This window comes from Ranitomeya imitator, chromosome 4 (genome assembly GCF_032444005.1).
Source record: "Ranitomeya imitator isolate aRanImi1 chromosome 4, aRanImi1.pri, whole genome shotgun sequence".
Classification (NCBI taxonomy): domain Eukaryota; kingdom Metazoa; phylum Chordata; class Amphibia; order Anura; family Dendrobatidae; genus Ranitomeya; species Ranitomeya imitator.
Genome location: NC_091285.1, coordinates 702,837,021 through 702,909,109, shown reverse-complemented (window position 1 = coordinate 702,909,109; position 72,089 = coordinate 702,837,021). Strand labels below are relative to the sequence as shown.

The following is a 72,089-nucleotide window of genomic DNA, read 5'->3' as shown; positions in this document are numbered from 1 at the left end:
ATCTCATCTCCAAGCTGAGTATATATCCATATGCTGCATCTCCTGTAAGTTCTGTGTGTAATAATTGTGTCTATGTCTGCTGCATATTTGATAAAGCTCATCAGCCTGCACTTGTCATCTTGAAAACAGAACTGAATTAAAATTAAAAATTATACTGTATATTTTTACAACTTGGACATGACTGACGTAAGTACCGTACTCAAGAAGAACCACTATTTTGGCGCTTAACTTCTCAATAAATTTGGAACATGTTTTCCTACGTTGTTTAATGTTTTTGTGGAATAAATCATTAATCCTTATCGTTTAAAAATGTAACTGATTTTTTATTGCAAATTTTCCTATGTTATCTTTGTAATGTCATTGTGTAGCGAACATTGTTCCCAAAAGTATTCTTCCAATTCCTTGTACAGCCATGTGTTTTTGTGTGTAATGTAAGACTTCATGATTTCACGGAGAACCTGCCTTCTCGTATATGATGACAGTGATAATCATCCAGGTACAGACATTTTTCCTTGAAAGGGAAAGTGCAGATTAGAGCAGGGTGCAAACGGTAATATAAGGTCGGGCAATTTTTGTATTTTCGGTTAACAAAAAGGGGAATACGCAAATCTGAGTTTCTTTGGATAATTTTTTTTGCTGTGGGTAATGTATGTTCTTGTTCCTTGTCACAATAAACATACAATAAATGTGAGATAATCATGAAGTTTGTAAATAAGGGGAAAATTTCATCTGAAATAATTGTAAAATATACAGAATAAATATTCTGGACGTTTTTCATGTTAATTTATTCTCCAAAGGAAAATAAATGTCTCTCTTCATGTCTAATAGGATATTTTTCCAAATCCAGCATTCTAAATTAGAAAAAAATGCTTCTGCTTGCAGTTTTTTTTTTTATTTCATTTTGCCCAGCAATTAGGAAAGGGTTGAGAAAACAGGAAAATAAAAAATAAATGTAATTATACCTTCTCCATTAAAAAAAAAGATAAATCAGACATAATTAATGTTTACTTGTCAGGACACCACATATCATTTTTTTAAACATAAAATATTATATATCCACATATTGCATCTTCTTTTAAACAGCAAGCAAAAAAATCACTATATAACTGAACAAAACAGTAATACTAATAATAAAAATAATAATAAGAGTAAAAATAATAATGGTAACCTGCAGTGGCATTTTTTGGGGCTAATGGAAGACCATGAACAAGCACAGCAACCTTCACTCCATTGCTTGGAAAACCTGCAGTGATCAGAGTAAGCTCTAGTCACTGCTGTCACAGGCAGATGCCGGCTGTGTAACACAGTCCTGGGCCATCTTTATGTAGATATACAATTATGTCACGGTGCATGAATCAACATTTAGGAAAATTCTTATAATATCTAAGCAATCTATGAATGCAGGAAATCCCTCAAACTACAAGGAGTTCATAAAAAGTATTAACGTCACTTCTGATTATCATTAAAATTTTGCCATGTCAGACGCTATTCACACTAGAGCGTCCGAGAGACAGCTGTAATTCTTCGTTCGTCCACTATGCGCTCAGTGGCGCCGGCTAGATTTTATCTAGGTTGTCCGGGGTTAATCTAGCTGGTATTCGGATTGGAGGCTGGGTCATGCCCACGGCCTTTAAATAGTTCTTCTGAACTTTGGGTGTCGCCGATTATAGCTTGTGTCTTGTACCTGGTGATCTCGGTTCGGAGTGGTGGTCTTGGAGAGGAAATATCGTATCTGGTGGTGTATTATCCTTTGTCATTTTGCTCCTTCCTATTTGTGTTTTCTTTTGCCCTGTGCACATTATAGTGTTTTCCTGAGTGTGTTTGCGGTGTGGTGCGTTTTTAGTTTTACCTGTCTGTGCTTTCTGTATGGGTTGGTGTGTGGAATTATCACTGGGTGGTGGGTGGAGGTTTCAGATTAGTTCTGAAACAGGAGTTGGGGTCAGGCCTGGCAGCCCAGACAAGCACACCATCAGTGTCAGAGGCGTATCTAGGGTTTCTGGCACCCGGGGCAAGAATTCATTTTGGCGCCCCCCCCCCCCTCCCCTTCCCCCCCCAGCACATATGCGATTTGCACACTTAGTCATGTACCCACAAGCTCCTCTCCCTAATGCTCTCAATGTTCAGTGAAAAACTGAGAAGCAGAAGAAAAGCTCGTTGTCACCAGACCATAAGTGTGAAAGTCACATATGAGTGACGTGTCCATGTGACGACTACTGGAACCTGCTGACCTGAATCCTGACATCGCAGACTTCTGAATTCTCACAACGAATGCACTGGACACTTTTAGGATTCTCCCTTGCCGGTGGACAGTCATGTCAGTACAAGCATGTGATTTGTATAATTCTGAACACATTCCGACTAGACGTGCCCGGCCTCGCTCAGTTCATTTTCATTGACGGAGGCCACACATGTCTAGTCAGCACGTGACCACATGTATGTAAATTGCCAGCACGAGAGAATCCTGACAGCGTGCAATGAGCACTGTGAGAACTCAGAAGTTTGCAGTCACGAAGAATGACTGCAGACTCATTACAAACCTGGACATCCCCTTTAATGCTCCTAACATAAATAAAACATGAGAGTTAGTCAGTATCACAATTAACATTTACATCCAGGTACCTTATAGATGATGTCGTCTCTGGAGTCGTTCTTCTTTTCTTCATCTTCACGATGCCCTTAAAGATACACGTGTCATTATAATGCTCCTGAATGAAAAATTGCCCCTCACTATATTGTCTTCACAAAATATGACCCCCACACTGTCCCTCTTATGGTACATACTCTTCACACTGACCTCTCCTTTCCATACCGGTCCCCTCTTCACACTGTCCTCTCACACTGTGTCCCCCATATAGGGCCCAGTATTTATACTGTACTCTCTCATCACACTCCCCCTCCTTGGTATACTGTCCCCTCCTGGCTGTGCCCTTACACTGCCCCCATGCTACGAACCCACTACTCAGTTTCTATTCTGTGCCCCATCACCCCCTTTGCTGTTCATTTTGTGTCCTCAAATTTCCCATCTCCACTCCAATTCAACCCCACACAATAAATCCCCCCATTACCCACACAGCCCCTCATCACCCCCATCTCCTGATCCCCCACACAGCCCCTCATCAACCCCATCTCCCCCTCATCACCCCTACACAGTCCCTCATCATCCTCCCATTCCCCACAGGCCCTCATCATTCCCCAAAAAGGCCCTCATCACCCCGCTTCTCCACAGAGCCCCTCATCATCCCCCCATTCCCCACAGGCCCTCATTATCACCCACACAGCCTCTCATCCCCCATTCCCCACACAGCCCATCACCCCCATACAGCCCCTCATCACCCCCCTTCTCCCCCAAAGCCCCTCATCACCCCCCTTCTCCCACACAGCCCCTCATCATTCCTTCTTTTTCCACACTGCCCCTCATCATGCTCCATTCCCCACACAGCCCCTCATCATCCACTTCACAGCCCATCATCATTCCCCACACAGCTTCTCATCATCCACTACACAGCCCCTCATCATTATCCCTCCATTCCCCACAGCCTCTCATCATCCACTACACAGCCCCTCATCATTATCCCTCCATTCCCCACAGCGTCTCATCATCCACTACACAGCCCCTCATCATTATCCCTCCATTCCCCAGACAGCTTCTCATCATCCACTACACAGCCCCTCATCATTATCCCTCCAATCCCCACACACCTCGGTAATCTCCTCACATGGCTGCATGCTGCAGACCCTCAGTCCTCCTCACACGACTCCAGCAGCTTCCTGGTTCCTGCTATCTGTCTTCACTGGACTGAAGGAGGCCCCGCCCCTTCCGGTGACATCTTACCTCCCAAAATCAGCTCCATTCTAGACAGGCACTGCAGTCAGATGTTCAATTGTACTCATGTCCGTAAGATACGAGTACAATTGAACACTGGGAGCTGGCGTGCTGCAGCTTCTCTGTGCCGGATGTCAGCTTGACAGTCCGACACAGAGAACAGCTGACTCCGAGTGCAGGGGCGGCAGAATGCAGCTGCCAGGGGAGACATTTGGCGGCCCAACTGCGCCCCCCTGCCAGCTGCGCCCGGGGCACATTCCCCGGCTGCCCCCCCCTAGATACGCCACTGATCAGTGTAATCTCTGGGAGAGGGACAAACAGGGTTTCCCTAGTCTGAGAGATATCGCAGGGCCCGGGTTATTAGCTTTGCCTACCTAGGCTCCCCATGACAAATTTAAGCAATAATAATTATATCATACAGTAGGAGAAATGTTGCACTAATATTTAATGTTTAATTGTAGCAGCACTGTAGAACTATGGGGATAAATAAGAAGACAGGTTAAACATAAAAAATTAGTTGCAGTAATGGCATTGGCTTACTCCCGCTACTCTGGACTCTTTCCATACAATAAAAACAAAGTAATAGGGAATCTAGTGAGTAGGGATGAGCGATACCGTCCGATACTTGAAAGTATCGGTATCGGATAGTATCGGCCGATACCCGAAAAATATCGGATATCGCCGATACCGATATCCGATACCAATACAAGTCAATGGGACATCAAGTATCGGAATGTATCCTGATGGTTCCCAGGGTCTGAAGGAGAGGAAACTCTCCTTCAGGCCCTGGGATCCATAGGGAGGTGTAAAATAAAGAATTAAAATAAAAAATATTGATATGCTCACCTCTCCGGCGGCCCCTGGACATCACGCGGCTAACCGGCCGGCTTCAGGACCTGCGAATGACGTTGCGGCTTCTGATTGGTCGCGTGCCGCTCATGTGACCGCCACGCGACCAATCACAAGCCGCGACGTCATCGCAAGCTATTACCGCGCTCATTTTTAAAAATGAGCGCGGTAATAGCTTGCGATGACGTCGCGGCTTGTGATTGGTCGCGTGCCGCTCATGTGACCGCCACGCGACCAATCACAAGCCGCGACGTCATTGCAAGCTATTACCGTGCTCATTTTTAAAAATGAGCGCCTTTAGGACCTGCGGAATGACGTCGCGGCTTCTGATTGGTCGCGTGCCGCCCATGTGACCGCCACGCGACCAATCAGAAGCCGCGACGTCATTGCTCAGGTCCTAAAGGCGCTCATTTTAAACAAAGAAGCCTGCCGGACGCCGGTGACTCGCGGTGATGTTCCAGGGGCCGCCGGAGAGGTGAATATAACAATATTTTTTATTTTAATTCTTTATTTTACACCTCCGATACCGATACCACAAAAATATCGGATCTCGGTATCGGAATTCCGATACCGCAAGTATCGGCCGATACCCGATACTTGCGGTATCGGAATGCTCAACACTACTAGTGAGTAAATAAATATGAGAAAAGAAGGGAAAAGCACACACTGGTGCTCACTGGTACGGAGAAGCTGCTGGTAGTAAGATGGGCTCTGTGTGCTAGCCTGTCAGCAAAAATGGGTAACGTTCACTTGATCAGTATTTGGTCAGTATTTTACATCAGTGTTTGTAGCCAAAACCAGGAGTGGGTGATAAATGCAGAAGTGGTGCATATATTTCTATTATACTTTTCCTCTAATTGTTCCACTCCTGGTTTTGGCTTACAAATACTGATGAAAAATCCTGATCAAATGCTGATAGAGTGAAAATGGCATAATGAGTGGTATCAGTATATACTTCTGCACTACTCCATATAATATCAAAGCAAAGTTGTTGGATACTGGGTCACGTGTGTATATAAAACACATACGAACAGGCTCAGACTGGCCCACTGGAGAACAGGAGGATTCTCTGGTGGGCCCAGGCACTGATACTGCTGGCATACTGGCCAGCAGCTGCCTAGGGTCCCCACTGCCTCAAGGGCCCTCACTGCTCCAGGGGCCCACAGCCAGTGGCTATGGGGCCCCTGAGTCATGGGGGCCCACCCTGTGCCAGGGTAGCAGCAACTGGAGACAAGATCCTGTCCATGAATATTCATGCTTCCCCATACCCCTATGGGCATGGAGAGGCATGAATATCATTTCTCTTTAATAGTGGGCAGCGTTAGCAGCAGGCTGCAGCTAACACTGCCCACATGTAAAGCCGCACCACCACACCCCACACACACACACACACACACACACACACACACACACACACACACACACACACACACACACACACACAACACCGCACCACATACACACAGGCACACAGACACAGCGTAGCACATCCTGGCATCCTGCTTCCTGTCTGAGAAAGCCTAGCTGGATGACATCATCATCCAGCTCACTGTCTCAGACAGAAAGCTGACAGCGAGGAAGAGGCTGCTGAGATGTGCTGCTGTGTGTCCGTCTGACTGCATGTGTGTGTGCTGTGGTGCTTTGTGTGTGTATGTGTGTGAGAGGGGTGGTGGGGAAGGACAATGATGTTGGTGGGGGAGGCAATGATGGAGGTGATGGGCAATGATGGCGGTGGGAAGTCAATGATGGAGGTGATGAGCAATGATGGTGGTGGGCAGAGGCAATGATTGAGGTGATGGGTAATGATGATGGGGAGGCAATGATGGAGGTGATGGGCAATGATGGTGGGGGAGGCAATGATAGAGGTGATTAGGCAATGATGGTGGGGAGGCAATGATGGTGGGGATGGACAATGAGCACTGATGGAGGTGATGATGGAGGTGATGGGCAATGATGGAGGTGATGAAATGGGCAATGATGGAGGTGGGGGAGGCAATGCTGGAGGTCATGATATGGACAATGATGGTGGTGGGGGAGAATGATAGTGGTGGGGGAGAAGGCAATGATGGAGGTGGTGATGAGGACAATGATGGAGTGGAGAGGGGCTGCATTATACTTTATGAGGGGGCTGCATTATATTCTGTGGGGGGACGGCATTATTCTCAGGGGACTACATTATATTCTGGGGGCTACATCATACTATATGAGGGGGGCAGCATTATTCTCTATGGGGGCTTCATTATTTTCTGTGGTGGGCTTCATTATTCTCTCAGAGGACTACATTATATTCTGGGGCTACATATTACTATATGAGGGGGCTACATTATACTCTTTGGGGGGCTAATTAATTAAACAGTATAATATAAAGCACTATATAAAATCATATAAAATCCAGATTATATTAAAAATACCTGGAGATCACCATATGTGAAAGTACTGTAGTTAAAATACTACAAAGAGCTAAAAGATCGTGCTCACAACATAGCCAGACCAAAAACCATCATAACAGAGAGTATTTACAAATATATAGAAATTTATTAGTGGCGATTAACAACCATAAGAATACAAAATGTATAAAATCCAAACAATTTAATATGTATGTACTTAAAATATTTTGTGCTCATATCAAATATATCATATGACATGCATCATATATTGTATATTATACCCGTAAGGACTCTATAGATGTTCTAGAAAACACCCTATATTGTATATAAACAAAAAGTGGTATAAACTCAAGACAAAAAAAAAACACTTTTTTATATAAAAAGTGCATACTGACGAAGGTACAGTGCATCCGAAACGCGCGTCGGGGTGCACTATATCAAATTTGGCGATCCTTACAACAATTCCCGTACATTGAGAAGTAAGTAACTCTCGATACTATCCACTCATAGCACCTTATAGTTGCACCTTTTTGCACTTTCAATTGTTTTCGCTTACACTTTATTGAATATAGCTGTATGCACATTTTTATCTACACTGTAAAAAAGCTTTTTTTTTTTGTCTTGAGTTCATAGCACTTTTTGTTTATATACAATATAGGGTGTTTTCTTGAACATACAGTGGGGCAACAAAGTATTTAGTCAGTCAGCAATAGTGCAAGTTCCACCACTTAAAAAGATGAGAGGCGTCTGTAATTTACATCATAGGTAGACCTCAACTATGGGAGACAAACTGAGAAAAAAAATCCAGAAAATCACATTGTCTGTTTTTTTAACATTTTATTTGCATATTATGGTGGAAAATAAGTATTTGGTCAGAAACAAAATTTCATCTCAATACTTTGTAATATATCCTTTGTTGGCAATGACAGAGGTCAAACGTTTTCTGTAAGTCTTCACAAGGTTGCCACACACTGTTGTTGGTATGTTGGCCCATTCCTCCATGCAGATATCCTCTAGAGCAGTGATGGTTTTGGCTTTTCGCTTGGCAACACGGACATTCAACTCCCTCCAAAGGTTTCCTATAGGGTTGAGATCTGGAGACTGGCTAGGCCACTCCAGGACCTTGAAATGCTTCTTACGAAGCCACTCCTTCGTTGCCCTGGCGGTGTGCTTTGGATCATTGTCATGTTGAAAGACCAAGCCACGTTTCATCTTCAATGCCCTTGCTGATGGAAGGAGGTTTGCACTCAAAATCTCACGATACATGGCCCATTCATTCTTTCATGTACCCGGATCAGTCGTCCTGGCCTCTTTGCAGAGAAACAGCCCCAAAGCATGATGTTTCCACTACCATGCTTTACAGTAGGTATGGTGTTTGATGGATGCAACTCAGTTTTCTTTTTCCTCCAAACACGACAAGTTGTGTTTCTACCAAACAGTTCCAGTTTGGTTTCATCAGACCATAGGACATTCTCCCAAAACTCCTCTGGATCATCCAAATGCTCTCTAGCAAACTTCAGACGGGCCCGAAAATGTACTGGCTTAAGCAGTGGGACACGTCTGGCACTGCAGGATCTGAGTCCATGGTGGCGTAGTGTGTTACTTATGGTAGGCCTTGTTACATTGGTCCCAGCTCTCTGCAGTTCATTCACTAGGTCCCCCCGCGTGGTTCTGGGATTTTTGCTCACCATTCCTGTGATCATTCTGACCCCACGGGGTGGGATTTTGTGTGGAGCCCCAGATCGAGGGAGATTATCAGTGGTCTTGTATGTCTTCCATTTTCTAATTATTGCTCCCACTGTTGATTTCTTCACTCCAAGCTGGTTGGCTATTGCAGATTCAGTCTTCCCAGCCTGGTGCAGGGCTACAATTTTGTTTCTGGTGTCCTTTGACAGCTCTTTGGTCTTCACCATAGTGGAGTTTGGAGTCAGACTGTTTGAGGGTATGCACAGGTGTCTTTTTATACTGATAACAAGTTTAAACAGGTGCCATTACTACAGGTAATGAGTGGAGGAAAGAGGAGACTCTTAAAGAAGAAGTTACAGGTCTGTGAGAGCCAGAAATCTTGATTTTGTTTCTGACCAAATACTTATTTTCCCCCATAATATGCAAAAAAATGATAAAAAAACAGACAATGTGATTTTCTGGATTTTTTTTTCTCAGTTTGTCTCCCATAGTTGAGGTCTACCTATGATGTAAATTACAGACGCCTCTCATCTTTTTAAGTGGTGGAACTTGCACTATTGCTGACTGACTAAATACTTTTTTGCCCCACTGTATATAGAGTCCTTACGGGTATAATATACAATATATGATGTCTGCCATATGATATATTTGATATGTGCACAAAATATTTTAAGTACATACATATTAAATTCTTTTGAATTTATAAATTTTGTATTTTTTTGGTTGTTAATCGCCACTAATAAATATCTATATATTTGTAAATACTCTCTGTTATGATGGTTTTTGGTATAGCTATGTTGTGAGCACGATCTTTTAGCTCTTTGGGGGGCTGCATTATATTCTGTGGTGGGGCTGCATAATTCTCTCACAGGACTACATTATATTCTGGGGGCTACATCATTCTATATGAGGGGGCAGCATTATGCCTTATGAGGGGGCTGTAGTAAACTCTATGGGGGGCTGCATTGCATTCTGTGGTGGGCTGCATTATACTATATGAGGGGCTGCATTATATTCCATGGTGGGGACTGCATTATACCTGAGGGGGTTGCATTATATTTTGTGGGGTGCTGCAGTATATTCTATGAGAGGGGGCTGTATTATATTTTATGAGGGAGCGACATTATATTCTATGAGGGGGTGTTAGGAGTCGAGTTTCCTCTGCTGCACAGGGGGAATCTCGATCCGTGTCTGCTGCGGTCTCCCATTCTGCTTCGGCCGCAGTGGGCTCTGCTCAGCGGAGGCGTCGCTCCCAGCGTCTTGCTGGGACTGATTCTGTGCAGGAGGTTACTGCTGCCTTTTCTGGCTCTCCTGTTGTACCCTGCACTGATCTGCGGCGAGCGAGCTTCTCTGGGACTAAGTCCTTATTTGCACACACTGAGCATGCCCAGGGCAAGATCTCCCGTTGGAGATCGAGGGTCACATGCTCAGGTACTGCAGCACATCCCATTGGTCCTCTTGGCAGGTCCTGAAAGGGCAAAACTTCTGTAGCTGCTTCCTGTGCTGCAACTATATAAACTGCGCATGACCGCACGGCCATGCGCCAGTATTGTCTTGATATATTGTGTGTGTGTAGATGGATGTATGTCGATGGATGAAAGCTCCTAAGTATTCCTCCCTAGTGTTGTTGACTGCTCGCGGATGATGGTAGCTATCTAGCGCCCGACTAGCCATCTGCACGTAACACACATCACAGCGTCCAGTTGCTGTGTCCGCCAGTATGGCGCCGTGCGCTTCCTCTGCGCTTTCCTTACCCAAGCCTGGGTGGTTAGTGGCGTCCGTCAGTGCGGCACCGCATGCACTCTCGTGCCTTTATACTCTATTTTAATAGTTTCCTTACACACCCAGTTGCGGTGTTGTGCCAGCAAGTGTCTAATCGGACTTCAATCCTGAGTTGTGGTTGTGTTCGCTGACTTCTTGCTCGCGCTCTATGTGCGGTACCGCGGTCCTGTGACGCAACAGGATCGCTTCCTTCACGCAGGGTGAAGTTAACCCGTGCGTGTATACTTATAGTACCGCCATATAGTCCGTCTTACTAGCAGCAGGGTTTTTACCTGCACGGTGGACCTCGGACTGCGAACGCACCTAGTTTCATATCATCTATACTTGGTGCGTTCCGCCAGTCCTTAACATAATACTAGCGCCAAGGTCTGGCTAGTAATGACGGACGATCAGCGTCTACAGCGGTACATCCAGCAGCTGGAGGGAAGGTTGGCGGCTCTAGAGCGTTCAACCTCAGCTGTGGACGTTACTGCTGTCGCTGTTCAGGCTGCAAGTGTGGCTGCAGCTACCTTGTCCACTGCCGCCCCTGTACCGACGCTATCTCGTCTCCCGCTACCAGAGAAATTTTCTGGTGACAGTAAGTCCTGTAGGGGTTTCGTGAGTCAGTGCTCAATACATCTCGAGCTTCTGGCCTCTCGTTTCCCTACAGAGAGGGCTAAGGTGGCTTTTATCATATCCTTATTGTCGGACAGGGCGTTGCAGTGGGCTACGCTGCTGTGGGAGCGTGGCGATCATGTGGTGCAGAGTGCTCCGTTATTCCTGAGCACTCTGAAACATGTTTTCTTAGGACCTCGTGTCACCCATGATATGGCGCTCCAACTGTTGGCATTGACTCAGGGCTCGTCCTTGGTCAGCCTTTTTGCCGTCCACTTCCGCACTCTAGCATCTGAGCTGGAGTGGTCGGATAAAGCCCTTATCCCTATATTTTGGAGGGGGCTGGCTGACCACGTTAAGGACGCCCTGGCCACTAGGGAGATTCCCGCCACACTGGAAGAATTAATAACAGTATCTACTCGTATTGACCTCCGTTTTCACGAGCGGAGGTTAGAGCGAGCCCAGTGTAGGCGGAGGTTTCGGCTGGCTCCCACCTTCGCCAAACCTCTGGAAACTCCAGTCCAGGCTCCTGAGTCCCATGAACCTAAGGTAGTGTCACGAGCGGGATCTAAGTTCCAGACCGCTCATGCACTCCAGGTTTGCCATGTATGCCAACAGTCAGGACATCTTGCCACCAGATGTCATCAGCGGTCGAGGAAACGTCAGCGTCTAGTGGTAGTAGGTGGAGGTGCACTAGACACTGCGACGTTTGCCTCCAAATTGTCCTTTAAGGGGACAATACTTTTGGCTCATCTTCCCACTCGGTAGAGCTCTGCGTAAATTCTGGGGCGGAGGGCAATTTTATGTCTTCTGCCTTCGCCCAACGTCACGCAATACCCCTGGTAATGCTACCTCAACCAGTAACGGTACGAGTGGTGAATGGGTCGACACTCCCCGCACAGATAACACATCAGACCATTCCTTTTACTCTGTCCATGTCCCCATCCCATCAGGAGATTATATCTCTGCTCATCATTCCTGAGGGGATTAATGAGGTCCTGTTGGGGATACCTTGGTTACGGTACCACACTCCTCACATCGAGTGGTCCTCAGGCAGAATTCTGGGATGGGGTGAATCATGTGGGGGTAGGTGTCCCCGAGAGTGCGTTCAGGTTGCTACTACTGAGGTACCCGCAGATCTATCCTCTCTCCCCAAGCAATATTGGTCTTACGCAGACGTGTTCTCCAAAAAGGCGGCGGAGACCCTTCCGCCCCATCGCCCCTATGACTGTCCTATCGATCTCTTGCCTGGTGCAGAGCCTCCCCGGGGTCGAGTTTATCCATTATCTCTCCCGGAGACGGAGGTCATGTCTCAGTACATTCAAGAGAATCTGGCAAGAGGGTTTATCAGGAAGTCAGTGTCACCTGCTGGGGCAGGGTTCTTCTTCATGCAGAAGAAGAATGGGGAACTACGTCCATGCATAGACTACAGGGGTCTTAACGCTATCACCGTTAAGAACAAGTATCCTTTGCCCCTGATATCCGAGCTCTTCGATAGGCTTCGGGGAGCTAGAGTGTTTACTAAATTAGATCTGCGGGGTGCTTATAACCTGATTCGCATCCGTGAGGGGGACGAATGGAAAACGGCGTTTAACACCAGAGATGGGCACTATGAGTATCTGGTGATGCCCTTCGGGCTCTGTAATGCCCCAGCCATTTTCCAAGACTTTGTCAACGACATCTTCCGGGATATGCTTTCCACCTCAGTTGTAGTCTATCTGGATGATATTCTCATCTTTTCTCCAGATATTGACTCCCACCGGAGAGATGTTGGCAGAGTCTTCGACCTCCTACGGGCAAACTCTCTTTATGCTAAGTTAGAGAAGTGTATGTTTGAGCAGGAGTCTTTGCCGTTCCTGGGCTATATCATCTCCGCCCAGGGATTGGCTATGGATCCTGCCAAACTACAGGCTGTGATGGACTGGCAAGAGCCCCATTCTCTTAAAGCGTTGCAGCGCTTTATGGGGTTCATTAACTATTACCCCCAGTTCATTCCCCACTTATCAACTCTGGTAGCTCCCTTGGTAGCCCTCACCAAGAAGGGAGCGAATCCTAAATTGTGGTCGGAAGAGGTCTCCAAGGCCTTCACTTCTATTAAGTCCCACTTTGCTAGCGCTCCCATCTTACATCGTCCCGATGTGGATAAGCCATTCCTAATGGAGGTGGATGCCTCATCCGTTGGTGCTGGAGCAGTCCTCTATCAAAAGGATGCTCAAGGTCGGAAGCATCCATGCTTCTTCTTCTCTAAGACCTTCTCGCCAGCGGAGAGAAACTACTCCATCGGGGATAGGGAGTTGCTAGCAATGAAGTTGGCCTTTTCAGAGTGGAGACACCTTCTGGAAGTTGCGCGGTTTCCCTTCCAAGTTTACACGGACCACAAAAATTTGGTCTACTTGCAAACTGCCCAACGGCTAAATTCTCGCCAAGCCAGATGGTCCTTGTTCTTTTCCCGGTTCCACTTTTCTCTTCATTTTCTCGCCGGGGAGAAGAATATTCGTGCTGACCCTCTCTCTCGCTCCCTTATGTCAACTGAAGAGGAGGAAGAGGAGCCTCGGCTTATTGTCCTTTCTGAGAGCCTGAGAACCGTAGCGCCGGTTTAGCTGGAGTCTGTGCCACCGGGCAAGACTTTTGTGCCCATTAATTTGCGACCGGAGGTTCTCTCTTGGGCTCATTCGTCCAGGGTGGGTGGACACTTTGGGACAAAGAGGACATCTGAGCTACTGGCGAGGACATACTGGTGGCCGCATATGGTCCGGGATGTCAGGGATTATATTCTGGCGTGTGTCTCCTGCGCCAAAAATAAATCTCCGCGTCAAAGGCCAGCTGGGTTGCTCTATCCCTTGCCGGTGGCAGATAGGCCTTGGGAGATGGTCGGGATGGACTTTGTCGTGGGTTTACCCAAATCTCGCGGCTGTACTATCATTTGGGTCATCACTGATCATTTCTCAAAAATGGTGCATTTGGTGCCGCTACCACGGTTACCTTCTGCACGGGCCTTGGCAGCGTTGTTCATTAAACACATCTTCCGCCTACATGGTATGCCTGACAAAATTGTCAGTGACCGGGGTCCCCAGTTTGCGTCTCGGTTCTGGAGAGAGCTTTGTCGTCTTCTCAGTATTGAGTTGAATCTCTCTTCCGCTTATCATCCCGAGACGAATGGGTTGGTAGAGAGGGCCAACCAGACCTTGGTCACATACCTGCGACATTTTGTTTCAGCCAGGCAGGATGACTGGGCATCCTTGCTATCATGGGCAGAGTTTGCGCTGAACAACGCCGTAGCCGACTCCACTGGACAAACCCCATTCCTCCTCAACTATGGTCAGCATCCACGGGTACCTGTGCCTATGCCCGTGTCTTCCGCAGACTCCAGGGTGGCAGACTGGGCTGTGGAGGCACGGGATATTTGGGACCGCACTCAGGATGCCATTCGGGCCTCTAAGGAGAGAATGAGGTCCTCCGCCGATGCTCATCGGCGCCCCGCTCCGACCTTTGCTCCTGGCGACTTAGTGTGGCTCTCCGCCCATAACATCAGGCTGCGGGTTGAGTCCACTAAGTTTGCTCCTCACTACTTGGGTCCCTTCAAGGTCCTCGAACAGGTTAATCCTGTGGTCTACCATCTGGCCCTTCCTCCACGCCTTGGTATCACTGACACCTTTCATGTGTCCCTTCTTAAGCCCGTATACATGTCCCAGTCATCTGCTGAGACATCGGGTTCGTCTACGGACGATTTCGAGGTGAACGCTATTTTGGGGTGCAAGGTGGTACGTGGCAAAAAATTTTTTTGGGTGGACTGGAAGGGTTACGGTCCTGAGGATAGGTCCTGGGAGCCTGCTGAGCACATTCGAGCTCTGCAGCTTATTGCTGCCTTCGAACGTAGTGAGGCCCAAGGAGGGGGGGGCCCTAGGAGGGGGGGTAATGTTAGTAGTCGAGTTTCCTTTGCTGCACAGGGGGAATCTCGATCCGTGTCTGCTGCGGTCTCCCATTCTGCTTCTGCCGCAGTGGGCTCTGCTCAGCGGAGGCGTCGCTCCCAGCGTCTTGCTGGGACTGATTCTGTGCAAAGGGTTACTGCTGCCTTTTCTGGCTCTCCTGTTGTACCCTGCACTGATCTGCGGCGAGCAGGCTTCTCTGGGACTAAGTCCTTATTTGCACACACTGAGCATGCCCAGGGCAAGATCTCCCGTTGGAGATCGAGGGTCACATGCTCAGGTACTGCAGCACATCCCATTGGTCCTCTTGGCAGGTCCTGAAAGGGCAAAACTTCTGTAGCTGCTTCCTGTGCTGCAACTATATAAACTGCGCATGACCGCACGGCCATGCGCTAGTATTGTCTTGATATATTGTGTGTGTATAGATGGATGTATGTCGATGGATGAAAGCTCCTAAGTATCCCTCCCTAGTGTTGTTGACTGCTCGCGGATGATGGTAGCTATCTAGCGCCCGACTAGCCATCTGCACGTAACACACATCACAGCGTCCAGTTGCTGTGTCCGCCAGTACGGCGCGGTGCGCTTCCTCTGCGCTTTCCTTACCCAAGCTTGGGTGGTTAGTGGCGTCCGTTAGTGCGGCACCGCATGCACTCTCGTGCCTTTATACTCTATTTTAATAGTTTCCTTACACACCCAGTTGCGGTGTTGTGCCAGCAAGTGTCTAATCGGACTTCAATCCTGAGTTGTGGTTGTGTTTGCTGACTTCTTGCTCGCGCTCTATGTGCGGTACCGCGGTCCTGTGACGCAACAGGATCGCTTCCTTCACGCAGGGTGAAGTTAACCCGTACATGTATACTTATAGTACCGCCATATAGTCCGTCTTACTAGCAGCAGGGTTTTTACCTGCACGGTGGACCTCGGACTGCGAACGCACCTAGTTTCATATCATCTATACTTGGTGCGTTCCGCCAGTCCTTAACAGGGGGCTACTCCTCTATGATTCTACCCCAAACCCTGCTAAACAATTAAGACATGTACTACCTTATATTATACCCTGATATTAGCGTGTTTTACCACACAATTGGTGGTCTTGTATCTATTTCTATGTAGCTACATAGTGGGCCCCAAGAATGATTTTCTCTGGTGGACCCAAGGTTCTCCAGTCCGACGCTGCATACGAACATAGACTATCAAACCACAATAGAATATTGGTGCAAAAAGGATAAAACTTAACAATAACAATTGGTGTGATTTATAAGTATCTTCGTCAATAGTAAAGTGTAAATTGTACCCACAATGAAATAAAGCTAAAAGAAAGAAAAATAATATGAAAATTCAAGGTATTAATGATCCAAGGAGATCCGCCAATCCACCACATGGAGACTACTTAGATGTGATACTTATAAATATGTGCAGCACTGGATGTTCCAATGGAAAAGTAAGTTGTGATCTTACTAGTAACAGAGTCACCCAGCTCCAGCTCCAGATAGGTATCTATCCTCCAGCTTCCAATCCAGCGTAGGTATTATACCAAGATCCTAATGCAAAGTGGATCCATTGTGGGAGCATGGTCCATTGGCTTGGCAATTATAGTGAAGTGGGCAAAACTTTACTTAAAGTAGTTCATATTCAATTTTGTTTTTCTTTGAATGCAGGAAAAAAACCTGACTGTGGTCAATGAGTTTTTCCTCACTGGGTTTCAAGCCACCAAGAATATGAGAATGTTCCTGTTCTCTCTTCTCCTGGTGCTTTATTCAGGGACAATATGTGGGAATCTCCTGATCATCACCCTGGTGTCCGCCAGCAAGAACCTTCACACTCCAATGTACTTCTTCATCTCACAACTGTCCATCAGTGACATCTTGTTACCCTCAGATATTGTCCCCAACATGCTCCATATCCTACTGAATAATGGGGGATCCATTACCTTTATTGGCTGTTTGACTCAGTTTTATTTTTTTAATGTTGCAGAAGGGTATGAATGTCTTCTTCTCACAGTGATGTCTTGTGATAGATATGTGGCCATCTGCAATCCTCTCCGTTATACCTCCATCATGACGAGTACATTTTGCGCGAGGTTGGTTGTCTTCTTCTGGTTGGTTGGTTTTTCATCTTCATTCATTTATATAATAGTATTATCCAAGTTAAAGTTCTGTGGACTGAATATCATTGACCATTTCTTCTGTGATCTGGTTCCTTTACAGGAGATTTCCTGTTCTGATACATTTCCTATAAAACTTCAGCTGTATTTACTGAGTATTCCATTTGTCGTTATCCCCAGCATAATTATAGTTACCTCCTACGTGAACATTGTCCGTGCCGTCTTACAGATCTCATCTAATGTCAGCAGACACAAAGCCTTCTCCACCTGTAGCTCCCACCTCACTGTGGTCTCCATCTTCTACTTGACTCTCTTTAGTGTTTACATTTTTCCAACTAAAGGAAAATCATCAGAAGGAAATAAGATATTATCACTGCTATATACTGTGTTTACTCCATTGGTTAATCCCATTATATATAGTTTTAGAAACAAAGACTTTAAAGGGGTTATCAGATTTAAAAGGAATAATTAAAGACGGGATTGGTTAAAAAAATATATATAGTCACTAACTCCAACATCTTTGGTCCTGCTATAGCTAGAGTGGTTGTTATCTTTCTTCAGTCACCAGACCGGTGAGGCCAGGTGATATGAGAACTGGATGTCATGGTTTACTGTTGTGGAGGAGAACAATGGACAAGCTTGTGTTGGAGTCAGAAGAGCTACACTAGATCCCACTTTCTCCATACTCAGTGACAAAATGTAATTTCTTTGTGTCTTTGAGACAACTAGTGGTTGAGAAGTGAATTACTGTCATTCATTTCTGTCTATCGGCCTAGCCGACCACTGCGCTCTGCAAACGACTTTCGACTAACCTCTGCACTAATCCGTACCTCCCACTCCCGACTCCAAGACTTCTCCCGTGCTGCGCCAATCCTCTGGAATGCTCTACCCCAAGATATTAGGACCATCCACGACTTGCATAGTTTTAGGCGCTCGCTCAAAACTCATTTGTTCAGAGCGGCCTATCACGTCCCCTAATCAAACTCATTTTATGTTTGTGTGTGTGTAGCCCATTCAGTATCTCCATCTACCCCCCACTCCATGAAGATGGCCAGACCCTCACTGTAAATACATCATTGTAAATACACACCTGTACTTTGTATCTCCCCCCCTCATTTTAAATTGTAAGCTTTCACGAGCAGGGGCGGCTTATTTTGCTTCATTAATGTATTGTTAACATTGTTACCTATGACTGTTGTGTTTGAAACTGTTAAATTGTAAAGCACTGCGGAATATGTTGGCGTTATATAAATAAAGATTATTATTATTAATTACAGCCGGATATTTTTATTATTATTATTTATTACTACTATCATGATGTTCTAATAATTTGTTCCATGAGAAATTAAAGTCGTTAACCAAATTTGATGCCATTGTAAGACTGGACACATCTGAATCATGAATAACAGTAATTTTCCATGTTTAAGCATAGTATATTGTTCCTCAATTTTTTCCTACCCATGTCTCTTGCTGATGTTGCACATTTGCACAGCCGGGATAGGGGTCCATGTAGAATTAGTCTCATTCCTTTGGCAGCTGACAATATACTCTACCTGCAGAAAGTATTTTCTCGGCGATGCTACCATACCGTCCAGCGTCGGATTGGAGCACCTTGGGCCCACCAGATAAAATCATTCTTGGGGCCCACTATGTAGCTACATAGAAGTAGATACAAGACCAACAATTGTGCAGTAAAAAGCGTTAATATCAGGGTATAATATAAGGTAGTTCACGTCTTAATTATGTAGCAGGGGTTGGGGTAGCCCCCTCACAGAATATAATTTAGCCCCCTCATAAAATATAACGCAGTCCCCTTTCATAGAATATAATGCAGCACCCCACAAAATATAATGCAACCCCCTCAGGTCTAATGCAGTTCCCACCATAGAATATAATGTAGCACCCTCATGGGGTATAATGCAGCCCCCCTCATATAGTATAATGCAGCCCACCACAGAATATAATGTAGTCAACTGAGAGAATAAAGCCCCACCAGAGAATATAATGCAGCCCCCATAGAGTATACTGTAGCCCCCTCACATAGTATGATGTAGCCCCGATAATATAATGTTGTCCCCTGAGAATAATCCAGTCCCCCACAGAATATAATGTAGCCCCCTCAAAGTGTAATGCAGCCCCTCTCCACCCCATCATTGTGCTCATCACCACCTCCACCATTGCCTTCTCCCCCACCACCCCTATCATTCTCCCCCACCACCTATATCACTGCCCATTCCACCACCTGCATCATTGCCTCCTTCCCCACCATCATTGTCCATTTCATCACCTCCATCATTGCCTCCCCCCACCACCATCATTGCCCATCACCTCCATCATTGCCCATCACCTCCATAATTGCCTCCCCCACCGCCATTGCCTATTTCATCACCTCCATCATTGCCCATCACCTCCATCATTGCCCCCCCCCATAACTGCCCATCACCTCCATCATTCCCTCCCTCACCATGATTGCCCATCACCTTCATCATTGTCTCCCCCATCATTGCCCATCACTTCCTTCATTGACTCCCCTCACCTCCATCATTGCCTCCCCACCACCACCATCATTGCCCATCACCTCCGTCATTGTCTTCCCCATCACTGCCCATCACCTCCATCATTGCCTCCCCACCATCATTGCCTATCACCTCCATCATTGCCTCCCCCATCATCATTGCCCATTACTTTCATCATTGCCTTCCCCCCACCACCATCATTGCCCATCACCTCCATCATTGTCTTCCCCCCACCATCATTGCCCATCACCTCCATCATTGTCTCCCCCTGCCAATATAATTTTCCTTCACCACACTCACACAGCTCACCAACACACACACACAGGCACACAGCACAGCTCACCTCCCTGCAGCAGCCGCTCACTCCAGCAGCCTCTTCCTCGCTGGAATCCTGGAAGCTTTCTGACTGAGACAGCAGCATGCTGGATGATGGCATCATCCAGCTTGGCTGTCTCTGACAGGAAGCAGGACACCGGGAGGTGAGCTGCTCTGTGAGTCTGTGTGCTTGCATGTGTGTGTATGTGTGCAGTGCGGTGCTGTGTGTGTGGGTGTGCGGTACTTTGTGAGCATGTGTGAGTGTGTGTGTGGTGGGGCTTTACATGCGGGCAGTGTTAGCTGCACCCTGCGGCTAACGCAGCCCGCTATTAAAGACAAATGGTATTCACTCCTCTCCACGCCCATAGGGGTGTCGGGAAGCGTGAATATTCATTTGGCTTTAGCAGCGGGGACAGGAGGATCCTGTCTCCAGCTGCTGCTACTGGCACAGGGTGGGCCCCCTTTACTCAGGGGCCCTATAGCCACTGGCTGGGGGCCCCTGGAGCAGTGGGGGCCCTAGGCAGCTGTTGGCCAGTATACCAGCAGATGTCAGTGCCAGGGCCCACTGGAGAATCCTCCGGTTCTCCGGTGGGCCAGTCTAAGCCTGATATCGTCTATAATGTCTATTTCCAATACTGCATTTAAAAAGCATTTGTCAAAGTCGTAGACAACCCCTTTAAGTCAGAAGGTGAGCAGTTATGAACAAAAATGATTAGTTTTCCGTAAAAACAACATTTCTGTATGTATGTCATCTGTAAGCAGTTAGACGCTTTAAATGAAGAAACCTTGACAGTAATTTTTTTTATTTAAATCTGATAGCAGGATGATGTAGAGGCAGAAACCCAGATTCCAGTGATGTGTCACTTACTTTGTCTACTTGTTACAGCTTCAATAAAATCACAGTTTTATAAACAGGAGATAATCACTAAAGGACTAGTTGTCTAGCGCCCTGTGGTCCTCCTGCTCTGTGTAGCCCCACCCCCAACTACTGATTAGTAGCCTTCAGTGCACACAGCTGTCAATCAGGGGTGTAGCTGCATTTATACAGAGCTCAGCATTCAAAGAGCTGCAAGATCTGCAGCAGAGAAGACAGTGATTTATCAAAACTATTATAAGCAACTCAGGAAGTGACACATTCCTGGAATTGGGGTCTCTGCTGGTACATTATACTTCTCTAACATGGGAATAAAAAAACAGATGACAGATTTCCTGCAATACACATAAGTGAAATTAGTTTTTTCCTTTAATAGTGGAGTCATAGCTTGGTTTAATTGCACAGATCCCAATGCTCAGAAATAAAGTGAAAACAGAACTGTGTGATAAAGGTCAAAACACAAGTAACTCATCCCAACGACTCCGCCATACATGATCATCAATATCCATAGAATTGAAAGTCAGCAGTACAGATGAGCGGAATTTCAAAACTTAAAAGTTGGCAAATCCTGGAGAATTTAGATTGAAATTCAATTCACAACAAAGTTGTACATTGACTATTCACATTATTATGCTCTGTGGTCTCTACAGACCCCAAAACATACTAAAAAAAGATGAAGAAAAAGAACTCACCCCACCATTCACCTGTCCTAGCAGCCTGCCTTCTGATGCTCCACGCCTCTTCCATCACGCTTCATCCACCCCACTCATCCTCATCAGCTGCTTTACTTCTCGCCTAGACTTCCATCTCTAACCAGGCCTCAGGAAACACACGTTGTAACGTCACAACATGCACTGCCATGTCCCAGCAATGACATGGAGATACGTGACCTAAGAAGATGAAGGGGAAAAACAAAAGGGAGTGAGGGATTGGATGGTGGGCTTTAGGCGGTGGAGGAGCGGGGAGGTGAGTATTATTATTTTATCTTTTATATCTGTTTGTCTGACACTCCACAATTCAGCAATATGGGGGCTGAATGTTAAGCAAATTTTGCCAAACTGGTAAAAAGCTACAAACAAGTGTGAAGCTGGGTCCGGGGTGACTTTTTATTTGCTGTTATTTCATGCCAACCCTGTAATCCTCCTAATGCTTATCCAAATTCATATTTCAAATCGAGGAATTCATCATTCTGAACAAAAGAGTACTCCGTAGAGATAACAAAAATGTTATTGATAGCCTTAGTTTTATTGATAACCCTTAGGCCGGGATCACATTTGTGAGAAATTCGCATGAGTCTTGCATCTCAGTACCCGGCATTGCCACCAGCACTCAGACAGGAGGGCTCATAGAAATACATGAAGCCGCACCCTCTGGTCCCGAGTGCCGGCAGCAGTGCCATGTATTGAGGTGCAAGACTCGTGCTAATTTCTCGCAAGTGTTATACCAGCCTTACGCTATCTATGGTCCAATGCAGCTGCTCCTCACTGCTCCCCCTCCATCATTAGAAGTCACAAGTCATGGCTTTCTCCTGGCTTCCAGTAGCACCCACACCCCAGATATGTCATTTGTACACTAAGGTTATTTGCACACAAAGTTTTCTAAATCTGTTTGAAGCCATAATCGTTTTACAAGAGTAAGAAGGTGTTAGGGCTAGCGGAACGCACCGAGAAAGTAGAGATGTTTATTATTAATGGTGCGTTCGCAGCCCGGGGTCCACTGTGCAGGAGGAACCTGCTGCTAGCAAGTGGCGGCACTGTTTGGCAGTATAGACTAGCTCTGTTACTCCACAGAATAGCCGTGAAAGGGAAGCACTGCGCCTTGTTAGCCTCACAGGAGCACAAGCTTACTGCCAAGCTGATAGCAGTCAGTGGTTATGCAACATGCAATCTCCTCACCGGAGAAGCCGGTATTCTAGGGGCTTATTTCAGCCGGGTCCCTGAACACTCTCATACAGTCTCCTCACCAGAGGTGCCGGTATTCTAGGGGCTTACTTCAACCGGGTCCCTGAACACACTCATACATAACTACACTGGCGCAAAGTACATATATGAATTGACACTGCACAGCCATGCGAGCCTTATATAGCTGCAGCAAGTAAAATACCTTCCTAGAAGGACCAATGAGAGACTGCCATACCTGAGCATGTGACCCTAAACCTCCACTGAGAGATCTTGCCCTGGGCATGCTCAGTGTCCAAAGCAGGATTTAGTCCTAGCACTTGAAGGACCTTCCAGAAAAGGACCAATGGACTTAGCTGCAGTATCTGACCATGTGACCCTCGATCTCCACTGAGAGGTTTTACTCAGGGCATGCTCAGAATGAGAAAAGCAGGACTTAGTCTCAGAAGCGTCTGCTCGCCGCTGCCCAGCACTGACTTCAATGGCAGAAGCCGGAGAAGCAGCAGTAACTCTTTGTACAGAGTGGGACTGAGCAAGATGCTGGGACCGACGTCTCTGCTGAGCAGGCTCCACTGTGGCAGGAGAAGAATGGGAGACCGCAGTGGAGATGGCCCGAGATTCCCCCTGTGCAGAGGCAGGAACTCAACCCTTAACAGAAGGTTCAGGAGAAGTCAGCATTTTATTGTCCTGAAACATCATTTTTTGTTCATTTCCTGAGCACGTACTTGATCATTTTTCCATCATTTTTAGGTTGTCATTTGTACTGGTGCTTTCCAGTCATTTTTCTTACTTTTAACAATAAATTAACTAACACCCGGCAAAATTTTCCAAAACATTCCCGTGCATCTCGTGAGCATCACTTGAGCCATGGATTAGGCCACTCAAGGACCTAGAAATGCTTCTTATGGAGCCACTCCTTAGTTGCCCTGTTTTTTTTTTTCTCGAGTAATTCTCATGTTGGAGACCCAGTCATGACCCTTCTTCAATGCTCTTACTGAGAAAAGGAGGATGCTGGCCAAAATCTCGTGATACATTATTATCATTTATTATTTTTGCACTATTTTATCGCTTTACATGTGAGGAGGGGTATAAAAAAATGACACAGAACTTTCTTTCCCCTACATGTACCAGCAAAAACTGTTTCACTTGGGTGCGATCTACCATACCCTCTCAGCTATCCCTGAAGGTTCACTTGACTCCTTCTATGAATGATGAGATTAAGGCTATGTGCACACGTTGCGGATAAGCCTTAGGAATTTCTGGTGTGGATTCTGCATGTCTTGGCAGAAAACGCAGCTGCGGATTTATCGGGTTTTTTTTGCAGATCCGCAGCATTTGGGGGCAGTTTTGCAGCAGATTTTTTGCGGATTTTCAACTTTTTTTTACCCCTGCGGTTTTCTAAATAAGGGTAGAAAAAACGCTGCGAATCCGCAAAAAAGAAGTGACATGCTACTTCTTTTAATCCGCAGCGTTTCCGCACGGAATTTTCTGCACCATCTGCACAGCGTTTTTTTTTTTTTCATTGATTTACATTGTACTGTAAATCAATTGCGGATCTGCAGCGTTTCTGCACCGCAAAAAAACGCTGAGGATCCGCAGAGAATCCGCAACGTGTGCACAGAGCCTTAGTTTCTTCCATACATTTTTTTATTGGATTCAGGTCGGGTGATTGACTGGACAATTCTAGCAGCTTTTCTTTCCCTGAAACCAATTGATTTTTATTAACTGTGTGTTTGTAATCATGGTCTTGCTGAAATGTCCACCCTCATTTCATCATCATCCTCGCAGGTGGCAGCAGATTTTTATCAGGAATGTCTCGGTACATTTGTCAATTCATCCTTCTTTCTATTATATGAAGTTTGCTAGTACCTTAAGCTGAAAAGGACCCCACACCATGTGATGTTCCCACCTCCGAACTTCACTGATGGTAAAGTGTTTTGGATGTGATATGTGGTGTTACTTTTGGCCTCCAAATGTGGTGAGTATTATGACATCCAAGAAGTTAAATTTTGTCTAAATTGTCTAAATATTGCTGAGAAAACCTTAAACAAACTTGAGTATGCTTTGTGTTCAGTAATGAAGTCTTGCATGTTGAGTGTGCATACAGGCCATGGAGGTTGACTGCATTACTCATAGTTTTGTTGAAACAATTGTACCTGCTGATTCCAGGTCCTTCTGTAGGTCTCCACAGATGGTTCTTGGCTCATGGACATTTCTGATAATTATTTTCTCTAGTTTGTCTGATATACCGCAGGGAGCACTTGGTTGTGGCCGATTTATGATAAAATGATTTTCTTTTCACTTCCACAATCCAGTCCATCAGTGCTCACTGTATTTCTTCACTAAGTGGCAGGGTTGTTTTCTACTTACTGATAGATTTCTGCTTGTGTCAGGACTTTCCAGGGATCTTTGCAGCTCTCTTGCTTAATGTGTTAAATTTATGGACATCTATGGGTTTATCTTTGCCTTTGTGCAGTGAATGGGTTGTTTCTGACATCTGGTGAGAATTTTATGCCAATAGCACCTTCAGAAATATATTTAGTTAGAAGGTTGGTGACATGTTCAATACTGATTTCACCCAAAGTACAACTACTTACCAATAGTAATGTTTGATGATACATAATGTATATTATTGATTATTTATTGCGGTAGTTGTCACCATTTTCTTTTTTTTTTGTATTTGCATTGTGGTCATCCAGCTGTATTTTCTTCTGTTTGACACTTGCCATGGACTGCAAAGATTCAGGTACCTCCAGTGACTGTTCATCTGATAGTGCACTTCTGTTGCCCCTGCTTTATCAGGACCTGTGGATAGGCATCTCGGCTATACCCAACAAGCATATTCTTGACATAATAATCCTGTTTCTGGTCCTTCTTAGCTGTAGCAATGTTGAAACGGTGTTGCTGGATCCTTCTCCGAAGCTCTTGAGTGGTTTGGCAAACATATAGATCATGTAGATGTCATCTCTGCACGGTGGATCCCGGACTGCGAACGTACCTCATATTCTCTATTATTATTATTTGGTGCATTCCGCCAGTCCTAACATTACACTAGCGCCTGGGTCTGGCTAGTAATGGCGGACGAACAGCGATTACAATGGTACATCCAGCAGCTGGAGGGTAGGTTGGCGGCTTTTGAGCGCACAACCTCATCTGTGGATGTTACCGCAGTCGCTGAAAAGGCTGCTAGCGTGATTGCAGCCAGTTTGTCCATTGCCACCCCTGCTCCGACATTCTCGGACTGCTCGAACATCCATGGTCTGTAGTGTCTGCCAGCAGTCAGGACATTATTCCAAGAATTGTCCACAGTGGAAGGGAAACGATTGCGTCTAGTAACTGTAGGAGGAGGTTCACTAGACACAGTGGAGTTTTCCTCCAAATTGTCCTTCAAGGGGACAATTACTTTTGGCCCTTCCACTTTTACGGTTGAGCTTTGTGTGGATTCCGAGGCGGAGGGAAATTTCATGTCTTCTTCCTTCACCCAACAGCACGCAATACCCCTAGTTATTCTAGCCAAACCAGTGATCGTAAGAGTGGTGAATGGGTTGGCACTGCCTTCACAGATTACACATCAGACTATTCACTTTACACTATCAATGTTTCCATCCCATCAGGAAATCATTTCCCTTCTCATCATTCCTGAAGGAATAGACGAGATTCTTCTAGGGATGCCTTGGTTGCGTTACCACTCCCCAAATATTGAGTGGTCCTCTGGGAGAATTCTGGGCAGGAATAAATCTTGAGAAGGTAGATGTCAGAGGGAGTGCGTTCAGGTTGCCACTACGGAGGTACCCGCAGATCTTTCCTCTCTTCCCAAACACTACTGGTCTTATGCGGACGTTTTCTCCAAGAAAGCTGCAGAGACCCTTCTGCCTCACCGCCCTTATGACTGTCCTATTGACCTCTTGTCAGGGGCAGATCCTCCCCGGGGACGTATCTATCCCCTGTCTATCCGGGAAATGGAGGCAATGTCACAGTACATCCAGGAGAATCTGGCAAGAGGATTCATTAGGAAGTCAGTGTCACCTGTGGGGGCAGGGTTCTTCTTCGTGCAGAAGAAGAGTGGAGAATTACGTCCATGCGTAGACTACAGGTGTCTTAACGCCATCACCGTTAAGAACAAGTACCCTCTCCTCCTGATATCTGAGCTCTTTGATAGGCACAGGGGAGCAAGGGAATTTACTAAGCTAGATCTGCGGGGTGCTTACAACCTGATTCACATCTGTGAGGGGGACAAGAGGAAGACGGCTTTTAATACCAGAGATGGGCAATATGAATATCTGGTGATGCCCTTTGGGCTTTGTAATGTCCCAGCCGTCTTCCAAGACTTTGTGAATGATATCTTCTGGGATATGCTCTCCACCTCAGTGGTAGTCTATCTGGATGATATTCTCATCTTTTCTCCAGATATTGATTCCCACCGGAGAGATGTTTGCAGAGTCTTTGACCTCCTACGGGCAAACTCCCTCTATGCCAACTTGAAGAAGAAGTGTGTGTTTGAGCAGGAGTCCTTGCCTTTCCTGGGCTATATCATCTCAGCCCAGGGATTAGCTATGGATCCTGCCAAGCTACAAGTGTTGAGGGAGGATCTAAAGTGACCCTTCACGGTTGACCTTAGTGATTTTCAAATTCATTAACAGGGCGTTGCCGGCAACTGAGAATGACCAGACGGAGACGTAGCTCTGTTTGGGAGAATCAAAGGAGATTCCTACCCCCCGTTTATTGTGTTGCCGTTTTATCATGTTAGCAAATTCTACTTCAACCAATAGTATAAAAACACACTTTCAGCATTTAACCTATAAAAATGCGGGAAAAACTTAACCTATAAGGATACAGAAAAAACGGAAACTACATATATAGTCATGTCTTTTTGGCATAAAAGAACATATTAACAGGTGCCTCAAAGTCTTATCTAACGATACACCCCCGAGTCGCTTCCCTGGCTCGAGTTAGAACACTCAAGGTCTTTATACCAATTATAAACCATAGCCTAATTAAGTAACAACATTTTATCTTCGTGAGAAACAGGACAGAGTTACAAGCAAAAAAATGAAGCCTTTAGTTTTGATCTTAGTTTAACCCTTCACAATCCTCCCTAGATAAATTTTGTTAATTAATGTCCAGCATCAGAGGTACTATCCCAAGCTATAAGCTCGAGGGGTACTGGTCTTCACATGACTGGTGCCATGTTACCAGCCATGGCTGTTGCGGCGTACCCGTCCCCCTGTATGCTAGAATTTACGAATAACAATTGTTGATGACGGTGGTGGGGATCTTTTGAAAGTAGCCATGCGCTTGGCTTCACCATCTTCATCAGGTAACTTTGTGAAATCGGTGTAGAGAAGAGCAGGGGTGGCAACTCTTTTGGTATCATCATTAGCTGTCCTAGTGCAGAATTTTCTAATACATACAGGAATACACCAAAAAACAAGTTTTAGTATTACATACATAACAAGGATAAAGGCAGCGATGTGTAACAAACTTTGCAAGATTCCAGCTATCCAGCCGCAAGTCCCTCAAACCAATTGGCTGGATTAAGAAACGAGAAGGTGTCTGCCCACCAACTGTCCTTATTACGATCATTGTCTTTATCATATTGATCTGAGTCTTTGAATGTCCTCTAACTTTAACTTTAACTTTAGAGTACTATTGGGATCAATATAATGACAGCAGGCGGCTCCAATAACCTGACACATAGCACCCTGTGCTGCTGTTAAGTAATCCAGTACTACAGTATGTTGATTAGTGACTATGATAAGTTGGTTTTGGACAGCGACAATAGTATTAAATATATCTAATATATCCCAAATTTGATCATCTAGATAGTCTGTGGCCCGCCCCTAACCAATTTATCCCACATTTGTGTAATCATAGGTTAAATGAAAATAGAACTGACAATTTTATTGGCTATACCCATCTGTACTATATGTGGTCTCCCCGAAGGGCAGGGTGAGTTATCTGCAGCTCTTTTATATAATGTATGTTTGGGTATAGTCTGTGTATCCAACTGTTTACTTGAGAGGACAAAGATGGCCAGGGTCAATCGACCTAGAGTACAAGTACCCTTTACCCCTACCGGCAACCATTTATAAGCATTGTCTCCACATACCCAGAACATATCAACAGGTAAATCCCACAAAGCTGAATGTTGCAGTACCAATCTATGAACTAAGTCTATGAAGGCTGAGACATTCTAAAGCATGCACCAAGGTGGAGACTGTCCTAGAGGACTACAATAACCTACATCAGGATTCCCACAAGTGGGGGTTCCTAGCACATATCCAGAGGACTCATTACAAGGTATATTAGCAGGAACACTAGCACAGATATCTTTAGAACCTTGTAAAAACAGACTAGAAAATTTCCATAACGTATTATGTATCATTCTTTCTAACAATATTGGTTTGAAAGCATCAGTAGAGTATGAGGTCACATCAAAACTAATTTGTAAACCATACGTTGGAACTTGCCCTAGATTGGTTAGGCTAGTCTTATTCTTAGGTACCCAAGTCACTCCTTCATAGGCTAGATATTGAAGGTGTGTATCGCTTCCTGAAAGGTTACCTTGCCACCAGGGGTACCCCACCCATCCCACAATAGGTATACCGACAGTAGTATTCCATAATTTAGCATTATCTGTGGCATTGTTGGCGAATGTGTCAGAACAGTTAGTCCAGGCAAACAACTCCTCAGGTGGGACGGGAATAGCCAAAAAGGGGATACTTGTGGCTGACACTGGTGAATGTGTGCAAATCCAGCAATCTGCCAGAGACTGGAAATTATCCAACAAATCTCTCAGTAATCTTTCATGATGTTGTACAAACTTATTATTCTAAGAAGTTGGGGAATTTAGGCTGTCCCATGCGGTTACCAATAATAATATGGAAAATGCGAAAAACCAAAACATCATGTTCCCTTATTTGCTACTAGTCTGTTTGACCAGCTTGCAGTGCGATGTGTGGATCCACGTCGACCTTCCTTCCAGTTTCACTGATGTAGGGGTGAGGAGGAGGACTTGGTAGGGACCATCATACAAGGGTTCTAGCCCATGTTTTCTGACATAGCTTTTCACGACCACAAAATCACCAGGCTTCAAGTTGTGACAAGTGTCCATTTCTGCTGAATCTGGAAGGGAAGAAGAAACTAGAGCATGGGTATTAGCAAGATTTTTACTAAGCTGAATAACATATTGAACAGCACGGTCAGTTTCTTCTGACAACTACTAAGGCTGGAAATTTGCAACTGGGGGCCTAGCACCAAACAATATCTCATATGGGGACAGGCCATGTTTTGCAATAGGGGTAGTACGAATGTGGTACAGTACAATGGGTAGGAGCTCTGGCCATGGAGCCGTAGTCTCCTGCATCATTTTGGTCAATTGTCCCTTCAGTGTGCCATTCAGCCTCTCAACTTTCCCACTGGATTGTGGATGGTACGGAGTATGGAGGGCTACCATGGATGCAAGCATTGTCAGAACCTCCTGATACACATGAGAAGAAAAGGCCGGGCCTTGGTCACTTTTGACGACTTCTGGAACACCATATCTGCATATAAATTCCATCACCAGTTTCTTCGCTGTGGTTTTTGCAGTCATGTTGGTAACAGGGAATGCTTCTGGCCAACTGGAGAACATGTCGACAACCACCAGACAATATTCATACCTTCCAGACTTAGGCAACGTGATGTGGTCCACCTGGAGCCTTTGGAAAGGATAGTTGGGCTTAGCAAGATGCTTTGGGGGTACACGCTGAAGTTGACCGGGATTGCAGGTCTGACAGATGTTACATGCACGGTTGAGTGCTGTCAGGACTGTAGAAATACCTGGAGCCCAGTAGAATTTTTGTACCAGGGCAAGGGCCCGGTTTTTTTCCTTGATGTGTGGGCCCATGTGCCCATGTGCCCATGTGGCAATAGCAGGGTACATCCGCTTAGGGAGACACACAAGTTGGTCCTTTTTCCATAGACCATTGTCCATACATGCTCCATCAGCCTTCCACTGCTTCACTTCTTCCTTTAGAGACATTCTCTGCATCGTGAGTAAGCGGTCTCGTGGGGTCCGGAAGAAAACCTCAGTCTAGCGTAGATCATCAGGTTCCTGTAGAGTCAGTGTTTCTTGTAACTGTTTACGCTGAGAGCGTGTGGTCACCATAGTTGGTATGGTTAGTTCAACAGGCAGAAGAGCAGCGGCTTTTGCTTGCATATCCGCAAAGGCATTACCAACAGTCTGTGGACTGTTCCTAGGACCGTGTGCCTTGACCTTGATAATGGCCACCTGGGTAAGTAATTTGATTGAGTCCATGAGGGTTTTAACAGCTTCAGCATTCTTCACTGGAGTTCCGGCAGTAGAAATAAACCCTCGATTGGCCCATAGAGCCCCAAGATCGTGAGCAATACCAAATGCATACTGTGAGTCTGTGTATATATTAGCCCGCCTGTCTTTGGCCAGAACACATGCAGTAGACAGACCCTGAAGTTCTGCTTCTTGTGCTGACTGTGAGAGAGGGAGTGCAGCTGCGTGCAATACAGTGTCTTCCGTAGTAACAGCGTATCCAGTGTGGAATCTGCCAAACTCATCAGCATATCTTGAACCATCCGTGTATAACACCAGATCAGGATTTGGAAGTGGATTTTCACTGACATTTGGCGGAGTAGCTGTTTCTTCAGTCAGAAGTTGGGAACAGTCATGTTGGAGGTTATCCTCATCACTGCCATCCTTCTTGGAGACCGGCAGTAAAGTAGCAGGGTTGATTGTAGTACAGCGATGCAACTTGATGTAGTCAGGCAAAAGGAGTGAACAATGTAGCCGCAAGTGTCATTGTACAGTCAGATGTCTTGGCTGTTGGAGTGTCAGTATTGCCGGAATATCATGCGGTGCAAAAATGTGCGTCTCATGTCCAAGAATTATGTCTGCAGTCTTGTCAAGCAACGAGTGAGTGGCGTGAACTGCCCTCATGCAACTCGGTGATGCCCAGGCCACGGGGTCGAGGCGGGCCGAATAATAGCCCACTGGTCATTGCCTACTGGCATGTGATTGTGTAAGTACCCCTGCAGCATGTCCTTCATTCTCAGACACATATAAATGGAACGGTCGAGTATAGTCCGGGATGCCCAAGGGAGGGGCGGAGGCAATAAGCCGCTTTAATTCAGAGAAGGCATGATAAAGGCTTTCCATACAAACTGGTGATCTTTCCTTATAGTTCATTATACCGTCTTTTAAGGCATTGTAGAGAGGTTGCATTATGCGGGATGCATCCGGTTTCCACTGACGACAATAAGTACATAGTCCAAGAAAACGCTGGAGGTCAGGCTCATCTTTTGGGAAAGCAAGGGAGCTGACGGCTATTTTTCTTTCTTCTGTGAGGTGTCTGGCACCCTGAAGGAGACAGTGACCCAAAAATATCACTTGACCAAGGCAGAACTGAAGTTTCGAGGCCGAAACCGACAGTTCAGATCTGCCAGATACTTGAGGAGGCTAACAGTGGCAGCAATGGCTTCCTGCTCTGTTCGTGCACACAACAAAAGATCATCCACATACTGAAGCAGCGTGACATAGGGGTGATCTAACTGCCAGGGTAAAAGACACTCGCTCATATTTTTTGCACACTGATTGGGTCTGTTTTGGGCCCCATGTGGCATAACTGTCCAAGTCAATTGTCGTCCCTGATAAGTGAATGCAAACAGAAACTGTCAATCTGGGTGTAATGGAATGCTGAAGAAGGCATTGGCAAGGTCGATGACTGTGAACCAAGCAGCATCCTGAGGTATCTGGAACAAAAGAGTATGTGGATTAGGCACCACCAGAGTTTCCAGAACAGTAGCTGCATTAACTGCCCGTAGATCTTGTACCAGCCGGTACACAAGGGGTTGGCCGGGTGGGGTCTTTTTCTTAATGGGAAACAAGGGCATGTTACATGGGGAAACACAGGGCACCAGGGCACCATTATCGAGTAATGTTTGTATTTGCCTCTTGAGGCCCTGCTCCTGATCATGTTTCAAAGGGTAGTGATGGACTTTGGGAAAAGGGGCACCAGGTTTGAAAAACACTTTTACTGGTTCTACGGGCATTTTCCCTATATCATCTGGCCCTTTTGACCAAAATTTAGGTGGTATCTCTGAGAGATATGGGGTGAGTTGCTGGTCCTCAGGCAAGATTGGGGGTGGATCTGGGCCTATCAGAGCCATCATAACCGTAGGAAGGGCATGTAGGATAGAGACTTTATTCAGGCGTGCGTTTAGGTCTCCTCAACAACGGCCTGCAGGGTTACTCTACCCCCTACCGGTGGCTGATAGGCCCTGGGAGATGGTTGGGATGGACTTTATGGTAGGCTTACCCAAGTCTCGTGGCTGCACCATTATTTGGGTAGTTACGGTCCATTTCTCTAAAATGGTGCATTTGGTGCCTCTCCCACAGTTACCTGCTGCACGAGCCTTGGTGGCGTTGTTTGTCAAACATGTCTTCAGTTTTCATGGTATTCCTGACAAGATTGTCAGTGACCGGAGTCCCCAGTTTGCGTCTTGGTTCTGGAGAGAGCTTTGCTGCCTACTTAGTATTGAGCTGAATCTCTCTTCAGCATACCATCCCGAGACAAATGGGTTGGTAGAGAGGCCCAACCAGACCCCAGTCACATATCTATGACATTTTGTCTCAGCTAGGCAGGATGACTGGGCATCCCTGCTACCATGGGCAGAGTTTGCCTTGAGCAACACTGTAGCCGACTCCACTAGGCAGACCCCATTCCTCCTTAATTACGGCCAGCATCCGCGGGTTCCTGTGCCTATGCCCGTGTCTTCTGCCGACTCTAGGGTTGCAGACTGGGCAGTCGAGGCACAAGACTTCTGGGACTGTACACAGGATGCTATCTGGGCTTCCAAAGAGAGAATGAGGGTCTCTGGCGATGCACATCAGCACCCCACTATGACCTTTGCTCCTGGCGACTTAGTGTGACTCTACGCCCGCAATATCAGGCTGCGAGTTGTGTCCACTAAGTTTGCGCCTTGTGTTAGGGCTAGCGGAACGCACCAAATAATAAACCAGATAGAGTATGGTGCGTTCGCAGCCCGGCGTCCACCGTGCAGAGATGGAACCTGCTGCTAAGCAATGACGGACAATATGGCCGTACTAATAATATACACACGAGGGTTAAACCTCACCCAGCGTGAAGGAAGTGATCCTGTTGCGTCACAGGACCGCGGTACCGCACATAGAGCGCGAGCAAGTAGTCAGCGAACTTAACCCCAACTGGAATTGAAGTCCGATTAGACCCTTGCTGGCACAACACCGCAACTGGGTGTATAAGGAAACTTAATAATAATATATAAGCACAAGAGTGCGTGCGATGCCGCACTGACGGACGCCACTAACCACCCAGGCTTGGGTATGGAAAGCGCAAGGCAAGCGCACGGCGCCGTACTGGCGGACACAGCAATTGGACGCTGTGATGTGTGTTACGTGCAGATGGCAAGTCGGGCGCTAGATAGCTACCATCATCCGAAAACAGTCAACAACACTAGGGAGGGATATTTAGGAGCTTTCATCCTTCGACATACATCCATCTACACACACACATAATATCAAAGACTATACTAGCGCATGGCCGTGCGGTCATGCGCAGTTTATATAGCTGCAGCACAGGAAGTGGCTACAGAAGTTTTGCCCTTCCAAGACCTGCCAAAAGGACCAATGGAATGTGCTGCAGAGCCTGAGCACCTGACCCTCGATCTCCAATGGGAGATCTCGCCCTGGGCATGCTCAGTGTGTGCAGACAAGGACTTAGTCCCAGAGAAGTCCGCTCGCTGCTGACCAGCACTAGCTTTAATGGCAGAAGCTGGAGAAGCAGCAGTAACTCTTAGTACAGAGAGAGACCGAGCAAGACGCTGGGACCGACGTCCCTGCTGAGCAGACTCCGCTGCGGCTGGATAAGAATGGGAGACCACAGCGGAGATGGCTCGAGATTCCCCCTGTGCAGAAGCGGAAACTCGAGACCTAACATTACCCCCCCTCCTAGGGCCCCCCCTCCTTGGGCCTCGCTACGCTCGAAGGCAGCAATGAGCTGTGGGGCCCGAATGTTCTCAGCAGGCTCCCATGACCTGTCCTCTGGACCATAACCCTTCCAATCCACCAGATAGAACTTTTTGCCACGTACCACCTTGCACCCCAAAATAGCGTTCACCTCGTAATCGTCCGTAGACGAACCCGATGTCCCGGCAGATGACTCAGAAAACCGGGACATGTATACGGGTTTCAGGAGGGACACATGAAAGGTGTCGGTGATACCCAAGCGTGGAGGAAGAGCCAGACGGCAGACCACAGGATTAACCTGTTCGAGGACCTTGAAGGGACCCAAGTAGCGAGGAGCAAATTTAGTGGACTCAACTCGCAGCCTGATGTTACGGGCGGAGAGCCACACCAAGTCGCCAGGAGCAAAGGTCGGAGTGGGACGCCGATGAGCATCAGCGGAGGACCTCATTCTCTCCTTGGAGGCCCGAATGGCATCCTGCGTGCGGTCCCAAATGTCCCGTGCCTCCGCAGCCCAGTCTGCCACCCTGGAGTCAGCAGAAGACACAGGCATGGGCACAGGAACACGCGGATGTTGGCCGTAATTTAGGAGGAATGGAGTTTGACCGGTGGAGTCGGCTATGGCATTGTTAAGCGCAAACTCTGCCCACGGTAGCAAGGATGCCCAGTCATCCTGCCTGGCAGACACAAAATGTCGTAAATATGTGACCAAGGTCTGGTTGGCCCTCTCTACCAACCCATTCGTCTCGGGATGATATGCCGAAGAGAGATTCAACTCAATACTAAGTAGACGACATAGCTCTCTCCAGAATCGAGACGCAAACTGGGGACCCCGGTCACTAACAATTTTGTCTGGCATACCGTGTAGGCGAAAGATATGTTTGATGAACAAGACAGCCAATGCCCGTGCAGAAGGTAGCCGTGGAAGAGGCACCAAATACACCATTTTGGAAAAATGGTCGGTAATCACCCAGATAATGGTGCAATTACGAGACTTGGGTAAGCCCACCACAAAGTCCATCCCGACCATCTCCCAGGGCCTGTCCGCCACCGGCAGAGGGTAAAGCAAACCAGCTGGCCGTTGCCGAGGAGTCTTGTTCTTGGCGCAAGAGACACACGCCCGAACATACTCTGCAACATCACGAGCCATATGCGGCCACCAGTATGTCCTCGCCAGTAACTCAGATGTCCTCTTGGAACCAAAATGTCCACCCACCCTGGACGAGTGTGCCCAAGAGAGAACCTCCGGTCGCAAACTGGATGGAACAAAAGTCTTGCCCGGAGGCACAGACTCTAGCGAAACCGGAGCCACAGTTCTCAAGCTCTCGGTGGGGACAATAAGCCGAGGCTCCTCCTCCTCCTCCGCAGAAGACACAACGGAGCGAGAGAGAGCGTCGGCGCGAATGTTCTTCTCCTCGGAAAGAAAATGGAGGGTGAAATGAAACCGGGAGAAGAATAAGGACCATCTGGCCTGGCGAGAATTCAACCGCTGGGCTGTCTGCAGGTATACCAAATTTTTATGGTCTGTGAAGACTTGGAAGGGAAAACGTGCTCCCTCCAAGAGATGTCTCCACTCAGAGAAAGCCAACTTCATGGCTAGCAACTCCCTGTCCCCGATGGAATAATTCCTCTCTGCTGGTGAGAAGGTCTTGGAGAAAAAGAAGCAAGGATGTTTCCGACCTTGAGCATCCTTTTGGAAGAGGACTGCTCCAGCACCAACAGAAGAGGCATCCACCTCCATGATAAATGGCTTATCAACATCGGGGCGATGTAGGATGGGAGCGCTAGCGAAGTGTGACTTTATAGAGTTAAAGGCCTTGGAGACCTCCTCAGACCACAATTTGGGATTTGCCCCCTTCTTGGTGAGGGCAACCAAGGGAGCTACCAAAGTTGAGAAGTGCGGAATGAACTGGCGGTAATAATTAATGAACCCCATAAAGCGCTGCACCGCTTTAAGAGAATGGGGTTCCTGCCAGTCCATCACAGCCTGTAGTTTGGCAGGATCCATAGCCAATCCCTGGGCAGAGATGATGTAGCCTAGGAAAGGTAAGGACTCCTGCTCGAACATACACTTCTCCAACTTGGCATAGAGGGAGTTTGCCCGTAGGAGGTCGAAGACTTTGCAAACATCTCGCCGGTGGGAGTCTATATCTGGAGAGTAGATGAGAATATCATCCAGATAGACTATGACCGAGGTGGAAAGCATATCCCGGAAGATATCGTTCACAAAGTCTTGGAAAACGGCTGGGGCATTACAGAGCCCGAAGGGCATCACCAGATATTCATAGTGCCCATCCCTGGTGTTAAAAGCCGTCTTCCATTCGTCCCCCTCACGGATGCGAATCAGGTTGTAAGCACCCCGCAGATCTAACTTAGTAAATACCCTAGCTCCCCGAAGCCTGTCGAAGAGCTCAGAAATCAAGGGCAAAGGATACTTATTCTTCACGGTGATAGCATTAAGACCCCTGTAGTCTATGCATGGACGCAATTCCCCATTCTTCTTCTGCACGAAGAAGAACCCTGCCCCAGCAGGTGACACTGACTTCCTAATGAATCCTCTTGCCAGATTTTCCTGGATGTACTGTGACATTGCCTCCGTCTCCGGGAGAGATAGCGGATAGACTCGACCTCGGGGAGGCTCAGCACCAGGCAAGAGATCAATAGGACAGTCATAGGGGCGATGGGGCGGAAGGATCTCCGCCACCTTTTTGGAGAACACATCTGCATAAGACCAATACTGCTTGGGGAGAGAGGATAGATCTGCGGATACATCTGTAGTAGCAACCTGAACGCACTCCCTCTGACACCTACCCACACAAGATTCGCCCCATCCCAGAATTCTGCCTGAGGACCACTCGATATGAGGAGAGTGGTACCGAAGCCAAGGTATTCCCAACAGGACCTCATCAATTCCCTCAGGAATGACGAGCAGAGATATAATCTCCTGATGAGATGGCGACATGGACAGAGAAAAAGGGATGGTCTGGTGTGTTATCTGTGAGGGCAGTGTCGACCCATTCACCACTCGTACCGTTACTGGTTGAGCTAGCATAACCAGGGGTATTGCGTGACGTTGGGCGAAGGCAGAAGACATGAAATTGCCCTCCGCCCCAGAATCCACGCAGAGCTCTACCGAGTGGGAGAATAAGCCTATAGTAATTGTCCCCTTAAAGGACAATTTAGAGGCAAACGTCGCCGTGTCTTGTGTACCTCCACCTACTACCACTAGACGCTGACGTTTCCTCGACCGCTGAGGACATCTGGTGGCTAGATGTCCTGACTGCTGGCAAACATGACAGACCTTGAGTGCACAAGCGGTCCGGGACTTAGATCCCGCTTGTGACACTTCCCTGGCCTCATGTGACTCAGGTACCAGGACCGGAGATTCCAGAGGTTTGGCGAAGGTAGGAGCCACTGGGCTCGCTCTAACCTCCACTCGTTAAAACGGAGGTCAATTCGAGTGGAGACAGTTATTAACTCCTCCAGTGTGGCAGGAATCTCCCTAGTGGCCAGAGCGTCCTTAACCCCTTCATGACCCAGCCTATTTTGACCTTAATGACCTTGCCGTTTTTTGCAATTCTGACCAGTGCCCCTTTATGAGGTAATAACTCAGGAACGCTTCAACGGATCCTAGCGGTTCTGAGATTGTTTTTTCGTGACATATTGGGCTTCATGTTAGTGATAAATTTAGGTCAATAAATTCTGCGTTTATTTGTGATAAACACGGAAATTTGGCGAAAATTTTGAAAATTTCGCAATTTTCACATTTTGAATATTTATTCTGTTAAACCAGAGAGATATATGACACAAAATAGTCAATAAATAACATTTCCCACATGTTTACTTTACATCAGCACAATTTTGGAAACAAAATTTTTTTTTGTTAGGAAGTTATAAGGGTTAAAATTTGACCAGCGATTTGTCATTTTTACAACGAAATTTACAAAACCATTTTTTTTAGGGACCACCTCACATTTGAAGTCAGTTTGAGGGGTCTATATGGCTGAAAATACCCAAAAGTGACACCATTCTCAAGGTACTCAAAACCACATTCAAGAAGTTTATTAACCCTTCAGGTGCTTCACAGCAGCAGAAGCAACATGGAAGGAAAAAATGAACATTTAACTTTTTAGTCACAAAAATTATCTTTTAGCAACAATTTTTTTATTTTCCCAATGGTAAAAGGAGAAACTGAACCACGAACGTTGTTGTCCAATTTGTCCTGAGTACGCTGATACCTCATATGTGGGGGTAAACCACTGTTTGGGCGCACGGCAGGGCTTGGAAGGGAAGGAGCGCCATTTGACTTTTTGAATCAAAAATTGGCTCCACTCTTTAGCGGACACCATGTCACGTTTGGAGAGCCCCCGTGTGCCTAAAAATTGGAGCTCCCCCACAAGTGACCCCATTTTGGAAACTAGACGCCCCAAGGAACTTATCTAGATGCATAGTGAGCACTTTGAATCCCCAGATGCTTCACAAATTGATCCGTAAAATGAAAAAGTACTTTTTTTTCACAAAAAAATTTTTTAGCCTCAATTTTTTCATTTTCACATGGGCAACAGGATAAAATGGATCCTAAAATGTGTTGGGCAATTTCTCCTGAGTACACCAATACCTCACATGTGGGGGTAAACCACTGTTTGGGCACATGGTAAGGCTCGGAAGGGAAGGAGCGCCATTTGACTTTTTGAATGGAAAATTATTTCCATCGTTAGCGGACACCATGTCGCGTTTGGAGAGCTCCTGTGTGCCTAAACATTGGCGCTCCCCCACAAGTGACCCCATTTTGGAAACTAGACCCCCAAGGAACTTATTTAGATGCCTAGTGAGCACTTTAAACCCTCAGGTGCTTCACAAATTGATCTGTAAAAATGAAAAAATACTTTTTTTTCACAAAAAAATTCTTTTCGCCTCAATTTTTTCATTTTCACATGGGCAGTAGGATAAAATGGATCATAAAATTTGTTGGGCAATTTCTCCCGAGTACGTTGATACCTCATATGTGGGGGTAAACCACTGTTTGGGCACTCGGCAGGGCTCGGAAGGGAAGGCGCGCCATTTGACTTTTTGAATGGAAAATTAGCTCCAATTGTTAGCGGACACCATGTCGCGTTTGGAGAGCCCCTGTGTGCCTAAACATTGGAGCTCCCCCACAAGTGACCCCATTTTGGAAACTAGACCCCCCAAGGAACTTATCTAGATGCATATTGAGCACTTTAAACCCCCAGGTGCTTCACAGAAGTTTATTACGCAGAGTCATGAAAATATAAAATAATTTTTCTTTCCTCAAAAATGATTTTTTAGCCTGGAATTTCCTATTTTGCAAAAGGATAATAGGAGAAATTGGACCCCAAATATTGTTGTCCAGTTTGTCCTGAGTACGCTGATACCCCATATGTGGGGGTAAACCACTGTTTGGGCGCACGGCAGGGCTCGGAAGGGATGGCATGCCATTTGGCTTTTTAAATGGAAAATTAGCTCCAATCATTAGCGGACACCATGTCACGTTTGGAGAGCCCCTGTGTGCCTAAACATTGGAGATCCCCCAGAAATGACACCATTTTGGAAACTAGACCCCCAAAGGAACTAATCTAGATGTGTGGTGAGGACTTTGAACCCCCAAGTGCTTCACAGAAGTTTATAACGCAGAGCCATGAAAATAAAAAAAAAAATATTTTCTCAAAAATGATATTTTAGCCTGCAATTTTTTATTTTCCCAAGGGTAACAGGAGAAATTTGACCTCAAAAGTTGTTGTCCAGTTTCTCCTGAGTACGCTGATACCCCATATGTGGGGGTAAATCACTGTTTGGGCACATGCCGGGGCTCGGAAGTGAAGTAGTGACGTTTTGAAATGCAGACTTTGATGGAATGCTCTGTGGGCGTCACGTTGCGTTTGCAGAGCCCCTGATGTGGCTTAACAGTAGAAACCCCCCACAAGTGACCCCATTTTGGAAACTAGACCCCGAAAGGAACTTATCTAGATATGTGGTGAGCACTTTGAACCCCCAAGTGCTTCATAGAAGTTTATAATGCAGAGCCGTGAAAATAATAAATACGTTTTCTTTCCTCAAAAATAATAATTTAGCCCAGAATTTTTTATTTTCCCAAGGGTTACAGAAGAAATTGGACCCCAAAAGTTGTTGTCCAGTTTCTCCTGAGTACGCTGATACCCCATATGTGGGGGTAAACCACTGTTTGGGCACATGCCGAGGCTCGGAAGTGAAGTAGTGACGTTTTGAAATGCAGACTTTGATGGAATGCTCTGTGGGTGTCACGTTGCGTTTGCAGAGCCCCTGATGTGGCTTAACAGTAGAAACCCCCCACAAGTGACCCCATTTTGGAAACTAGACCCCGAAAGGAACTTATCTAGATGTGTGGTGAGCACTTTGAACCCCCAAGCGCTTCATAGAAGTTTATAATGCAGAGCCGTGAAAATTATAAATACGTTTTCTTTCCTCAAAAATAATTATTTAGCCCAGAATTTTTTAATTTTCCCAAGGGTAACAGGAGAAATTTGACCCCAATATTTGTTGTCCAGTTTCTCCTGAGTACGGTGATACCCCATATGTGGGGGTAAACTACTGTTTGGGCACATGCCGGGGCTTGGAATTGAAGTAGTGACGTTTTGAAATGCAGACTTTGATGGAATGCTCTGCGGGCGTCACGTTGCGTTTGCAGAGCCCCTGATGTGCCTAAACAGTAGAAACCCCCCACAAGTGACCCCATTTTGGAAACTAGACCCCGAAAGGAACTTATCTAGATGTGTGGTGAGCACTTTGAACCCCCAAGTGCTTCATAGAAGTTTATAATGCAGAGCCGTGAAAATAATAAATACGTTTTCTTTCCTCAAAAATAATTATTTAGCCCAGAATTTTTTATTTTCCCAAGGGTTACAGGAGAAATTGGACCCCAAAAGTTGTTGACCAGTTTCTCCTGAGTACGCTGATACCCCATGAGTGGGGGTAAACCACTGTTTGGGCACACGTCGGGGCTCAGAAGGGAAGTAGTGACTTTTGAAATGCAGACTTTGATGGAATGGTCTGCGGGTGTCACGTTGCGTTTGCAGAGCCCCTGGTGTGCCTAAACAGTAGAAACCCCCACAAGTGACCCCATTTTAGAAACTAGACCCCCCAAGGAACTTATCTAGATATGTGGTGAGCACTTTGAACCCCCAAGTGCTTCACAGACGTTTACAACGCAGAGCCGTGAAAATAAAAAATCATTTTTCTTTCCTCAAAAATTATGTTTTAGCAAGCATTTTTTTAGATTCACAAGGGTAACAGGAGAAATTAGACCCCAGTAATTGTTGCGCAGTTTATCCTGAGTATGCTGGTACCCCATATGTGGGGGTAAACCACTGTTTGGGCACACGTCAGGGCTCGGAAGTGAGGGAGCACCATTTGACTTTTTGAATACGAGATTGGCTGGAATCAATGGTGGCGCCATGTTGCGTTTGGAGACCCCTGATGTGCCTAAACAGTGGAAACCCCTCAATTCTAACTCCAACACTAACCCCCCCACACCCCTAACCCTAATCCCAACTGTAGCCATAACCCTAATCACAACCCTAACCACAACCCTAATTCCAACCCTAACCCTAAGGCTATGTGCCCACGTTGCGGATTCGTGTGAGATATTTCCGCACCATTTTTGAAAAAATCCGCGGGTAAGAGGCACTGCGTTTTACCTGCGGATTTTCCGCAGATTTCCAGTGTTTTTTGTGCGGATTTCACCTGCGGATTCCTATTGAGGAACAGGTGTAAAACTCTGCGGAATCCGCTCAAAGAATTGACATGCTGCGGAAAATACAACGCAGCGTTTCCGCGCGGTATTTTCCGCACCATGGGCACAGCGGATTTGGTTTTTCATATGTTTACATGGTACTGTAAACCTGATGGAACACTGCTGCGAATCCGCAGCGGCCAATCCGCAGCCAAATCCGCACAGTGTGCACATAACCTAATTCTAAAGGTTTGTGCACATTAGTATTTCCAGCCATGGCCGATGATATTGCAGCATCGGACATGGCTGGATTGTAATATTTCACCAGTTATAATAGGTGAAATATTACAAATCGCTCTGATTGGCAGTTTCACTTTCAACAGCCAATCAGAGCGATCGTAGCCACGAGGGGGTGAAGCCACCCCCCCTGGGCTAAACTACCACTCCCCCTGTCCCTGCAGATCGGGTGAAATGGGAGTTAACCCTTTCACCCGGCCTGCAGGGACGCGATCTTTCCATGACGCCACATAGGCGTCATGGGTCGGATTGGCACCGACTTTCATGACGCCTACGTGGCGTCATGGGTCGGGAAGGGGTTAACGTGGTCAGCCAAGCCCCTCCAAAATATGGGAATAAGAGCTCTATCCAACCAATCTAGCTCAAAAGCTAACGTGCGGAATTGGATGGCAAAATGACTGACCAAGGACTCACCCTGAGTTAATGCCAGCAGTTGGAGCGCAGTATCATGGGTGACTTGAGGTCCTAAAAAGACCTGTTTCAGAGTGCTCAGAAACAGCGGAGCTGCGGAGCACTCTGCACCACAAGATCGCCACGCTCCCACAGCGGCGTAGCCCATTCCAACGCCCTGTCCGACAAAAGAGACACTATAAATCCCACCTTAGCCCGCTCTGTGGGAAAACGTGCAGCCAGGAGCTCGAGGTGAATAGAGCACTGACTGACAAATCCCCTAGAAAATTGGCTATCACCAGAAAATTTTTCTGGCAGCGGGAGGCGAGAAAATGTCGGAACAGGGGTGGCAATGGACAAGGTTGCTGCAGCCACGCTTGCAGCCTGTACAGCAACTGCGGTAACATCCACAGCTGAGGTTGCGCTCTCAAGAGCTGCCAACCTACCCTCCAGCTGCTGGATATACCGCAGGGATTGCTGTTTGTCCGTCATTACTAGCCAGACCCTGGCGCTAGTATAATGTTAGGGCTAGCGGAACGCACCAAATAATAAACCAGATAGAGTATGGTGCGTTCATAGCCCGGCGTCCACCGTGCAGAGATGGAACCTGCTGCTAAGTAATGACGGACAATATGGCGGTACTAATAATATACACACGAGGGTTAAACCTCACCCAGCGTGAAGGAAGCGATCCTGTTGCGTCACAGGACCGCGGTACCGCACATAGAGCGCGAGCAAGTAGTCAGCGAACTTAACCCCAACTGGAATTGAAGTCCGATTAGACCCTTGCTGGCACAACACCGCAACTGGGTGTATAAGGAAACTTAATAATAATATATAAGCACAAGAGTGCGTGTGATGCCGCACTGACGGACGCCACTAATCACCCAGGCTTGGGTGTGGAAAGCGCAAGGCAAGCGCACGGCGCCGTACTGGCGGACACAGCAACTGGACGCTGTGATGTGTGTTACGTGCAGATGGCAAGTCGGGCGCTAGATAGCTACCATCATCCGCAAACAGTCAACAACACTAGGGAGGGATATTTAGGAGCTTTGATCCTTCGACATACATCCATCTACACACACACATAATATCAAAGACTATACTAGCGCATGGCCGTGCGGTCATGCGCAGTTTATATAGCTGCAGCACAGGAAGTGGCTACAGAAGTTTTGCCCTTCCAAGACCTGCCAAAAGGACCAATGGAATGTGCTGCAGAGCCTGAGCACCTGACCATCGATCTCCAATGGGAGATCTCGCCCTGGGCATGCTCAGTGTGTGCAGACAAGGACTTAGTCCCAGAGAAGTCCGCTCGCTGCTGATCAGCACTAGCTTTAATGGCAGAAGCTGGAGAAGCAGCAGTAACTCTTAGTACAGAGTGAGACCGAGGAAGACGCTGGGACCGACGTCCCTGCTGAGCAGACTCCGCTGCGGCTGGATAAGAATGGGAGACCGCAGCGGAGATGGCTCGAGATTCCCCCTGTGCAGAAGCGGAAACTCGAGACCTAACATCTTGTTTCTTAGGGCCTTTCAAGGTTCTGGAACAGGTTAACCCTGTGGTCTATCGTCTGGATCTTCCTCCACGTCTGGGTATCACCGACACCTTTCATTGTTCCTCTTAAAGCCTGTTCACATGTCCCAGTTTTCTGAGTCATCTGCCGGGACATCGGGTTTGTCCAAGGATGATTATGAAGTGAACGCTATCTTGGGGTGCAAGGTGGTACGTAGCAAAAAGTTATATCTGGTGGACTGGAAGGGTCACGGCCCAGAGGACAGAACCTGGGAGCCTGATGAGCACATTCGGGCTCCTCTGCTCATTGCAGCCTTTGAACACAGCAAGGCCCTGGGAGTGGGGCCTAGTAGTCAAGTAATGTTAGGTGTCGAGTTCCCGCCGCTGCACAGGTGGAATCTCGAACCATGTCCACTGCAATCTCCCATTCTTCTACAGCTGCAGTGGAACCTGCTCAGCGGAGACGTCAGTCCCAGTGTCTGTCTCAAGCTGATACTGTGCCACTGGTTACTGCTGCCTTTCCAGGCTCTGCCTTTGTAGCCAGTACTGATCAGCAGTGAGCAGGCCTTTCTGGGACTAAGTGCCGCTTTTCTCATACTGAGCATGCCCACAGGACAACCTCCCATTGGAGGTCAGAGGTCACATGTTCAGGTCCTGTTGCAGCTCCTAGTGGACCATCTGGTAGGTCCTGGTGTGCTACTGCTATAAAAGGTTCGCATGGCCGCTCGCCATTCGCTAGTGTAAACTTGCTAACGTGTGTGTGTAGATGAATGTCTGTCGATGGATGAAAGCTCCTTAATCATTCCCATCCCTAGTGTTGATGACTGCTCGCGAATGGTGGAAGCTACCTAGTGCCTGACAGTGCAACCTGCACACTTAGCACACGTTACAGCGTCTCATTGCAGTGCCCACCAGTATGGCACTGTACGCACTCTTGTGCAGTAAATTATTATATTGTTTCTTCTCTGACACCACTACAGCGGTGCCGAGTGTAGGAAGTCTAGAGGAACTCTTTTTTGAGTCTAGGGACAGGCTTCTGTGACTCTAGCTTACACTCTCTGTGTGGTATCGCATCTCTGTGAATTTACAGGGTTCGCTTCCTTCTTACCGGGTGAAGTTTACCCGTGCGAGTATTTTCTCTATACCGCCATATAGTCCGCCATTACCAAGCAGCAGGGGTCATCTCTGCACGGTGGACCCCGGACTGCGAACGCACCTCATATTCTCTGTTATTATTATTTGGTGAGTTCCGCCAGTCCAAACAACTCGCTTCCGAGCAGCCTCAGCAAAATAGCCTTCCGAGCTGTCATTTTTATGGTCATTAGAGGGCAATATAAAGTAAAAGAAGGAAAAAATCCTTTTAATCTCCTCACTGTCACCTGTATAGTCCTCGTTGTGTCTTCTGATTCCCGCCGCTCACACAGAAATCCCAGGACTATTTTGTGCAAGTGACCTTGAGCAAACATGTGCAGAGCCCTCTTGGGCCTCAGTAGAGCCAACAATCTTGGCTCAGTGTGAAATGGGGTTCCATCATGGGTGATGGAGATCAGAAGGTGCGGTGAGGACTGGAAGTTCTGGAGAGGTGAGCGGTAAGGTGAGTTTAAGAATTTTTCTTTATTTTTGCATGCTATGTTTATTATTATTTGGGATCTGGAGGGAACTAAATAGCAAAGCCACTAGAGACTCAAGGTCTACAAAAATTCAATTTTCAACTTACCTGCCCTGATCTTGGAACAAGTGCAGCCAGCCCATAAGTTCATTTGTTCCAAGATCTGGGCAGGTAAGTGTTGCTGCCTTTTTTTCTGCTGTTTAAAATTGAATTTTTGCAGACCTTGAATCTCTAGTGGCTTTGCTATTTAGTTTAGTGTAGGACTCGTAAGCGTGGGGACCCTTGGTGTGGGTTACGAGCTTGCATATTTTGGCCAAAATATCAACCAATACCTCACTATTTTTGTATATTTTTGCATTCTATTTTTCGAGGTGCAGTCAAGCCCAAACACGTTCAGTTTCGCATGAGGGGTGTTCGCTCTGGGATGCACTGAGAGTGTACTGGCCAGCCCACCTGATCGAAAAGTAGGGGCGTGACTAATAGGCTGTGAACCAGACACTATGCAGTACCATTGTGTGAACAACGCCCTATATGGGCCTTTATTGTGCAATTGTATACTGGGCAGTCACCCCCTCCAGGAGTGGGTATGTGGACCCTAAACCATAATAGGGGATATTACGACGTTTAATGTATTTGTCTATATTTGCCCCGTATTCACATGTAAAGCGCCATGGAATATATGGCGCTATAAAAATGTATAATAATAATTACATTTGTGAATAGAAAAATTTGATTTTTTATCTGATCTGCTCATCTGTACTCATCAATATAATATGCTTGCGTTAAGCTTTGTGCTATTCTTTCCTCTTGTCAGAACTGAATGATTTTGGCTCAACAGATTATGCATTTGAAAGTTTCTCAGGTTCCTACTGCTTCTGTAGGTTAACTTTTTCGAGAATGAACTACGTACAGCTCAAAAAATTAGCTGCCATTTTCAGTGCTTTCTGACCATTTTCCTATTTAGTATGACTTTTTTTATTTCCTCATTTCTCAGACTGTATATAATGGGGTTGACCAAAGGAGTAAGCACAGTATATAGCAGAGATAGGATCTTACGGATGGTTGATGATTGGCTTTTAGATGGGACAATATAAACACTGAACATTGTCCCATAGAATATGGAGACCACAGTGAGATGGGAGCTACAGGTGGAGAAGGCTTTCTTCCTACCGTTACTGGATGGGATTGTTAATACTGTTATAACAATATAAGCATAAGATACTATAATGATGGTGGCAGGAATAAAAATTGATGGAATGCCTGCTAAGAAAATCTCCAAGTGGACAATGTAGGCATCAGAACAGGCAAGTTCTATTATGGGGATAATGTCACAGAACAAATGATCAATGTTATTTGGACCACAAAAAATAAGATTTGCTATTGATATGACAAAAGTCAGAACTATTAAAAATCCAAACACCCAACAGATGATGATCAATATTACACAGTATTCGTTGGTCATGATGGTAGTGTACCGGAGAGGATTACAGATGGCCACATATCTGTCATAAGACATCACTGTTAGGAGAAGACATTCGGCTGCTTCCGAGGCACCAAGTAAATAACATTGAGTGATGCAGTCAATAAAACTGATGGTACCTCCCTTAATTAGCAGGACTTGCAGCATTTTGGGGATGACATCGGTGGTCAACAAGATGTCATAGATGGACAATTGTGAGATAAAGAAGTACATTGGAGTGTGGAGGTTCTTGCTGGTGGACACCACGGTGATGATGAGGACATTTCCACACAATATCAGACAATAGATTACAAGGAATAAGCAGAAAAGGAGAATTCTTACACCTCCATTGACTTGGAATCCTAAGAGAATGAAGTCTTTTACCACTGTTTTGTTATTGTCCTGTATATAAACCAAAAACAGTTATAGCATTTGTGAAAAATCCAAAAAAAAGATCTTCTCACAAAACATGAGATTTGTGGTGACCTCAAAATATTATATGTTAATTTCACATAGTGTATTATGGTAATTTAAAGGGGTTGTTCTTTTTCAATGAAATTTCTCCCCGGACTTTAGCTTGCTAACAAAAAAAGCATTGTACTCACCTTCCCTGGGACTACCATCCAGTCAACACTGTTGTTTTATGTGTCTGAGATTGGCTGCAGCACTGAAGTCACTTTGACCGTGCAGCAGTCAGTCAGTGAACTCAACAACTCAAAGTGGGATTTGCAATGTAAACGTAGCACTCAATTCAGAGGCATTGAGCTCTCTAAATGACTGCTGTGCAGTTGACATCATGTCAGCACCTCAGCCAATGCCAAACACCAAGAAGAGTGGCAGTGACTAGTCAGTGGTCCTGGTGAAGTTGAGTACAGAGTATATCGATCTTTTTATTGGACTCTCTAGCCAGTAAAGACTAGTGTTGAGCATTCCGATATCGCAAGTATCGGTTATCGGCCGATACTTGCGGTATCGGAATTCCGATACCGAGATCCGATACTTTTGTGGTATCAGGTATCGGTATCGGATCCATAGGGATGTGTAAAATAAAGAATTAAAATAAAAAATATTGATATATTCACCTCTCCGGCGGCCCCTGGACATCACGCTGGTAACCGGCCGGCTTCTTTGTTTAAAATGAGTGCCTTTAGGACCTGAGAATGACGTCGCTGCTTCTGATTGGTCACGTGCCGCCCATGTGACCGCCACGCGACCAATCAGAAGCCGCGACGTCATTCTCATTCTCTAAACTCCTAATTCTAGGAATTGAGGACCTGCGAATGAAGTCGCGGCTTCTGATTGATCGCGTGGCGGTCACATGAGCGGCACGTGACCAATCAGAAGCCGCGATGTCATTCGCAGGTCCTAAACACGCTCATTTTAAACAAAGAAGCCGGCCGGCTACCAGCGTGATGTCCAGGGGCCGCCGGAGAGGTGAGCATATCAATATTTTTTATTTTAATTCTTTATTTTACACCTCACTATGGATCCCAGGGCCTGAAGGAGAGTTTCCTCTCCTTCAGACCCTAGGAACCATCAGGATACATTCCGATACTTGATGTCCCATTGACTTGTATTGGTATCGGATATCGGTATCGGCGATATCCGATATTTTTCGGGTATCGGCCGATACTATCCGATACCGATACTTTCAAGTATCGGACGGTATCGCTCAACACTAGTGAAGACATTTCATTGAAAGGGAACAACCCCTTGAAAATCATATTATTCACAAGTTATGTAAAACTAAGAAAAACAATCTAAGAAGCTTAAAAGTATATTGCATAGCCTGGAGGATATAGTGAGCTTATTAGGCTGGTTTCACATTTGCGGTAGAATCCCCAGCGTTTAATACGCATCCGCAAGTGCAGGAAAAAACGCATAGAAACACGTACAAACGCGGTGTTTTTTAGATGCATGCGGGGAACGCATGCGGTTAAAAAACGCCGCGTTTGTAAGTGTTTCTATGCGTTTTTTTTCTGCGTTTGCATTTTTGGTGTGCAGGGTGAAAAATTTAACAGGAGAAAAATCTAGATAACCAGACAGCGCCAATGGGACTACAGAGGGCGTGTATTATGGGATCTCTATATATAGACCCTTGAACAGCAAAAATCTTCAGATTTTGCTCCTGTATGCTATGTCATAATGGATCTTCGCATGGAGAGCTTTTATTTCAACCTGGATTTAAGCATCAAGCTGTTTCTTGCCTGTGCGTTTGCTTGGGAGCAAGACAGAAATCACGAAAGATTGAGAAGGAGACGACGTAGGCGTTTTTGGAGACACCCCATTATTGAATTACGTGAGAGATGTGGAGCCTATCACACGCTGTATGGCGAGCTTAATGCCAACCCGGAGAAATTCCAAGAATATACAAGGATGTCGTTCCGGGATTTGCTTGCTCATGTCCAAGGAACCATACGGAGACAGGACACCCAGCTCCGTAGAGCGATTACACCCGAGGAACGTCTGCTGGTTACATTAAGGTGCGCTCCAAATCTAAACCAATGACAGTCCAAATTTTGGGTGTTCAGACACGTATTTTTTGGGTATTTTCCTTTCTGTCTTTAGCATAACCACACCATAAATAGAATAGTAATTTTTTTTTGTTCTTACAGATTTCTGGCAACCAGAGAGAGTTTATCATCCCTCCACTTTCAATAAAGGCTTGGAATTTCCACCCTGTCTGGAATAGTTGCAGAAACCTGTCGGGCTTTGTGGAATGTTTTCCAGGATGAGTTTATACCCCTACCCACCTTGGACATGTGGCTTGAAATTGCGGAAGAATTCTGGAGTGCGTGTGATTTCCCCAACTGTTTGGGAGCGGTGGATGGAAAGCACATCAACATTATAAAACCAGCGAGAACAGGATCGGAGTACTTCAATTACAAAAAATATTTTTCTGTTGTGCTCATGGCAATAGCCGATGCGGACTGTCGCTTCATCGCCGTGGACATTGGAGCTTTTGGTCGTGGCAACGATTCCCAGACTTTTAAGAACTCTGATATGGGTTGCCGTGTGTATGGCAAAAATTTTAATTTTCCACAGTCACAATCGCTCCCCAACACTCAAGGTCCACCAATGCCATTTGTTATGGTTGGGAATGACGCCGTTCAGATGTGTGAAAACCTACTGAAGCCATATTTCAGTCGGAACCTGAACCACACTAAAAGGATCTTTAACTACAGACTGACCAGGGCCCGAAGAACAGTAGAGTGTACCTTTGGCATTCTAGTCTCAAAATGGCGCATTCTTGCATCAACCATTAATCTAAAAATGGAGACAGTTGACGAGGTGGTCAAAGCCGGTGTGGTTCTGCACAATTATATAATGGCTAAGGAGCGACCCAACATTGAACTGGATGAACCAGTTGCACACCCACTGCCCGATTACCATCATTACCTGCTGCGATCAACTGCTGAAGTTGGTCACATGCGGGACCAATTTGCTGCCTTTTTTATTCTGATATTGGACGTGGCTCATGGCAGGACAAAGTTGTGTAAATGTCCTGTTGTAATATTATCTGTACCAGTAATTTTCTTAAATCTTAATAATATTTCTAAACTTTATTTTTTGTTGTCTTGGCCGTGTCTCCTATGTATTTCCTCTACAAACCCAGGCTGTCCTCCAACTAGCAGTATTTGGTCAGTATTTTATATCAGTATATGTAATCCAAAACCAGGAGTGGGTGATAAAGGCAGAGGTGCTAGTTATGTTAATATTATAATTTACCTCTAATTGTTTCTCTCCTTGTTTTGGCTTACAAATACTGATATAAAACACTGACCACATACTGCTAGTGTGACGGCAGCCATGTTGCTTTAGTGGTAAGGTTGTTGACATCATTGCGTCCTGATTCTGTTCTGCTATGCAGTATCCATTGGACACAGACTGAAGAGACAATGACTGTCCTACAAAACAGATCTATACTCATCAAGTCAGGTGTCAGAAATAATGAATTCATGATGCACATATAACAGCCTCATGAATTCACTATTTCTGACACATGTACAGGTGAGCATAGATATGCCCTGTATGACCACCATCGTGCCTTAACTTTGTGTGGAATATTATGCACACAGATGAGAAAATGGAGGTTATACAAGGCAGTTCTCTACTCACCAGGTCAGGTGTCCTAACTAATGAGTTTTGTTGAGTATAGTTCTGCATTGTATTTCCGCCATTTTCACTTCAGTCTGCAACACTAGTCACAGACTAATGGAAGAGATTATGGAGATAATACATGAATTATTTTTTTGGCCCACCTCATATCTTTATACTAAAGACACACAAAGCTGCAGTCATTTATTTGCTAACTACTGGAGCTATGATGTGGCCAAAAAATGAAGTTTTCGGCGCAGGGTGTGTGTTGACAACGGCAAAAGACACAATAAACCACACATAATTGAGGGCAAAACATAATGTTATTTTTTTTTTTTTTACACAAACTTTAAATTTAACTGCACCTGCTTGGGGTAGAGTGATGTAAATGGGGGGTGTGAAGCAGTGAGGCCTGGCTAACAGTGGACGACGCAGGGGTGGCAGGAGAAGGGGCAATGAAACTTGCGGGGTCTGGTAGTTCGGGGATAAGGCTTGACACATGAGAGGCTTGAGATGCACTGGAAGGGTAAGACATACTTGACATTACAGACACACTGGGAGGTAAAGGGGGAGGAATACTAAGAGTCCGCTGTTTTTTTTTTTACTTTCTGGGATTGCCGGGTTCTTAGAAGCCTCGGAGGAATCATTTGTCATGGCATGGTCGTGGTTGGTGACCTGTTAGGGTCCGGCTGCACTGTGCCAGAGTCCATAGTGCTCGTAGAGCGTGCAGCCATGCCAGAGTCCATAGTGCTCGTAGAGCATGCAGCCATGCCAGAGTCCATAGTGCTCATAGAGTGTGCAGCCATGCCAGAGTCCATAGTGCTCGCAGAGCGTGCTGCCATTCAATAGTCCATAGTGCTCGTAGAGTGTGCAGCCATGCCAGAGTCCATAGTGCTTGTAGAGTGGAAGGCCATGCCAGGGTCCTGCTGCATCGTGGTGGTGGCAGTATTGAAGGCCATGCCAGGGTCCTGCTGCATCGTGGTATCAGTGGAGGATGTACAAGCATGAGCAGTGGTTGTCATGATGGTGGCAATGGGCTGTCCAACAGCACTCGGCATGGTGGTGGTGCTGTACTGGTGTCCGGCAGTGCTAGGAATAGAGGTGGCCGTGCAGTGGTATGCAGCAGAGGTCGGCATTGAGGTTAATCATGACAGAGAAGGCACAGGTGGATATGCTGCCACTGTCTGCTGAAAATACCGACTCTGCTGCATAGCCTGCACGTAAGCAGCATTGCAAGCCTGCATGACACTATGCTAGAGATCAGGAGTAAGGTGTTCTGACATTCCCTGCTCAATTTGGTTAAAAAAATGATGTGATGGCCTCTGGAGGTTGGCTTTTACTTGGTCAAGGCTTTTGGTGACCTCCTGGATACGTGTATTCATGTGGCTAAGGGAAATATCCATTCAGTCACCCAAAGCCTTGAGTCCTTCGTGAAAAACCGAGCTCAAGCAAAAACTCGGACATGAGGGACCTATCCGATGCCCTCTGCCACTGCCGGGAGGAGCCCCCAAAAAAGGCGCAGTGGCAGAGGACTGTGAAAGGGGAAAACCTGATGGACCAGCTTCCTGGTCTCCAGTTTGTGTGGCAGGCCCACTTGCTGCAGCGCTGCTGGATGGCTGGGACGGGTCCGTGGCTGTTTGATGAAGGACCGCTCCAGAACCTGGGCCAACAGTAGTGCTCCATGTGCTGTGAAAAAAGGAAAAAAAATTAATACCAAAAATTAAACAGACGACAACACCTGTGGAATAGAAACATACAGATTATGGCAATACAACACAACCTAATGCACGGGATACATACTTACGTTCTCTGGGCAAGGAGCAGTCTTAAAAATGCCAGAACACGATGGGATTTGTACTTTCGGATCCTTGCTCCTGAACCACTGGGAACACGGCTCTCTTGACGCAGGTCCTTGTTGAAGCGGTCGTTCATCGAACGCCAACGTGTTTTGACTTTGGCCACTGTTAAAAAATCCCATAATGGTCAGAAAATGGACTTTTGCCCGTGCTCACACAACTGTGTGTGATGAAAGAAACTCCTGAGAGTTTCTTTCATCACACACATTTGAGTGAGCACGGCCAAGGTCTTTGCTGCTTCACACTGCAGTGCAATACTTACCAAATGCATTTCGGACTTGAGTCGGGGCATTGTCCCAGCCATCCCACATCGTTTTGGCCACCTCATTCCATAGGCGTCGGATCGTCACGTTGTTTGAGTGCAGTGGATCCCGGGTGTCCCACAACGGGACTCGCCCCTGGACCAGGGAGATGAGGAGGTCATTTTCTATGAGGTCTTCATTCCGTTGTGGAACCTAAAAATTAAATAAAGACATTAATGTTGGATACATTAACATAAGGAAAAGAAAGAAAACAGGCTGAGAAATGGCATGAATAAGGAAAGTGAAGATACAAAAGTAGTTCAGAAGAGAATTAAAAAGAAAGAGTGAAGTACAGAAAGCAAGATTAAAGAATACAACAGTGAGGATACAGCAGGTAGCCTTGTATAAGTACACGCTGCCGCCTTGCCACCCGACCGCGACTCCGCTGCTCCTGCCCAGTCTCTGCCGCAGTAGAAGAAGTGCTCTAAAAAAAAAAGAAAAACAAAAAATTGTCATTTGTGTAGATTTGACAGTGAATACTTACCAATCTGAGGAGGTGAGTACTCACTTCACTGACATGTCCTACTTCGGAAGGCCCAGAATGTTGCTCCTCATCAGAAGAAGAAGACATTCTAATGCATGCAGAAAGGAAGAAATGGCAGAAAATAGGACATGTAGAGACAGAAAATAGAAAATAAAGGCATTGGCTAGGATATACTCACATTGTTCAGAGGCTTGTTCCCTCTGTTCTGCTTGGCTGTCTGCTGAGTAGTGACATGCAAATGTCCACTACCTCCCTTTATCACCTTGTATGTGGGGGGTGGCTTATCTGTTTCTAGACATGTTTTTCTCTGGTGCAACGCATGATTTTACGAACGCAAGCAAACGCATGTGCTTGTGAATGCTTGCGTTAGCCATTAAAAGGTATCAACCACTGAGGACTCTCAATTCTAAATATTTTGCGTTCAACTAGACAGCAATGTGTTTTTTGGCGCATTCCTTACGCATTCGACCGCATACATTTTTAGGCGGCAAATTGACGCCTCTAAAAATTACTACATGTTGCATTTCCGCACAAAACTGCAGACGACGAAACGATGCATGCATCGTCAAACGCGGCAAAAAGCAAACGATCGCAGACGCATGTCCCTAATGTTAAACATAGGAATACACAACGCATGCGGATATATGCGGAAGAAACGCTGTGGACACAACCGCAAATGTGAAACCGGCTTTAAAAAGGTAATTAAAGTCAGGAGAATGTAGTAGCAATGGCATTTATTGATAAAATTTGATGATAAATTGCCTTCAATCTATATTGTCTTCATTAATTATTTTTTTGAGTTGTTTGAAAATCCTACAATAGTGACATAGTAACATAGTAACATAGTTAGTAAGGCCGAAAAAAGACATTTGTCCATCCAGTTCAGCCTATATTCCATCATAATAAATCCCCAGATCTACGTCCTTTTACAGAACCTAATTGTATTGTTCTGCTCCAGGAAGACATCCAGGCCTCTCTTGAACCCCTCGACTGAGTTCGCCATCACCACCTCCTCAGGCAAGCAATTCCAGATTCTCACTGCCCTAACAGTAAAGAATCCTCTTCTATGTTGGTGGAAAAACCTTCTCTCCTCCAGACGCAAAGAATGCCCCCTTGTGCCCGTCACCTTCCTTGGTATAAACAGATCCTCAGCGAGATATTTGTATTGTCCCCTTATATACTTATACATGGTTATTAGATCGCCCCTCAGTTGTCTTTTTTCTAGACTAAATAATCCTAATTTCGCTAATCTATCTGGGTATTGTAGTTCTCCCATCCCCTTTATTAATTTTGTTGCCCTCCTTTGTACTCTCTCTAGTTCCATTATATCCTTCCTGAGCACCGGTGCCCAAAACTGGACACAGTACTCCATGTGCGGTCTAACTAGGGATTTGTACAGAGGCAGTATAATGCTCTCATCATGTGTATCCAGACCTCTTTTAATGCACCCCATGATCCTGTTTGCCTTGGCAGCTGCTGCCTGGCACTGGCTGCTCCAGGTAAGTTTATCATTAACTAGGATCCCCAAGTCCTTCTCCCTGTCAGATTTACCCAGTGGTTTCCCATTCAGTGTGTAATGGTGACATTGATTCCTTCTTCCCATGTGTATAACCTTACATTTATCATTGTTAAACCTCATCTGCCACCTTTCAGCCCAAGTTTCCAACTTATCCAGATCCATCTGTAGCAGAATACTATCTTCTCTTGTATTAACTGCTTTACATAGTTTTGTATCATCTGCAAATATCGATGAATGTGCACTGAAATTTACAAGGTAACTTGGTTCCACGTGTCGGTATGGTTATCATAATATTACATTTTAATAGCTTTTTTCTATCTATATATATAAAGCTGAGTGTATGTATGTGTGTGTATGCATCAAGGCACGCCCACTCCACATAGTCCCACGCACTCCGCATAGCCACACTCACTCCACTCGCAAACATGCAAAGCCCCATCCACATGGCCCACGTTATTAGCACACACGGGCAGAGACACATTCACCTCGAAAGCCACCCTGTAAAAGTCGCTGCAACATCCCAGCCACTGCGAGCTACAATCAGGGCTGTCACCTTCAGAGTATCAGTGTACGGCAGGCACAGGCCACATCTAGCTCCATCGTGTCTGGAATGGGGTTGCTCCTGTGAGGCATAACATCAAGGGAAAGGGAGGAGCCTCATGGATTACACCGCTGTGCTCATAACAGGAAGTTGCTGTGCACGTGTGAGGGGAAGAGAGGAGTGAGATGAAAATGAGAAAAATGAGGGGAAAGTGAGAGGAGTGAGGGGAAAATGAGTGGAGTGAGGGGAAAATAGTGGAGAGAGGGGAAAATGAGAGGTGCGAGGTGAAAATGAGAGGAGTGAGGGGAAAATAGTGGAGTGATTGGAAAATGACAGGTGTGAGGTCAAAATGACAGGTGTGAGGGGAAAAATGAGAGATGTGAGGGGAAAAATGAGAGATGTGAGGTGAAAGTGAGAGGTGAAAATAAAAGTGTTAGGGCTAGCGGAATTATGAGGATGGTACAATGTGCGTTCGCAGCCTCGGGTCCACCGTGCAGAGATGGAACCTGCTACTGAGTAATAACGGACTATATGGCAGTATAATGTGGATACAAACATGGGCTAGCTTCACCTGGTATGAAGGAAGCGAACCCTGTTGCATCACAGGGCTGCGGTACCGCACAAAGAGCGCAAGCAGAGAGTCACAGAACTCTGTCCCAAGAATCAGGAAAAGAGTTGCTCAAGACCTCTTGCGCTCGACACTGCTACTGGGGTGTCAGAGATTAACAGAACTAGTAATTTACTGCACAAGAGTGCTCTGGTGGACACCACAAACCACCCAGACTTGGGCCAGGAAAGCGCTCTATTAGTGCTAGGTAGCTTTCTCCATTCGCGAACAGTCAACAACACTAGGGATGGGAAGGATTTGGAGCTTTCATCCATTGACAGGCATACATCCACACACACACGTTAATAAGTTTATACTAGCGCATGGCTGTGTGGCCATGCAAACCTTTTATAGCGGAAGCTCTCCAGGACCTTCTTAGTGGTCCAATAGGAGCTGCTACAGTACCTGAGCATGTGACCCCCGACCTCCAATGAGAGGTAATCCCTTGGGCATGCTCAGAAGAAGAAAAGCAGAACTTAGTCCCAGTGACACCTCCTCGCTCCTGATCAGTACTGGTTACAATGGCTGAGCCTGGAAGGACAGAAGTAACCAGCCGCACAGTATCAGCTTGAGCTAGACGCTGGAACCGATGTCTCTGCTGAGCAGGCTCCACTGCAGCTGGAGGAGAATGGGAGACCGCAGCGGAGATGGTTCGAGATTCCCCTTGAACAGTAGCGGGAACTCGACACCTAACATAAAGAGGTGTGAGAGGAAAATAGTGGAGTGATTGAAAAATGAGAGGAAAATAGTGTGTGAGGGGAAAATAAGAGGTTGCGTATAAGGCCACATTCGCACTTTCAGTATTTGGTCAGTATTTTACCTTAGTATTTATAATCCAAAACCATGAGTGGGAGAAATATACAGAAGTGGTGACGTGTTTCTAATATACTTTTCCTCTGATTGTTTTACCCCAAGCTTTAGCTTACAAATACTGTGGTAAAAATACTGACCAAATAACGTGTGAACGAGGTCTAAATGAGAAAAGTGTGCTGCTGCTGCAGAAGTAGTAGTCTGTGTATCCGATACGCTTTATTGCAATTATTGCAATTTCTCTTGGGATCAAGTGCTTCCAATTGTATATGAAAGAGGAGTGTGAGGTGCTGCCGGAGGAGGCGACAATAAAGGAGAACAGCTGTGCTGCTGAAAAATGCTGTGTATAAAGGAGGAACGTGAGGTGCAGGAGGAGGCTGTGACAAAAGAAGGAGCATGGGGTGCAGGAGGAATAAGGCCCCTTAACTGCCACTGTTAAAAGCAGTTTAACTGCCCGGGCAATGCCGGGCTCTTCAGCTAGTTTAAAATAAAATAAGAAAATTTCGCTCCAGTTGTCATATTCTAGCAGACATAACGTTTCCATTTTCGGGGACAATAGAGTTTTCTGAAAGTTATTTTTTGTGGAATATTTCTTTTTTTTATTTGTACCATGCTTGGGTACGTACAACCTTTTTATACATCTTTATTAAATGGTTCTGGGGAAGTAACATGACCAAAGATCAGCAGTTCTGATATTTTTATATTGTATTTGCTTGTAAACTACACCCGTGACAGAATAGGCACATGGAGATGAGCGAATCGATCCATGGATTATCGAGTTTGAGTTGAATTTTATGAATTTTGCGATTTTGTGCAAATTCTAACTTTTTGAGACTCGATTTGCGGTACTCAATGAAAAAAAAAAAATCTTACCTGGCACCATTTCCAAGACTGCTGAAACAGAGAGAGAGCGAACGTATTTTTTATTTGAAAACGGACCTCTCTGTAATGAGCTGCAGCTTTGGTATCTGGGGTGGTCAGTACCGGAGCCACCACAGATCAGCAGCTCCCAGAGACATTTTCCATCTTCAGAGTCACTGGATATGTCTCTCCCCTGTAGAGTGTAAGCTCTTATGATGAAGTGTCTCTTCTCTCTTTCTCTCTCCTTCAGAGGGTATGTTCTTATGATCAGAGGGGTCTTCATTCTCTTTTTTTGCAGAGTATAAGCTCTTAGAATAAATAAGCTTTTCTCTCTCTCTCCTGTAAAGTGTAAGCTCTTGCGGTAAGTTGGGCTCTCAATCTTCCTCTCTCTCTCACCTCCCCCCACTTGTATTTTCTGAGCAATTACCATCTTTCATTAATGAGATTTGTGCAAATTTAATGTTGTATTTGAAATTAAAAAGATCCACTCATCTCTACAAATATATTGTGTATTTTTTTAGATTTTAATCTTTGCATTACGGAAATTAATCTTTTATAAATGTGTGTATTGTGTTAGTTTTTTGTTTACAGTCTTGAATGTTGTTTTTTACGTAGATTCTATTAGGGGACTTGCATTTGCTGTCTTTAATTTTGCAATCTGTGGCATAATTAGACCGCACCATTTGATTGCGTCGTGAAGGAAAGGCAAGGAGCAATGAAAGTGTCACGCCGTTAACGGCAATAAAGGGGCAGGACAGCGTACTGGGACCCACACCTGTCCCTGCCACTATAATGGGGCCCTGGCTTTCCCTTATCTCAGGGGTACCTATGATGGTTAGGAGGCATGAGCCACCAGCGTATCCCTGTCTCTTGTGCAGGCCCTATCAGTGGCCCCCTCTCCCCCCAGGGAGGTGGACTGCACCAGTGTATAAATACAACAACTAACAGGGTATATAGACAAGGTAACTAAAAAGTCTCAAACTCACCAAATGCTCACACAACCACAGAGGAAACACAGAGAAGGAAAAAACTAGGAAGGAAAACAGGTTTAACATGCAACCAAAACAGCAGACACCAATCTCTGTAAATAAACCTCAAACTCCAACACTACGCTCCTTCAACCTCCAAGCCAGGCAGTAGAACTGATCACTGACAATAGCTGAAGTCAGGACTGGGTCTATATAGAGGATCAGATTACAAAATCCACTTCAGCTGAGAGACCCAGCTCTCAGCAATAAGGTTAACTCCTGCACTGCTGGCAAAAAAGCAGCCAGGTCAGAATACAGGAGAAGAGCTTCTGTTCACTGTGTGTGATCGAGGCCCAGAGCGCTGCGGTTCTCTGGAACCTCTCTGTCGTGGTAGCCCCGTGACAGAAAGTGAGTCCTACCCTTTCCTAACCCCCTATATGCTTTGGTGACAATTAACAGTGGCGTTAAAGAGGTTAAACTGTTGTGATTGGAGTTGGCCCCAGGAGCAGTTACTTTTCGTGCCAGCTTTATAACATGGACGACACCTGCACTCTATGGAACAAATTCGGCTCCTACAGCTGGCGATCACAACTGGTGGACATGTATGGCCGATGTCATCAAGGGGTTAATGCGCAATATTTTTTTTCCAAATAAGTAAGACATTCTTGCTTGTTTCTCACTGTGTATCCGACACTTGGTCATAATCTTTCATTCTTGTTTCCTTATACAATTGTTACTCACATCAGACAATCCTTTGTTCTTCACATTCATTTTTTAGATGAATATTTCTCCGTTCTCTTAGGAGATTCATGACAATGTTAGGCAATAGTGTAGACGGCATCCGTGGCCACAAGACAGAGAAATGCCTGTCTTTATCCATGGATATTTATGTCTAAAGTGAAGACAAGGGAATAACTCCCCGGCGATATCTCTCATTTTGTCTTTGGAGTCTCTAGCGTTCTGATAAATAGGGGAATACAAAAATACATCGGTAATCACATACAAATTATTTTTTATTAGCTAGAAAAAAAAATAAAATTTTGTAAGAATTTATTTTAAAAGTCAAAAAAGATTTAAAGTTCTTAATTAATGAATATTAATAATAGTTTTGTCTGCTGTTCTAATCATTTATATCCGTAATTTAGCAGGTTTAGGGGTCGATCTTACCATGACTGTACATGTTCAAACTGAAAATCCAATAGAATAGAATCCATATCTCAAACAGTGAATGTATTATTGTTCACACCGATGCATTACAGAAGGTTCAAACTCGAATTTTCATGGTGACAATGACATCGGTAATGGAGGCATCAATGTGTTTCACGTGATCATAATTAACAGTGCTGGGTCATTCGAAACGCATTTGAAAATGTCCTGGAGATCTGCTCAATACAAATTGTCCGGCTTCACAACTCCCTGTAGCCAGCCGATGTAGCGTAATAATGGCTGCTGGAGGACTTACAGTATGACAAGGCGCGACAATAAAACTTAAGTAATATGTCATATGGCCAAAACAGAGAATCACAGCTCAATATTTATAACTATATTTAGAAATAATTATTAGACAGCTCTAGTGAGCTACTCAATGAAATATGGGCTTCTGAAATCAAAGGGCCCATTGGGGCAAACTGACAATTTTTCCAGTGACTTGGTATATTAACAATAATAAATGAAGCAATGCTCCCCGGCCAGCACATACCAGGATCCAGTGCAGATGGCTCCATGATAGGAAGACATCACTGTTCAAAATGGCAGCAGGACCACTGCTACCCGTGATTGGCTGTTGTGGTCAGGTGACTTTAGTAGCGCGTATCAGCGACCTCCTAGTGTATATACAGACGTTGGTGCGTACAGCGCTGGATCTGGTAATTGCCGGCAGGAGAGTAGAACTTTATCTGCTGTTTTTTTAATTTTGCCAGGACAACTCTTTTTAGGCAGCAACTTTTTTTTTTTTAATCCTCCTTTATATAAAGATTTTTTATCTCGGGAACAATTTCACTTTGCAGAGTCCTTCATATGCAAAAATGTAAAAATTACACTATGCGCAGAAATAATAGACAATTTTGTATTTTTGATGATTAGTTTTATTATTGGACAAGTACTCTGCTGTTGGTCAATCTGAAAGGTTAAGGAGCCTAAAGGTACCGTCACATTAAGCAACTTACCAACGAGAACGACAACGATCTGTGACGTTGCAGCGTCCTGGATAGCGATCTCGTTGTGTTTGACATGCAGCAGCGATCAGGATCCCGCTGTGACATCGCTGGTCGGAGCTGAAAGTCCGGAACTTTATTTGGTCGTCAGGTCGGCGTGTATCGTCATGTTTGACAGCAAAAGCAATGATGCCTGCAATGTTTCTTCATGGAGCTAACAACCAGCGAGAACGATAAGTACGTCACAGGATCGCTCCTGCATCATTCTGCTGTTGCCGGTGTCTGACGTCTCTACAGCGACCTAAACAGCGACACTGCAGTGATCGGCTCGTTGTCTATATCGCTGCAGTGTCGCTTAATGTGACGGTACCCTTAGGCTATGTGCACACGTTGCGGTATAGGCTTAGGCGTTTCCACAGCGGATTTTCCCCAAAGTGTGCACAGCTTTTTTTTTTTCTCATTGATTTACATTGTACTGTAAATCAATTGTGGATCTGCAGCGTTTCTGCTCCCCCAAAAAACGCTGCGGATCCGCAGAGAATCCGCAACGTGTGCACATAGCCTTAAACCTGAAGATTTAAGAAAGTAAAAGTGCCATTTTATCTTTGGATAAATTCTATGTGTGCAGAATTATTGGGCAACCATTATAGTGTTAAGAATTATGGAACTAAATGAAAGATGTCAATTTTACATTTCAATTTTCTTTTTTTTAATTTTTTAGAGTGAGAATAATAGTCATACAGCTCAAAATGTACAAAACATATTTAAAAAAATATTAGAGCCAATTATATATATAGATATATTCATATATCTATATATATAATTGTCTAAGGGTTTTTCCGTCTGTCTGTCTGTCTGTCCTGGAAATCCCGGCTCTCTGATTGGTCGAGGCCGCCAGGCCTCGACCAATCAGAGACCAGCACAGCATCGACGTAGAAATCCCGCGTCTCTGATTGGTCGAGGCCACCAGGCCTCGACCAATCAGCAACGGGCACAGCGACGATGATGTCATAAAGGACGTAGACATCTCACGTTTCTGATTCAGCGACGGGCACAGTATCGACGTAGATGTCATAATGGTTGCCATGGCGACGATGATGTCCTAAAGGTTGCCTCGACCAATCAGCGACGGGCACAGTCTGCCGCGAATTCTGGAATCATCATTGTCCATATACTACGGGGACATGCATATTCTAGAATACCCGATGCGTTAGAATCGGGCCACAATCTAGTATATATATAATTGTCTAAGGGTCACTTCCGTCTGTCCTTCTGTCTGTCTGTCTGTCTGTCACAATTATTCATTCGCTGATTGGTCTCGCCAGCTGCCTGTCATGGCTGCCGGGACCAATCAGCGATGGGCACAGCCCGGAAAAAAATGGCCACCCCCTACTCCCTGCAGTCAGTGCCTGTCGCCTGCATACTCCCCTACGGTCACCGCTAACACAGGGTTACTGCCGGAGGTGACGGACTGCGTTATGCCGCGGGTAACGCACTCCGTTACCGCCGCTATTAACCCTGTGTGTCCCCAACTTTTTACTATTGATGCTGCCTATGCGGCATCAATAGTAAAAAATGTAATGTTAAAAATAATAAAAAAATAAATAAACCTGCTATACTCACCCTCTGTATTCCGCTGGGCCACTCCCGCCGGCTGCCATCTTCCACTGCATTTTCCGGTGGCAAAGATGGTATGGCAAAAGGATCTGCCATGACATCATGGTCATGTGATCCCGACGTCATCACAGGCCCTGCGCCCATACCAACTCTGGGACCGGAAGCTTCAGTGGACTACAAGGGGCCTTCGGAAAGGTGAGTATATGTTTATTTTTTATTTTTTCACCTGTGACAAACCTGGCTGGGCAATATACTACGTAGCTGGGCAATATACTACGTGACTGGCCAATATACTACGTGGCTCTGTGCTGTATACTACTTTGCTGTGCGATATACTACGTCACTGAGCAAAATACTGCGTAACTGGGCAATATACTACGTAACTGGGCAATATACTACGTGGCTGTAAAATATACTATGTGACTGGGCAATATACTATGTAACTGGCCAATATACTATGTGGCTGTGCAATATACTACGTGGCTGGGCAATATACTATGTGGTTGGGCAATATACTACGTGACTGGGCAATATACTACGTCACTGGCCAATATACTACGTGGCTGGGCAATATACTACGTGGCTGGACAATATACTACGTAGCTGGGCAATATACTACATTGTTGGGCAATATACTATGTGACTGGGCAATATACTACGTGGCTGGACAATATACTACGTCACTGGGCAATATACTACGTGGCTGGGCAATATACTACGTGACTGGGCAATATACTACGTGGTTGGACAATATACTACATGACTGGGCAATATACTATGCGGCTGGACAATATACTACATCACTGGGCAATATACTACGTCACTGGGCAATAAACTACGTGGCTGGGCAATATACTACATGGCTGGGCAATAAACTACTTGGGCTGGGCAATATACTACGCGGACATGCATATTCTAGAATACCCGATGCGTTAGAATCGGGCCACCATCTCATCTAGTGTGTGTATATATATATATATATATATATACAGTGGGGCAAAAAAGTATTTAGTCAGTCAGCAATAGTGCAAGTTCCACCACTTAAAAAGATGAGAGGCGTCTGTAATTTACATCATAGGTAGACCTCAACTATGGGAGACAAACTGAGAAAAAAAAATCCAGAAAATCACATTGTCTGTTTTTTTATCATTTTTTTTGCATATTATGGTGGAAAATAAGTATTTGGTCAGAAACAAACAATCAAGATTTCTGGCTCTCACAGACCTGTAACTTCTTCTTTAAGAGTCTCCTCTTTCCTCCACTCATTACCTGTAGTAATGGCACCTGTTTAAACTTGTTATCAGTATAAAAAGACACCTGTGCACACCCTCAAACAGTCTGACTCCAAACTCCACTATGGTGAAGACCAAAGAGCTGTCAAAGGACACCAGAAACAAAATTGTAGCCCTGCACCAGGCTGGGAAGACTGAATCTGCAATAGCCAACCAGCTTGGAGTGAAGAAATCAACAGTGGGAGCAATTATTAGAAAATGGAAGACATACAAGACCACTGATAATCTCCCTCGATCTGGGGCTCCACGCAAAATCCCACCCCATGGGGTCAGAATGATCACAAGAACGGTGAGCAAAAATTCCAGAACCACGCGAGGGGACCTAGTGAATGAACTGCAGAGAGCTGGGACCAATGTAACAAGGCCTACCATAAGTAACACACTGCGCCACCATGGACTCAGATCCTGCAGTGCCAGACGCGTCCCACTGCTTAAGCCAGTACATATCCGGGCCCATCTGAAGTTTGCTAGAGAGCATTTGGATGATCCAGAGGAGTTTTGGGAGAATGTCCTATGGTCTGATGAAACCAAACTGGAACTGTTTGGTAGAAACACAACTTGTCGTGTTTGGAGGAAAAAGAATACTGAGTTGCATCCATCAAACACCATACCTACTGTAAAGCATGGTGGTGGAAACATCATGCTTTGGGGCTGTTTCTCTGCAAAGGGGCCAGAACGACTGATCCGGGTACATGAAAGAATGAATGGGGCCATGTATCGTGAGATTTTGAGTGCAAACGTCCTTCCATCAGCAAGGGCATTGAAGATGAAACGTGGCTGGGTCTTTCAACATGACAATGATCCAAAGCACACCACCAGGGCAACGAAGGAGTGGCTTTATAAGAAGCATTTCAAGGTCCTGGAGTGGCCTAGCCAGTCTCCAGATCTCAACCCTATAGAAAACCTTTGGAGGGAGTTGAAAGTCCGTGTTGCCAAGCGAAAAGCCAAAAACATCACTGCTCTAGAGGAGATCTGCATGGAGGAATGGGCCAACATACCAACAACAGTGTGTGGCAACCTTGTGAAGACTTACAGAAAACGTTTGACCTCTGTCATTGCCAACAAAGGATATATTACAAAGTATTGAGATGAAATTTTGTTTCTGACCAAATACTTATTTTCCACCATAATATGCAAAAAAAATGTTAAAAAAACAGACAATGTGATTTTCTGGATTTTTTTTTCTCAGTTTGTCTCCCATAGTTGAGGTCTACCTATGATGTAAATTACAGACACCTCTCATCTTTTTAAGTGGTGGAACTTGCACTATTGCTGACTGACTAAATACTTTTTTGCCCCACTGTATATATATATATATATATATATATGTATATATATATATATATATATATATATACAGTATAGACCAAAAGTTTGGACACACCCTCTCATTTAAAGATTTTTCTGTATTTTCATGACTATGAAAATTGTACATTTACACTGAAGGCATCAAAACCATGAATTAACACATGTGGAATTATATACTTCACAAAAAAGAGTGAAACAACTAAAATTATGTCTTATATTCTAGGTTCTTCAAAGTAGATACCTTTTGCTTTGATGACTGCTTTGCACACTCTTGGCATTCTCTTGATGAACTTCAAGAGGTAGTCACCGGCAATGGTCTTCCAACAGTCTTGAAGGAGTTCCCAGAGATGCTTAGCACTTGTTGGCACTTTTGCCTTCACTCTGCGGTCCAGCTCACCCCAAACCATCTCGATTGGTTTCAGGTCTGGTGACTGTGGAGGCCAGGTCATCTGGCATGGCACCCCATTACTTTCCTTGGTCAAATAGCCCTTTCACAGCCTGTAAGTGTGTTTGGGGTCATTGTCCTGTTGAAAAATAAATGATGGTCCAACTAAATGCAAACCGGATGGGATAGCATGCCACTGCAAGATGCTGTGGTAGCCATGCTGGTTCAGTATGCCATCAATTTTGAATAAATTCCCAACAGCGTCACCAGCAAAGCCCCCCACACCATCACACCTCCTCCTCCATGCTTCACGGTTGGAACCAGGCATGTAGAGTCCATCCGTTCAGCTTTTCTGCGTCGCACAAAGACACGGTGGTTGGAACCAAAGATCTCAAATTTGGACTCATCAGACCAAAGCACAGATTTCCACTGGTCTAATGTCCATTCCTTGTGTTCTTTAGCCCAAGCAAGTCTCTTCTGCTTGTTGCCTGTCCTTAGCAGTGGTTTCCTATCAGCTATTTTACCATGAAGGCCTGCTGCAAAAAGTCTCCTCTTAAGGCCGGGGTCACACTAGACCGTAATAAAAAATCGCATTGCACTCGGACCAATATTACCATATGGGGCAGCTCCCACCAGACGACTTTTTCTCGGCCGTTTTCCTCGGTCCGAGACACTCGCAGCATGCTGCGATTGTCTCGGACCGAGGAAAACTCGTGGCTCAATCGCACCCATATAAACCTATGGGTGCGAGTGAGACAGCGCACACCACTTGGATATCATCCGAGTGATGTGCGCTATAAGCGGACCCCAGCAATGGAGGAGATGGAGAAAGTCATTTCTCCGCCTCCTCCGCAGCTGTGCTCCGATCCTCCCTGTGTGAGAGAATCGGAGCACAGACGCCTGACACTCGGTTCCTGCTCTGCTGCTAGCAGGAGCCGAGAGTCATTAGCATATTGCATCCGATGCTCTCTTGCTCTATTTGTAAGAATCAGGGAGCATTTTAACTCCATGAGGACGGGTAAGGGAGTGTCCAGGTTAATTAATCATGTAAAAACTCATCATGCAGGTAATGTCCAGACGCTGCGCTTTGCAGGATTAGAAAAAATTTCCTTACCACAGGAAGGAGGAGACCTGCATCGTCTCCTTCTGCAAAGGGAAGAGAGGTGGATACTCCGCGCAAGCGCATTGGTGCCTCTCGGATTAAACGAGAGAATGGATATGTTGGTGTTTTTGTAAGTAGTCAATGGTTTATATATAATTCATGCTTAATCTTTGCATTAGATGATGTTCATTAAGAATGTTTTTAATTGTATATGTGGTTTTATTTTTTCACTTATTTTCATGTTCTGATGCATGGTGGTCACGTTCACCGTGATGCTTAGTGAGGAGAGGAGTTATCTGGCCTGTATTGGTTTATAAAGCCCTCCCTGTTTCCACTTGGCTTCAAGACCCGTTGAAGTGCCGTGGGCCCGAAACGGCCGTTGTCCGTATTTGTTCACATCCCTCCTTGTTGTTTTTGTATTATGTCCTAATAAAGCGGTGACTCATTTACCTGGGTAAGTGCGCTCCACTTTTTCTTTGATTCTTCCATGGACATTGTGTATGTTTTTCTGGATGCAGCACCCTATTGGTAACAAAAAGGATATTTCAGGCTATAGCACATCAAAGGTTGGATTGTGCTTTTTTTGGGGGGGGGAGGAGCCAGCTGATCACAGCGGTGTGGAGGTGCACTTTTTGCTGTTTATATATTTCTATTATTTGTCTGTTTATGTCATCAAGAATTGTCTATTGCTCCAGTCCCTGACAGCAAGCAGCTTGGATGGTATCTGAGTCATTCTATCTTCGGCATTGAATCCTGCATGTATCTATATATGTTAGTCATCCTATTATGCCTTTGTTTGTGTTTATAGATATTTAACTCACTTTTGCATGTCCTTACTCAGAGAGATCACATAACTGTTTCAAAGTGCTTTATGATCCATGTAGACCTGGACATTTGTTTATCTGATCACTACATTTATTGTGTCCTGTTGTCTCAACTGAGTTAGATTGATTGCTAACGAGCTTTAACACACACAAAAAAAAAAAAGAGATCTAAGGGCTAGCCTTCTATAAATGTAGATGTAGCTTGGGGATGCATTCGTGCAGGGGTGCATTCGTGCACTGTTATTCGTGTATTTTTTATTCAAAGTACTTTTTTTTTCTAAGTACTCGGCAGTTATAACATGGCAGGAGACATGTAAGACAATCTAAATCTAATCCATATTCACTTGAAACAGCACAAATACTCACCATATTTATTTGTATATTCTATATTCTGGCTGCTGCATTCACTCACATTCACCGCCCTCGCATTAACTCTTTACACTCCATCCATATCGGCCCCTCTGTCCTTGCCTCTCCTATGTATAGCACTCATGCTCTATTCACATTGCTTAACAGCACAGATCCATTCAGTCCCAACATCCAACACAAGAGACGCTCTCACAAATCACTTAACCATCTGCTCACTCTTTCGATCCTCCTTCTCCTAGTCGCTGGAGACATATCTCCAAACCCCGGCCCCCCATGTTATAGCCAGTCAAACCTCCCAATTGCTACACCCAGAAACCCCTCTAACCTTATTAATATTCCCTGCATGCCTGCTGTCTCTTTCAATTGTGCCCTTTGGAATTCTCGCTCTGTGTGTAATAAACTCTCCTTCATTCATGACTTCTTCCTTTCTAATTCTCTTAATCTCCTGGCTCTTACTGAAACCTGGATCCAGCAGTCAGACACCACCGCTGCTGCTGCTCTTTCATATGGTGGACTACACTTTTCTCATACCCCAAGATCAGACAACAGAGCAGGTGGAGGCGTTGGTCTGCTCCTTTCACCCAAATGTACTTTCCAAGTTATCCCCCAAGTACCCTCACTTGTCTTCCCTTCCTTTGAGGTCCATGTGGTCAGACTCTACGTCCCCTTCTCCATGCGAGTGGCGGTGGTGTATTGTCCTCCCGGCCCCTCTCATCAGTTCCTGGATCACTTTGCCACCTGGCTTCCACACTTTCTCTCCTGTAACACCCCCACCCTTATCATGGGTGATTTCAACATCCCCATTGCCTCTCCCCTCTCCCCATCTGCTTCTCACCTTTTATCTCTATCCTCCTCTTTTGGCCTCTCGCAGCATACTAACTCTCCAACACATGAAGATGGAAACTCCCTTGACTTGGTCTTCTCCCGACTTTGCTCAGTGGATGATTTCACAAACTCCCCTCTCCCGCTCTCTGACCACAACATTCTTTCATTCTCTATCAAGAACTGCCATCCCGCTCAGGTCACCCCCACTTTCCACACCTATAGAAACATACAGGCCATTAACACCCAGAAACTTATGAAGAACTTGCAGTCCTCATTGGCCCCTATTTCCTCCATCTCATGTCCTGATTCTGCATTGAAGCATTACAATGAAACCCTGCAAAGTGCTCTGGATGAAGCTGCTCCTCCTATACAGAAAACAACTCGGCACAGATGGCAACAACCGTGGCACACGCTGCAAACACGTTTCCTGCAGCGGTGCTCCAGGTGCGCAGAACGTCTGTGGAGAAAATCTAATCTACCAGAAGATTTCATCCATTATAAGTTCATGCTAAAGACATACAATTCTGCCCTTCACCTCTCCAAACAAACCTACTTCAACACCCTCATCACCTCCCTGTCCAATAACCCTAAACGTCTCTTTGACACGTTCAAGTCCCTACTCAACCCAAGAGAGCAGGCCCCAACCACGGATCTCCGTACTAACGATCTGGCCAATTACTTCAAAGAAAAAATTGACCACATTCGACAGGAAATCATCTCCCAATCTCGTCATACCATGCACTGTCCTCCCTCCCCCACTGCATCTAGTTCACTCTCTGACTTTGAAGCAGTTACAGAAGAAGAAGTAAGCAGGCTCCTTGCATCTTCTCGCCCGATAACTTGCACCAGTGACCCCATTCCGTCACATCTCCTCCAGTCCCTTTCCCCGGCTGTCACCTCTGACCTAACAAAAATATTCAACCTTTCCCTCACTTCCGGTATTTTTCCCTCCTCATTTAAGCATGCCATCATACATCCATTACTTAAAAAACCATCCCTCGACCAAAACTGTGCCGCTAATTATAGACCTGTCTCTAATCTTCCCTTCATCTCTAAACTCCTCGAACGCCTGGTCCACTCCCGTCTTACCCGCTATCTCTCAGATAACTCTCTTCTCGACCCTCTTCAATCTGGCTTCCGCTCTTTACACTCTACTGAAACTGCCCTCATTAAAGTCTCTAATGACCTACTAACAGCTAAATCTAATGGTCACTACTCCATGCTAATTCTCTTGGATCTCTCTGCAGCATTCGACACTGTGGATCATCAGCTCCTCCTCACTATGCTCCGCTCCATCGGCCTCAAGGACACCGTTCTCTCCTGGTTCTCCTCCTATCTCTCTGACCGATCCTTCACTGTATGTTTTGCTGGTTCCTCCTCCTCTCACCTTCCCCTTACTGTTGGGGTTCCTCAAGGATCAGTCCTAGGCCCCCTACTCTTCTCGTTGTATACTGCCCCTATTGGACAAACAATCAGTAGATTTGGTTTCCAGTACCATCTCTATGCTGACGACACCCAATTATACACTTCTGCTCCCGATATCACACCGACCTTTTTAGAAAACACCAGTGATTGTCTTACCGCTGTCTCTAACATCATGTCCTCCCTCTATCTGAAACTAAACCTGTCAAAAACTGAACTCCTCGTGTTCTCTCCCTCTACTAACCTACCTTTGCCTGACATTGCCATCTCCGTGTGCAGTTCCACCATTACTCCAAAGCAACATGCCCGCTGCCTTGGGGTCATCCTTGATTCTGACCTTTCATTCACCCCCTACATCCGATCACTGGCTCGCTCTTCTTACCTGCATCTCAAAAACATTTCTAGAATTCGCCCTTTTCTTACTTTCGACTCTGCAAAAACTCTTACTGTTTCACTTATTCATTCTCGTCTGGACTATTGTAACTCTCTACTAATCGGTCTCCCTCTTGCAAAACTCTCCCCGCTCCAATCTGTCCTGAATGCTGCAGCCAGGATCATATTCCTCACCAACCGTTACACCGATGCCTCTACCCTGTGCCAGTCATTACACTGGCTACCCATCCACTCCAGAATCCAGTACAAAACTACTACCCTCATCCACAAAGCACTCCATGGCTCAGCACCACCCTACATCTCCTCCCTGGTATCAGTCTACCACCCTACCCGTGCCCTCCGCTCCGCTAATGACCTCAGGTTAGCATCCTCAATAATCAGAACCTCCGACTCCCGTCTCCAAGACTTTACACGTGCTGCGCCGATTCTTTGGAATGCACTACCTAGGTTAATACGATTAATCCCCAATCCCCACAGTTTTAAGCGTGCCCTAAAAACTCATTTGTTCAGACTGGCCTACCGCCTCAATGCATTAACCTAACGATCCCTGTGTGGCCTATTTATAATAAAAAAAAAAAAAAAAAAAAAGGTTCCT

At 45.7% G+C, this 72,089-nt stretch overlaps 2 protein-coding genes across 2 annotated transcripts; one reads left to right on the top strand and one right to left on the bottom strand.

The window, feature by feature from the left end:
- Nucleotides 1–16,696: 16,696 nt before the first annotated feature.
- On the top strand, nucleotides 16,697–17,620 carry LOC138674800 (olfactory receptor 11L1-like). The gene has a single exon (XM_069762616.1). It carries the CDS (start codon nucleotides 16,697–16,699, stop codon nucleotides 17,618–17,620), a length of 924 nt encoding a protein of 307 aa, XP_069618717.1.
- A 29,613-nt stretch (nucleotides 17,621–47,233) lies between these two features.
- Nucleotides 47,234–63,670, bottom strand: LOC138674799 (olfactory receptor 2A12-like). Its single transcript, XM_069762615.1, has 2 exons — nucleotides 63,581–63,670; nucleotides 47,234–48,160 (listed from the first exon to the last, which is right to left on the bottom strand). The coding sequence occupies exons 1-2, from the start codon at nucleotides 63,668–63,670 to the stop codon at nucleotides 47,234–47,236; spliced, it is 1,017 nt and encodes a 338-aa protein (XP_069618716.1).
- Nucleotides 63,671–72,089: the final 8,419 nt, after the last annotated feature.

Excerpts from the sequence above, each read along its gene's own strand:
- LOC138674800 (XM_069762616.1), top strand. The coding sequence starts at position 16,697 with ATGCAGGAAAAAAACCTGACTGTGGTCAATGAGTTTTTCCTCACTGGG.
- LOC138674799 (XM_069762615.1), bottom strand. The coding sequence starts at position 63,670 with ATGGCAGATCCTTTTGCCATACCATCTTTGCCACCGGAAAATGCAGTG. Across the intron at positions 48,161-63,580 it reads GGCCCAGCGGAATACAGAGG|GACAATAACAAAACAGTGGT; the intron begins GTGAGTATAGCA and ends GTTTATATACAG.